This window comes from Bombyx mori, chromosome 9 (assembly GCF_030269925.1).
Source record: "Bombyx mori chromosome 9, ASM3026992v2".
NCBI lineage: Eukaryota > Metazoa > Arthropoda > Insecta > Lepidoptera > Bombycidae > Bombyx > Bombyx mori.
The window spans coordinates 7,296,832-7,365,033 of NC_085115.1; the positions used below are offsets into that span (position 1 = coordinate 7,296,832).

General features: G+C 34.8%; 3 protein-coding genes across 5 annotated transcripts; 2 read left to right on the forward strand and 1 right to left on the reverse strand.

Moving 5' to 3' along the window:
* Positions 1 to 1,898: 1,898 nt before the first annotated feature.
* Positions 1,899 to 16,738, reverse strand: Osp (ovarian serine protease). Of its 2 annotated transcripts, NM_001043703.1 has the most exon segments (27): positions 1,899 to 2,314; positions 2,843 to 2,971; positions 3,904 to 4,122; positions 4,125 to 4,135; positions 4,770 to 4,970; positions 5,286 to 5,454; positions 5,601 to 5,745; positions 5,830 to 6,018; positions 6,095 to 6,508; positions 6,945 to 7,122; positions 7,196 to 7,309; positions 7,834 to 8,003; positions 8,069 to 9,248; positions 9,328 to 9,487; positions 9,673 to 9,788; positions 10,323 to 10,621; positions 11,213 to 11,544; positions 11,936 to 12,116; positions 12,192 to 12,319; positions 12,481 to 12,638; positions 12,869 to 13,113; positions 13,352 to 13,465; positions 13,994 to 14,069; positions 14,160 to 14,756; positions 14,839 to 14,961; positions 15,391 to 15,472; positions 16,484 to 16,576. In NM_001043703.1, coding segments are annotated over 24 exon segments (5,400 nt in total). In that variant the 5' UTR covers positions 16,484 to 16,576; the 3' UTR covers positions 1,899 to 2,314; positions 2,843 to 2,971; positions 3,904 to 4,104.
* Positions 16,739 to 16,838: 100 nt separating this feature from the next.
* Positions 16,839 to 31,445, forward strand: LOC110385501 (uncharacterized). 2 transcript variants are annotated; one of them, XM_062670085.1, is made up of 7 exons: positions 16,839 to 16,975; positions 23,131 to 23,378; positions 27,783 to 27,979; positions 29,472 to 29,596; positions 30,237 to 30,412; positions 30,604 to 30,642; positions 30,813 to 31,445. In XM_062670085.1, exons 2-7 carry the CDS (start codon positions 23,202 to 23,204, stop codon positions 31,272 to 31,274), a joined length of 1,176 nt encoding a protein of 391 aa, XP_062526069.1. In that variant the 5' UTR covers positions 16,839 to 16,975; positions 23,131 to 23,201; the 3' UTR covers positions 31,275 to 31,445. The 2 variants fall into 2 exon arrangements, with proteins under 2 accessions (XP_062526069.1, XP_037868643.1); XM_038012715.2 differs by lacking the exon at positions 30,604 to 30,642 and having other exon boundaries at positions 16,840 to 16,975.
* A 7,628-nt stretch (positions 31,446 to 39,073) lies between these two features.
* On the forward strand, positions 39,074 to 60,141 carry LOC101746196 (corticotropin-releasing factor-binding protein). Its single transcript, XM_004927457.5, has 7 exons — positions 39,074 to 39,249; positions 52,010 to 52,115; positions 52,965 to 53,125; positions 53,981 to 54,176; positions 54,829 to 55,007; positions 56,317 to 56,425; positions 58,461 to 60,141. The coding sequence occupies exons 1-7, from the start codon at positions 39,181 to 39,183 to the stop codon at positions 58,610 to 58,612; spliced, it is 972 nt and encodes a 323-aa protein (XP_004927514.4). The 5' UTR covers positions 39,074 to 39,180; the 3' UTR covers positions 58,613 to 60,141.
* Positions 60,142 to 68,202: the final 8,061 nt, after the last annotated feature.

Below are 68,202 nucleotides of genomic sequence, written 5' to 3' on the forward strand. Positions count from 1 at the left end.
TGGCGGGTACCAATTTTTCTAATGAAATACGTACTCAGCAAATGTTCACGATTGACTTCCACGGTGAAGGAATAACATCGTGCAGTAAAAATCAAACCCGCAAAATTATAATTTGCGTAATTACTGGTGGTAGGACCTCTTGTGAGTCCGCACGGGTAGGTACCACCGCCCCGCCTATTTCTGCCGTGAAGCAGTAATGCGTTTCGGTTTGAAGGGTGGGGCAGCCGTTGTGACTATACTGAGACCTTAGAACTATATCTCAAGGTGTGTGGCGCATTTACGTTGTAGATGTCTATGGGCTCTAGTAACGACTTAACACCAGGTGGGCTGTGAGCTCGTCCACACATCTAAGCAATAAAAAAAAAAAAAAAAACACGGAGTCTTTAAATCTGTGGTGGACAAATGTCCCTCGCATTCGCGGGATATTTTACTCCGAACATATAAAAGTCTAACACACCAATTCAACAACAACAATATCTATAATGTGTGCAATATAATTTACAAAAAGTAAAGTAAACAACGCTAGACACTGGAAGATACCGAAGATACGAATTAAAACTAAAGTTACGTTTTTACATTCAACTTAAATCAACGCGCGCGAATCTCGTAGCATGACGTCACAGGACACCTGCCCGTTCGGGAACTCCGATCGCGTCCGATGACGCCCGAGTGCGACCGAATGGTGCTCCAGGCTAAGTAAACTAAAACCGTACAAGTAAGAATAAGACCCTTAGGTTTTTTTGATAAGTTGATGATTGACCGTATTAAGGAAACTTTTTTATTGGACTTGTAGGCAGACGAACATACGCCCAGCTGATGGTGAACGGCCACCGTCACTCATGGACGTCAGCAATTCCAGAGGCAGAGCCAAGCAGCTGCCTACCGCTAAGTATTATTCACAAACTTCGTTTGAAGAAGGATATGTCAGAGTGCTCGGAAAACACTGTAGAAGATAGCTGATTCCAAAGTCGAACCACAAATCCGTGATAGAAAAAGTCTTCGGAAACACACTGTGGATGAACGCAATGGTTCTAGGTAGTACGGATGAACAATAGCAATGGGTAAACGAGATGATGGGATCATATCAAGCAATTCTATTGTAACAATGGACCAATCAACAACCAATTCTCCATGGAATATGCGGTACAAAATACAGAGAGAACCGAAGTCCTTCCACAGAATCAGAGGTTACAAACGATCCGTTAGAATGGCATTGTCAATCCAAACTGTGCTCTTCTGTATGGAGTTAATTAGAAGTAGCTGGCTGTCATAAAAAGCACAAGATATTTGACAGATGCCTCGCAAACGATATTAGCGAGATATGTTTCTAGATATTAAAGTTCCGTTATCGTTTGGTAACCATAAATAGCAGATGATTAGACACATGACTGAAGTTTTAATTGTATTCGAATTAGAAACGAAACTAGATTCACTAAGAAATAAATAGGTAGGATGTTAATGCAAGCTCTCATTATGTCCTAATACCAATATTCATTAGGCTGGGCGTTGAGAATATTTTTTATATTTAATACTCTGATCTGCAGTTTTTCTTTCATACATAAGAAAAATAAATATTACTCCACACAGAAGTTTTAATGAGAAGGTTAAAAGAAATGTGTGTAAGTATGAGTGATCGATATATTGAGAAATAACAAAATGTGCGTCTATGCAACTTTGCTCAACAAAAAGTACGGTTTCCACATTTTGAAGATTATTCCATTACAGCGCCATCTAGGAAGTTTTTCTGTAAGCCAGTGCTCAGTTTAAGGCTTTAATGTTATTGTATTTTTTAGCTGAATTTGATACCTACATAGTTGTTGTCGTTATTATATTAGATGTCACTGATTTCACTGATAAGTTAATTCTGTGGTTCGATGATTGGGTAAATTAAATTATAGTTGAGATAGTAATCTTAAAATATTTATTACATTTAGAGTAAAATTGAAAAAAACGTAAGTTACCACGCTAAATAAATATATCTACTAGAAAGTATATGAAAACTTAATAACATTCTATAAAAACTGGGTAACAATTAATTATGTCTTTGTTAAAAATGGGTTTTGCCAGTGGCTCGTGCGTGTTTCTCATTCTAATAACAGTGTTGTTGTTCAAAACGACTTCTCTGAAAGGATCTAAAAGTAGGCTATTGTGTGGGTGGAGGATTTTCATCCCTTTGATTTCCTTCGCGTGGCCGCTTATAAAACCAAGTTCTCTGCAAATGGCTTCTAACTCTGATTTAGTGTGGTTTTGCGTGGGATAGCACTTAGAATGCCATGCGCCGTGTGACCGAACAATTACTTGTCCAGTTCCGTAGCTGCAACAAAATATTATAATTTTACTTCTATTCATTGAATGAAAAGAAAGCGGGAAGTATAGTGATAGCGGAATTTGATTATTAGCAGTGTTATAATCTTAAATTGAGCTATTGAGTGAACTAATAACTATAAACAAGTTATTAAATTTAAATAATGTATCTACAGTGATGATGAAAGATTAGCTAGTATATTATTATTGAAAACTAGCTGACTCGGCAGACTTCGTAGTGCCTCAATCCAATAATAAAATACCTAAACTTTTGTATATATTAAAATAAACTTAAAACAAACAAAAGGAATCCGTCCGACGGGGGACACATCAAAGGAAAAACAAAATTGTTATTTTTATTTAATTTCGACCATTTTCATATTTATCTAAACCTTTTAAACCTTCTCTGAACTTCCACAAATAGTTCGAGACCAAAATTAGCCAAATCGGTCTAGCCGTTCTCGAGTTTTAGCGAGACTAACAAACAGCAATTCATTTATATAGATAGAGATAAAGATAATAAAGTTGTTAAACGTACGGAGTTCCCTCTGGTGCGCTGAGACCTATACAAGTTTGTTCGTCTTCTCCATTTGGACAATCTCTTACACCATCACACAACATATCAGGAGCTACACACTGTTCTGATTGACGCGATTTTCTGTTACATCTGCAATCAAAATAAACAGCTACTTAAGTTTAGATACTACAGATAATATATTTTTTTGATTTAACTCTTGTCTATGAAGGCAGACATAGCACGTAAACATATAATATCTTTTAGTTTGATTTGGTTAACAATTTTAGAAACGTTTATTTGATATTAACTGTCTTTATGAATTTGTTGGCTATTAGATTTATATCCAAAGAATTACAGTTTAATTATCAATTTGTCGAAGATGTACCACGGACGAAGATTGGCTACTATAAAGTATTATAGTAATAGCAGTAGTAAGTTGCCCGAGGAAGTTGGAGTTTCATACTCATATTTTTTAATTACCGCACCTACTTAAGATAAGGCAATTTAATGAATATTCTGATCTGTTGATTTGTTAAAGAAGTCGTCATAAATCATTCATCAATATCAATCATGTTGATAAATATCTGTAAAATTATGTATATATTATATTCTTCTAAAGTAATGAATTTCTTTGATTTTCCACAGTAAATGAAGCATTTTAATTATTCAAAGATACGTAATGTTAATAGAGCGAATAGTCAAAGAAAAAGAAATAAATTGAAGAGATTGATAAAATTTACTTCAAAAAGTTCCAGAGTTGGTTGTATCGAAAATATACATATTTTAATGTAACCTACATTCTTTCGTTCTTTTGGGAGCGATTATGTTATTTTTACGTATAGATCTGTGCTATGTGCTCCGAAATAATTCTTGATTATTTACTTAAGATGTGCGATATTAACACATTATTCTGAAAGTAATGGGATAATGATCACATTCCTCAATATGTCCGCTATATATGGTAACAGACTGATGTATAAGAAATATAAATATAGATGCTCGGATTGAAGACGAATCAGCTGTTCTCATATCAGTTAAAATTCTATTCTGTTAATATTAGGGCAGTTAGGCTCATGGCTTACCTGTATGCCTTTTTAGCAAAGCATTTACAGAAGCTCGGATCTTCATCACTTCTGTCATGGCAGTGTAAGATTCCATCACAAAGTCTCGAAGGCATAACTCTTGCCAAATAATCCGAGCACGTGGTGTGACCAGGCTCATCTGTTCCATCCCCACAGTCATCATGACCATCTCTGAATAACTCTTTAGACAAGCATTTACCGTTACGGCATTTCATTTGACCCGATGAACACCCTATAACAATGAACAAAACGTAGCTATTCATTGGATTTGTGTAAAATACTAAGACTAATTATTATTATTACCGATTATGGGATTAGATTCGCAATTTTACACGAATTAAACGAGGAAACATTTGTTGAACTTTGAAAACAAACTACAATAAATGCAAATTGTCACAGTTAACTTAGATGAAAAATAAATAAAAGATAAGTTGTTGTTTCTACGAACACGAGCAATTGCACATAAAATTTAGTTATTGTATCTCAGTCTCAATTGTATAGTGTAATTGGCTGTCTCAACCCTTCAAATCGTAACGCATGACTGCCTCGCGACAAAAGTAAGTAGGTACACCAGGTAGGAATAACAGGAAAAGTTACGTTGAAAAAATAAGGATTCTTTTGATGCCGAGATCGCACGCCACTGGTTATATGTAGAAAAATCAATATCTTGATAGTCTAGTTCTTCAGAGCTTTATAATATATTTATATGCACGGTATAATTCTGCATATTAAGTTTTATAAAATGAAATAATTTCAATCTAGTACCTAACGAATTTATTAGATGTGACAATTTTTTTTGGGAATTTATATCTTTGTATCTTTTACGAAACACAATTTTATTAGATCTGGACTAGATATATTATTACCACATCCCGAATGGAACGGATCGCCGTTACAGATGTGTTCTTTTTTATGACAGGATTCTTCGGATTCGTCGTTTCCATCTTCACACTGTCTTACACCGTCACATATTCGCTCCAAGCCAATACACGAGCCCCGACCACACCTTGTCCCTTCACAAGTATCTACGTCTACCTGCTCCATTGAGTCCGAAAATATTTTCTTACCTACACAGATTTATGTTACACGGTTTATTCTATAAACTAAATTAAATTTATAATATTTCTAAATTATCTTGTAATACATTATATTTGTATGTGGCGCCATGATAATTTTAATTATGAGCACCTGGAGAATATAATAAGCTAGGTATTTTGTGAGTGACCATTTTCATCATATTTGTAAGGAAATTCATTTGGTCTGGCCTGGCCTGGTCTTCGTTATATTTCTATAAAGTAATATAATGATAAAAGTATTTGACAAAAGAGAAACACTCAACCGTAATAGACTAAGTTTAATAGACTGTCAGAAAGTGTACTTACTCGAGTAATGTTTCATTTCGTTTTTCAGGTTGTCTATATCAGTAGCAAGTATATGATCGCCTATGCCGCACTCTCCTCTACCATCTACAAAAGATGCAACTGGCACCCAGCCTTGTTCAGTATGACAGCTTATAATTCCAGCCCATTCATGATTAGATGTCATTCCAGCCTAAATAATATTCAATTCATGTAAAAAAGTAATTTAAAATAATTAGGTACCAAAACAAATAAATAAAAAAGTTTCAAGAAAATTAATTTTATGTTAATTTTTTCTTATCACTATGACAATTGAATGTGTCTAAAACCGAAACTTACAGTATTTCCAATTGATTTGCGTTTGAAACATATGTTATGAGAGCTGCAGTTTTCATTAGTTTCCTCCAGGAAAATACTAATAGTTTCGTTGTTATCGAATTGCCCCACAGTAACACATTTATTATTTTTCTCCAAATGATTGCGGCTGTAATTATGTTTGCAAATTAAATATACATAAAAATTGTTTTACTCTCTTACAAACTAAAACAAAAAATATCTTGTAACTCACGTGGATGCTACAATCATCGGTTTTACCATATTTGAATAAGTTGCGGGACTTTTTAAATGCAACAACGAAATTTTACTTCTGTATAAATCTTTCCTAGCGTCGACTTTGTAGATTTGTTCATATGGTCCCTTTACAGACTTCAAAGTTTTATGTGATCCAAGAACCACAGAAATATAGCTGTGAAGTGACCTAAAATTTGGATTAAATTTATGCTATTACTATTTTATTAATATTCATTTATTGAATCATAATGCTTAATACTCACGTATCCCAGAGACACGCGTGGCTGACTAACACCCATGACAAGTCAACTAAAACGCCAGTACATCTATAATTTCCCTCTACATATACTTTCGCAATCCAAGGCCACTTAAATGTTTGTACAACTTCTGTTTCACGCAAGAAAAGTGGTGTCTCATCAAAATCAGTATATAATGTTCTATCACAGAAAACATACAAAGATTTGCATGTTTTCGTTACATTTGGGACACATTGTTCTTTGAGTAATTGTGGTTCTTGAATGAGTACATGTTCAGTCGCATTAACACCATCGCTAATATTTTTATAAGCAAAATGCACAGGGACTGTAGTAACTATTTGTCTTTTCGTTCTTTTATCAATCAATAAAACGTCATCTTCTTTAATGTTAATATACTTCACAGAATATGTTCTTGCTGAACTGTAATTAAATGAAACAAGTTTGAGTTATGTAGTTTTATTAGTGATCTTATTATTTGTAGATCGCATAATACGCTATTCGACCCAACTAATACTACTATGTCGGAGTTTAAAGCCAAGACATAGGTACAAATTTCCCTTGAAAAATACGCAGCTAACATATAATCAAAGTAATTTCCACAAGAGCGGAGCATACACTGACTTCGCCTCTATTCAGGTAGGTAAATTCATAAATAATTAGTTACAGTTTGAAACGTGGAACTGCCGTATAATATTTATTTATTGCAATATAAATGAGACTCCGTCAAGTTTCAAAGTGTGATTACCACCAGTTGTAGTTTTTGTGCGCTCCAGTTTCATTCAAGTCATGCGCCGTTATGAGCTCTGCCTTATTCGATCAAAGAAATTACTAATAAAAAAAAGACAATTTTTTGTACCTGAATCCCAAGTAATGGCAAATATGATTAGCTTCTTGTTCTATTTGCTCAATAGTCAGTTTATCCTCGCAAACAACATGCCACTGATTCAAATGTTTCTTCGTCACAAATCCTTCTAGATTGATTTGCGGTCTATCATCGATTTCGTATTGGAGTTCTTTGCCATTCGTTAAAGCAACTATAATTTTAAATCGTTTTTATTTTGCTGCTTAATTGTATTTAGAATATTCGGAAATATTGGAAATACTTACAGCAGTCCGACTCGTCGTCATTTTGAGGACATTCAGGTACTCCATCGCATACATTACTCAGTGGTATGCACAATTTACTTCTTTTACACAGAAAATGGTCTTCAGGGCAGCTGACTGAATGTTAGTAAAATTATTATCTTTTGCTATTTTCAAACATTTGAAACTTAAACAATGCCATACAGTACAAGGTACAAACGACTATTTCCAAAGTCAAAACAGATGTTCTTTGATAGCTAATACAAATACATATCGTTTTAGTGAAGTGGAAATTTTCTAGCTTCTTTAAGCGGTATGGTAACTTGTTTATCAAATTTATACCAAGTATTTTTAAGGCACTATAATATGTAAGATAAGATATTAAATGTTCTTTATTTATATATTAAACGAATATATTTCATATAGTGCGTATTTAGTTTGTGACAATGGGCAGGTAAAAATGTTTTTTTAAGGATGTTTAATAACATAATGTGGTAGTAAAAATCCAAAAAAGGTGTGTGTGTGTGGTAATTTTTATAGTATTGCGTTGTGTGCAATGCAAAAGCTATTAGCAAAGAACAATATTTCGATGATGATGATGAACCATCTCTTGTCTTCGCCGTACGATTGCCATAGACCCTGTTTGTAAAAAAAATACTTACAGCAATCAAGTTCATCTTGTCCATCGGCGCAATGAAAACTGCCATCACAAAGAAATTTCTCATTTATAGTCGATAGATAATCAATACATGTGCATCCAAGTTCATCAGTTCCATCTTCACAGTCCGCTTTATTGTCGCATCTTAGATTGTACGAAATGACTTGGTGAATCCTGTGAAATAAGTAATTTTATTATTACTGATTTCGCTTCCTATTGATTGTAACGAATGTTCTTACTTTCCACATTCGAAGTCCTTGGGAATACGGTGCCTTCTTCTTATTTTTGCTGGCATTTTTTGAGAGAAAACTATTTTTTCGATTTTTTTTATGATATCATGCTTTGATTCGATATCGATCAGAGTTTTTAGAGGCCCTTTGTCAGTAGAGCTCGTAATATGCTGTTCGATTACAGTTGTTTCTTTAACATCCTCATCGGTATTTTGTATAATGCTTATATTAGATTTTGGAAGTAGTTCGATATATAAACCTTCAGATTTATTTCTAAAATCAGTATTATTTGAATTTGTATTGGATATATTGGTAATTAAATTTAACAAGTGAAGTTTTTCAATTTCATTTGCATTCATGCTTATGTATTCGTCGATGGTAACAGCCGTCGACAAAGTAAACTGAGAAAACTGACTTTCTGTTGGAATATTTGTCGTTGAATCTGTTATAGTAGTTTCGTCTGTTGGTCTAGTATTTGTTGTATTTTCCACATTACTTGCATTAAGTATATTAAGGTTTTTAAAAAAATCATTAGCACTGCTTTCCATATCCATTGTTGCATTTTGGAAATCTGTAGAATCTGATTCTAGTGATTCATTGACAATTGCTGTGTCTCCGCGATATTCCTCAGTTGTAGATAAAATTGTACTACTGAAAATTTCTTCGAAAGTTGTTGTAGTGCTTGCTGTTGTTTTTTCTTCTGAAATTGATAGGGTTCCTTCCATTGAAGGTAAACCTATAGATTTTTCATGTGATTCAGAATGGGATTCATCAGAACTTGAAGAAAATGGAAGTTCGAGTGTTGACGCATGTTTAAAGTTATTTTCCATAGTGGTTTTGTCATCATAACGATTTACTGCAACAGAAGTTGATGTCGCTTCTTCTGTACTGGCCTCGGTATTTGGGATAATTTTTAAAGTGTTATTTTCAATATTAGCGCCTTTTGTTATGCGATTTATTTCAATTCGGTCACTTCTTTCATTGCTTCTAAACATTTCAGAAAGAAACTCGTTATCGCTTAAGGTTGTAGTAGATTTTACAAAATTGCAATCAATTTCATCTTCTCCTCCGAGACAATCGATAATTTGGTCACATTTTCTTTTATTAAATATGCACTTTGAAATTCCAGATTTACATTTGAATCCAGGACATTCTTGTAAAGGCTTGACTATTGGTAAGGAATTCGAGGCTGAAAAATATTTAGTTGTTTTATTAATTTTTTATTAGATGAGATTTAATAGATGATAAATATTAGTTAAAAAACATACCTATATGATGCTTAATCCACTTTACAAAAAGACTAACTCTTGTATAAACCCCGGGTTCACCTTTACGAGCGCAACCATCCCCATGACTCACAATTCCGGCTAAATACCACTGATGAGAATTCGTAGGGTTTCGACATAATAATGGTCCCCCACTGTCGCCCTGCAATATGACTAAAATTTAGTAACAACTTATTTATTACAATTGATCCACTTGAGTAATTAATTGATTATCAATACCAATGCGACAATCTCATCTTGTTTTCTTTAAAAAATAACTGAAATACATATTTTCGGGCAGTTTAAATAAATAATAATAAAGTTTAGGAAATTATATTTGTATCATACTTGGCATGCATCTTTTCCACCTTCTGAAGGTCCAGCGCAAATTTCTTTACCGGCTCTATCCTCTTCATGCTTACACTTGTCCCATATTGGTACTTCCACTTCGCGAAGATGATCAGCTATGAAGTTTTTAATTTTTTTATTATTAATGCTGATGATATTTATGCGTAATCATTTAATTTTATACGATTATGTGTAAAAATTATAATGATTAAGTTGCTTTACATAATGTTTATTTGATACCATCCAATATATTTTAATCTCTGAAGCTATTTATACTTATAATCAAACGGGGCATCAGCTTATTTACTCTTACAATCGCTCGATAACGGGCTTTACAAGTATCAATGTTTCATCTAATGTCTTTAAATTCAATATGCGAATTCGAACCGAATTTGAGATGGTTGAAATTTTCTTAGTTTTCGCTTCGTTTATTATTATCTAGTAACTCTCATTTCGCGTCGCAAATCCTATTGCAATCCTAGGATGGTATTATGTGCGGTTAGTTAACGGCAGATGTTTACGGTATACGTGATACATAACGATTTTGCTTGGATGGCTTTTTATCAGTTCCAGTAAATGAACGATAGCATAATAGGAAACAAAAATATACCAGGAAAACATTACTAAGGTTAAGATGAATGAGTACTAACGATCTGGTCCATGTTCAACTGTAGCTCCCCAGCCTACAGCAGTGCAGATAGTACCGGGTGATGGGCCCCATAACCAATCAGGACCAGCAGTATCAGGTCCCGGTAAGCATATTGGACGAACCCATCGACTGAACTGAATAATTGGCTCGACCCTTAGTAGAGACAAGTCATTTTTCATATCGTCTTGTTTGTAATGCTGGTTTACAATCACATGTGTTACTTGATGGTTTTGTTCTTGCGGTGAAAACGAGAAACGCCGAAGCATACCTGCTTGAACTTCATAGTAGTGATCCCAAAATCTAGGAGAAAAAATATTTCTGTGTTATTACAAAGATTCTAATCGCTGAAGTTGTGAATAAATAAAATTATCTCTATCTTCTATTAGTTATGACATGCTTGAATCACAACACAACTATTGTGAATACTAAAACAGCAATCTTTCAACCTATATGGTAACGTTAGGTAGCAACCTAACTTCATTTATTTTCAAAATGTTACTTGTCAACCCGTTTTAAGACATGAGTTGAAAGTTTTAATAATATTTTATAACAGCTGCAATTAAATCATAACAAATTTTAATAATGTTCTTTGTCTATTGATATACTTCTATGCAACTAATATACTGAGAAGATTTCATCTTTCTTCAACACTGTAATTCTATATAGATTCATTTCATTTTCAAGTATATTAAATCGAAAAGAAATTAGCTTTTGTGTATTATGCCAAAAATAATCGACTTTTGCTGTATTGTGCTTAAGAACGTCTCATTTAGACGTAACCACCGCTTATTTGCAGCTGCCAACAATTAATTTCGCGGCGGTTAATACTAGCTCTTTGTTTCAGGTTTTATTCCAATAAATCAAAGTTATTTGATATATGGTAATACTTACTTATGTACGCAATGCGCAGCAGATATAACCCAGTTTTGAGTGATAATAACTCCACCACAATGAAACATGCCGTTTCTGTATATGGCTACCGTCCATGGCCAAGCCGTGGGTTGACTTGGTTTTCCACCAACCACTCGGCTTTCCGATCGCATATTTCTAATATACCAAGGTCGATTTAACTCATTGCGATTTCTCCAGTAATTTAATAGGTCGTAGTTATGATATACTAATGATCGTTTTTGTCGGTTGCCGAAAAACATAAATGGATATGGATGGCCATCTATAAGGAATCTTTTATTTCTTCCAAAAAGTCTATTTTCCATAGCAGCGTTCTAAAAGTTAGATCTTGTAATAAGTTTTTTTTTTTCAAAACTTTGTACTGTACTAGTTCACTTTTAAAGCCTTCATTATTAAACAATTTGATTTTGTTCATGCACCAATTTACAGATTCATACTCCAACTCTTTTATGGGCTTATTTCATTATTGTTTTTAAATAATAGATTAGATTCTCATTTCAGTTTGATGTTTTTATTTGTCCAACTCATAAAGTTCGAACGCAATAACGCTCATAATTAGAACCAGTGCGGACTCACTACGTATTTCAACTAGTAATACTACCAGTGTGCAAATTGCACATCAATAAATAGTCACATATGAATATATAAATTACGAACAAATAAAGAAATGTTAAAACAAAAATGACTACGGATGCTGTAACTTACTTCTCTCAGTAGCTGTGACGTGCTTGGGACTCGAGTGCCACATAGCAGATCTGGGCAGGTGACGTAAACGGCGGAAGAGTTGAAGCAAGTCTCACTTGTTTGTAATATACCACCTGGACCCGTGCTCAAGTAACTGACTTTCGACATCGGATCAACAGGGACTATTTGTATAAAAGGTGGTCTGTACAAAATTAAACATCAATTAATCGTTATTCCATGATATTATTTCCCGTATGGCAAAAGAAAAAAAACAAACCTTATTATAAGTCCAGTTTCTCGACGGCAAGTGTCATGCGCCCACATATATGGATTATGGCATACGGCGTACCAATCTCCTTTAAGATTTCTATGCAAAAACCCTTCTGTATTTGACACTGCAAATAGCTGTAATTTAAAACATACAATTTAATTAATTAGATCAATATGATTGATTAATTAACTAAATAAAATATTATCTATTCATGTAGAGCTATTTTCACAAACAAAGATTCTTTCTAATGATAAAAAAATGGAAGGTAGATACATAGAAACGTTTATTTACTTACAGGCTTTTTTAAAAGGCTTGGAGCTAACATATTACATTCAAGTTCATCTCTATGATTCGGACAATGCTCGATATTATCGCATCTTTGCTCTTTCGTGAAACAAGTACTCTGTGAATTCATATCCACGTCCAAACAACTGAAAGTAGTCTCACTGCACCCTGAAGTAAAACTAACGTTTCTTTAATGTCTTTAAATGAGGTATTTGCATAGTCATACAAACATAGGATAAATAAAATGAAGCAAGAGGAGCGTCAACGCAAACACATAAAATATAGTTATTTGAAATGATAACTACCACAGAAGAGTAGTTAGTAAAAAAATTGAAACGAAAAAATAGTACATTTTTTTTTAGTAAATATGTAATTGAATTGAAATTAAAATACTTTACCAAAACACCCCATTTCGTCTTCTCCAAATGGACAGTCAAAGTATCCATCACAAAGCCTCGATTTGTCTACTCTAGATTTACAGTCACACTTAGCTTCGTCGCTTACATCAGAACAATCAACATTCCCATCACACCATTGTTTTTCAGTTATACATCCTTCACCATTATCACATGGTTTTGATCCATCAGAGCAAAGTGTAGTTCGTGCTTCTGCATCAATTTTTTTGGTGGAAATAGCTTCGGGCCTGACACAAGTATTTCTTTTAAATAAGTGTAATGAGTTATATTTATAAATACATAAATAGTAAACTTAAATAAAATAAGACAAATTACACTAATAATATTTTTTAAATTAAAATGGAATAAAACAGAGGAAGCGGGTCGAAATTGATACCTTCTGTTGTTTTTGAAGGCTTTTAGACGATTTCTATGAAGCATGCAGGTTGTAATATCAACAATGTTTTACAGCTACCAATAACTTACTTGGGAGTTAGTAGGCTCATGAATATATCAACGTCTTGTGGATGAAGTTTGCTTTTCCTAGCTTCAACCTCGCGACCTTGGAGAAATGCTGGGTGCGAGACCGGATCGTAGTATCTATGAAATTATTATAAAAATATTAATTTATTCCTTTAAGCCTTTGATTTTTATGCTATAGGCTAAATTTTCACTTCTGGTACAATAACATTTATATTGGAGTATCCGAGTTCGCACACGACTATTACTTCCCTGCTATCATCAGTTCTATCTATATTTAATAGGAGGTTAAGGATGTCGGTATTATAGTGTGATAAGGCATTGCTGGACGGTTTTAATGAAACTTATAGTTGAACATAGTTTACAGTCTAGTATCCTACTTATTTTCACATCTATTTCTTCATAGATTTACTCGCATGGCTCACTGTATTATAGGTAGTTATCGAAGCTCATAGATATTAGACCGCGTATATCGAAGTCTCGATTGTGTTGTATTGGTTGTATGTATTGGATTATGAGAAGTCAAATCAGTTGATTCAAATTTATCGAACATCTTATTATTTAGAGCGCAGGCGCTTCAGGTTCTATCAGGCTATAAACAGATAACATTGGAAAAACGGGTAAATAAATATCAAACTATATTCTTACCTTGGGTGTAGGTTGTTGAGTGTTGGGTTCTCATACTGAGGTGGTGCGTATTCAGAATGAGGCAATTCATAATTGTCTGTAAATAATTGATGTCATTAAGAAATTTTAATTATTTTAAACGAACCAGATAAATATTATTGGATATTGTTAATATCGATTTACTTACTACGTGCTTGAGTATATTGCTTCAAGAGACGCTCTAGACATGGATCAGTGATATGATTCTCTGAAGGTTGAGCTGCAAATGCTAGTTGTGTGCGAGGAACAGATTCCAATATATTTTGTGTTTTTGCTACGGAATGTATTTCACGTTTTTTTACTGCCTCAGAATTACGAATAGCATGATTGTTAGAATTTAAATCACGATCGGCTTCTAAGCTATGCAAACTATTAATTTTTATTTTAGGAATGACAGGAATTTCGTTGCTTTGATCTTTATTAAGCTTCGGCTTCAAAACCATTTCTTTTAAGCGGTTAGTTATTTTTATACAAGTTTCATCATTGTCACCATGTTTACATAGTAAATCATGTTTTACTATTATTTCTCTTGCATTCTGTAAGTCTTCATCGGTTAAAACGAACTCTTCTACAGGCTCTATTATGCTATCGCTTAGTTCGCTGACATGTCTTTTCATCCTTTTGTTTGCTTCTAAAGTATTGTTTTTCAATCGTAAAAATATTTCCATGTCGCCATCGTATAATGTAATGTTCGGGTATTCGTATGTTCCTGTTACTACAAATATTTCAGTGCTACGTGTACCGACTGAAATTTTTATTATACATATATTAATAAATTTGCAGCTGAAATTAATTGAAAGTTAAAGAAAGATTAATCTAAAACTCACCAAAAATTTCCAACAATCTCAGCGATAAAACATATACCCCTGCAGCGAGTGCAATAAGTAAAATTGTCGTTTTTAGTTTTTGTATTAAAAGTATCCATTTATTTTTAACCTCATTATTTTGACCTGAAGCAAAAAAAGCCATACCTGAATGATTAAAATTTCGGAACACCGACTTATGTCAATAATTTTTTAGGTCTTCGTTTGTTTTTTATTAATTAAAATATAATTTCTGCCACTGTTTATTTCTGCCACTGTTTAAACACTAAAATACATCGTTTCCTTTTAAAAACATATTTAACAGGATGTTTCCTACACGTGAGCTTATAATTTAACTAGTAAAAAAGTAGCGGGTCAGTGATTGTGGCTTTCTCGAGCCATGCCCACCACCTTCTCATCGGATGACTGAGTATGATAATAACATAACTTAATTTATTTTAAGAGATTCAATGTATTATAATTTATTAAATCGAGCGCCGATTTTGTTAACGTAATTTATAGGTTATCAACATAAACTCGAATAAAGCAGGTTTCTTTGATGTGCTTGAAACTCACGATTAGTTGTTGATTCTGCCAACTCCATAGGTGGAAGTCCAAGTTTTTCGAAGGATCGTTCTGTTTTCATAGTTTCAATCATCTGAAATAAAATTTAAGATTTTTTATCAACCAATTTTATCTCATCTTTAGTAAGTCCTAGCCACGCTTAGGTAATTTAGGTCCATTTTACAAGTGCCTACTGTTATCAAGCGAGTGCTGTAATAGATAGGCACTACAACATACCGGTCTCCATCCCCAAACTTAGATCAATTTCTTAATTGCATTGAAAAAGTGGTTCTGCATTTTAAGGGTATCCTGGGATTGAATTACGCGATAAATAAACCGATATACAGAATAAAGACATAGAACACGAACAAACGAACAAACAAATTTATGTACGTAAAATCATTTGTGTATAACAGATAATGCATCTATTTTACCTAATTACATTAAATAAATAAATAAATATTTACTAAAAATCACGCCACGTTAACTGGTCTCGTGATAAGTTCGTAAAGAACTTGTGTTACAAGTACCAGATAACGGATATAAATGTAAGATTTTTCTTATACACATACATATATTTAATATACATCCATAACCCTGGAAAAGACATTTATATTTATCATACGAATATCTTCCCTTGGCGGGATTCGAACATTGGAATAAAAGCGTACCGTATACAATGAATAATAATGTCTCATTTCATTTAGTTTGATGAAACGAAACCACCTACGCGTAAACTGCCATATAGACAATCATTTGATATTGCTACCTAATAATAGATTATTTATTATCTAGTCAATGTTTCTATTACAAGGCAATAAAGCTAAATGGTGCGTTCAAGTGACTCTCGCAATATTGTTTGTGTATAACATAAAATGTATGCCTTGTCTGAATAAAATTAAACCCAAGTTTTCATCTATAATGCTATCTATGATCGAAAAATAGAAAATATGTAAATCATCAACTACTAAATTTAAAGATGAAGCAAATATGAAATCAGTATATTTGAAGAACTAAGCAGACAGGATATTCTGTGTTGTAGCCAATATGTATCCAATTAGTGAATTTACAAAACGTTTTTACATCAAAATATATCTGTACTCACATCTGTATTATTCTGGTTTTATTTTAATTAAATAATAAAGCACATTGTTGTTAAATGATTAAGTCGTGAGTACGTGAACACACATACTGCCACTGCCACACTATGTTACTGAGTAATTTCTGCTGATTGTCTAACTTTCGGGTAGAATCATATTTCTTCGATCAGTGTTTTCGTGGAATGTAACGTAACGTGTTTCGAAAAAGAATTCTTTTTATTTATTTATTTTCGATAGAGAGATGAGCTCACGATTGAATTGATATGATACCTTAGGACTTGGTATCATATATCATCATATGGTAGAAATGGTAGGATATACTATACTACTCTTTAGCATAGGGTGGCTGCGAGCATGTCCAAAAAGAATAAAAAGGAAAATGGTTAAAAAATACAAAAAGTAAAAAGAAATATCCAAAAAAACGTATCGACTAATTAATAGTTAGCTAAATTAATTAAAAATTAGTCCGTCAAGAAGCTGAAACAGTTTGTGAACAGGTATTTTTTCCAGTATATTAAGTAGTTTCTTTATTTACACAGGAAACAATCAAACATCAACAACATCTTGAAGTCGTCGTGGCGTAACGGATAAGACGTCCGGTGCATTCGTGTTGAGCGATGCACCGGTGTTCGAATCTCAGGCGGGTACCAATTTTTCTAATGAAATACGTACTCAACAAATGTTCACGATTGATTTCCACGGTGAAGGAATAACATCGTGTAATAAAAATGAAACCCGTAAATTTATAATTTGCGTAATTATTGGTGGTAGGAACCCTTGAGTCCGCGCGGGTGGGTACCACCACCCTGCCTATTTCTGCCGTGAAGCAGTAATGCGTTTCGATTTGAAGGGTGAGGCAGCCGTTGTAACTATACGTGAGACCTTAGAACTTATATCTCAAAGTGGGTGGCGCATTTACGTTGTGGATGTCTACGGGCTCCAGTAACCACTTAACACCAAGTGGGCTGAGAGCTCGTCGTCGTCATCTAAGCAAAAAAAAAACAATCAAAATATGTATCTGTATTATCTATAAATATTACATTCTATGGTTTGAAATATGTCAAATCATCAAATATTTTCTGCTTTGAGTTTATGACCTGATTGCGAAATACAGCTTGCAACAAAGTCTGTTAGCAAACTCAAAACTGCTAAAAGTACTATTTTTTTCGAGAACATGATCTAATTTTGATATGTTTCTTAGTAAAATATCTATTTATTGAAATACTTAATAAATCAAAATTTCAAAACCGCTCCATATGCAAAAACATTGCTAAGCTTGTACGGAAAATTGAAATGCGATAATTAGATTGAATGGTAGCAAATTTTTCTTTACTCAATTAATTAATTTAATTATTTATCAATAACAGAACATTGACAATAAAAAAAATAAAAATCGTGTAATAAAAATCAAACCCGCAAAATAATAATTTGCGTAATTACTGGTGGTAGGACCTTTTGTGAGTCCGCGGGGGTAGGTACCACCACCCGGCCTATTTCTGACGTAAAGCAGTAATGCGTTTCGGTTTGAAGGGTGGGGCAGCCGTTGTAACTATACTTGAGACCTTAGAACTTATATCTTAAGATGGGTGGCGCATTTACGTTATAGATGTCTATGGGCTCCAGTAACCGCTTTATACCAGGTGGGCTGTGAGCTCATCCACCCATCCAAGCAATAAATAAAAAAAAAGCTAGAGCTTGTTGGTTTCCATTGACATATTTTATATATCGTTTGTGGAATGCTCAGCTACTCCCGTCATGCCCCTTTTATCTTCACGGCTGCGGCCACAACTAGAATTTATCCATGCTACCTAGAAAACATCGTTCACCGATTCCAGAAATATTTTTTCCACTTATCATCCGGTTTTGTGGTACCCTGGGCATTGGCGACGTTCATGAACCGAACTCATAAGTAGGCGGGCTGTATGCGCGTTTGTCTACAAAAGGAATAAAAATGTATCGAATGAGTTTGTGTATTACGAAAGCAACATGTAAGTTTGATTTTGTTCATGCTTTGTTGTGATTAATTTACCCAAACGAACAAAAAGAAGAAATTTATTTCTGTTTAAAAATTCATAGATAGACTCAGATCTTCCTTTGGTTGAGTGCGGAGGATAGGAAGAAATGGAGGAACATATTCGTAACAAAAGTGCCCCGTAAAGGTCACGACCCTCAGCACTGAGGAACGCGACGCACGGAGGGATTATATTAACGGTAGGCAGCGACTTGGTTCTGCCCCTGGCATTGCTGAAGTCTATGGGTGACGGTAACCACTCACCATCAAGTAGGCCGTGCGCTCGTCTGCCTACTAAGACAATAAAAAATAACATAAAAATAAATGTATATTTATTAAATTTTTATAAAAAATGATGTTACTTTTTTGTACAATTATTATACCTAGTCTTGCCATAAAAACTGTTACAAAGGAAACCAAAAAAATTCTATGGCAAATAATATTTATTACTTTTACAGTGTGTTAGTTTAATACATAAATATAAAACAATTTAAAGTATAAAAAGCTTATTCGAAGTGGTCTCCATTGTTTGCAATACAGTCCTTTAAACGTTGAGGCCAGTTATCAATAGAAGCACGCACTCTTTCCATGGGAAAATTTATTCACTGCCAATCGTACGGATTGTTTTAGGGGCTCCAAATTGTCATGGCGCTTAGAGCAAGCCGTACTCTCTAAAACTGACCATAAATCATAATCCAGCGGATTAAGATCGGTTCTAGACGACGGTCAGTCTTCAGCTCTGATGAAGTCCGAAACGTTCGTTTCCAACCAAGACTGCGTAGACCGAGCTTTATGACATGGCGCCGAGTCTTGCTGGAAGGACCATTCTTGATTATTGAACATGGTGTTGTTAAGGGGCTTCACTGCTTTCTCAAGAATGGTATCTTGATACACTTGTGCCGATGTTTTGATACCTTTTTTACAAAAGTATGGCCCAGTCACTCCTTCATAGCTAATACCCCACCAAACCATCACTGAAGTCGGATAGTGCCCACGTTGCACTCTGTCGACTAATTGGGAAGCTTCCTTAGAGCTTTGAGCATAAATACGGTCATTTTGTTTGTTAAAATGTTGCTCAATTGTAAAAATTTTCTCATCCGTAAACAAAATTTTTCTTTGCGTACCGCTTCAGTAGTTGTTTCGATTTTACCACCCTATTCTCTTTTAAATTATCAGTTAAGAAATGACCAGTACGTCTCTTATAGGCTGCAAGTCTTAAGTCATCTTTTAAAACACGCGACATGGTTCTAGGTGCTATCTTCATCTCCCGAGATAAAATCTTTTGCTGTCGGACAGGATTTCTTCGAATTCTTTCCCTTACTGCTTTGACCACTTTTTTCGTACGAACTCTACGTGGACGGCCAGATCTTTTTCTGTCACAAACAGAGGAGGTCTCATTGCACCTATTAATAGCCCGGTACACAAACATTTTACTAATACCAAGCGTATCATCATCATCATCATCATCATCAGCCTGCGGCAGTCCACTGCTGGACATAGGCCTCCCCCGAATGACTGCTACCGTAGCCAGGGATAGTAAAGCTGCCGGGAACTGGGGGCCATTTTTTATTTGTAGCTGCCATAAGGGGGGGGTTATGCCGTAATCGCCACGCTTGGCAGGCGGGTTGGCGATCGCAGTGCTCGGTGCCTTGCACCGGTAATGCTGCTGCCCGTTACCGGCCAGGAGATTTCCGCACCGAGCGGTTTTTGTTGATGGTTATTCCGCCATCTATCGGTCGCCAGAGCACTGTTCGTTAATCAGCAGGATGCACCACGTGCAGGTAGGGTTGGCATTTGAGACAGTGTGGTGTTAATTTGCCCCATTACATACCAAGCGTATGGAGAGTTTTAAAAATTGCATTTGCCTCCATACCTACTTTGTGTAATGCAATCACAGCGATTCGGTTCTCTTTATCACCCCACTCCATTTTAATATCGCAAAATATTGTACAATGTATTGGCGCCAAAATGAGAAAACTCAATGAGCAATCATATAAAAATAACAGATTCCAAATTCAAATGTAATATTTTGTTTATTTTTAATTGTAACAGTATTTAAGGCCAGACTAAGTATATATTTAATTTATAATACGTATATTATGATCCACTCGACACCAGATGAACCGTGAACACGTTCATCCATGTTAAGGATAAAAAGTCTAGATATAATTAAAAAATAGATTCAAGCTAAAGTTCCGAAAAAAACCTGAAAATGCTTAATATTATATGTACCTTAATTTTAATAAAAACAGTTATTATTATAGGGAAAGATTAATGTGCCACATAGAATTTTCTTGTAAGAATATGTTCTATGATGTAATAAAATAAACACAGCTTACATTCTCTATTCCAAAACCTAAATGAAGAAAAATGTTTTTCAGTTGAAAAAAAAGATAGCTGTAAAAATAAGATATCAATTTGCATAACAAAGCTTTGTAATAGATACGCCTTTATTTTTGTTTCGTTTGAAAGGACCTTTCAGCTGACTTTTAATTGTGCTTTTCCTCATTTAAATTGGTAAAGCAGTTGTTATTTTTAGTTAAAATTAAGAGTCATATTCTATTATTGTACAACAGCCTTGGCACTCGAGTCTTTTATTAACAAACAGTTTCAGTGAAGGTTCGTTCTGAAATCACTTTTCGTTTGGTTTTAAGAACAGAATAAAACTCTCATTTTTTTTCTTTTCGAAAGAAATGGTATGATTAATTATTCATAAAGGATTTCCAACGATTCCGACCGAAATTATGAATACATGTATACCAAATGTATTATGAAATCCACATTTCGGGAGGCTGCTTTTATCCTGTGATAACATTAGATGGCGTCTTTTTTTTTCTAATGAGTACGCTGTCAAACAAATTGGTGGCTCACATGCAGCCATTACGCTGTAACAATGTCAATTTTACTCAGGTTATCAATTATGTGAAACAGTGAACGCGTTTACGTAGGTATGAGCTGGAATGATTCAATATGTAGGGCGATTTACAGTCTCGAATGATCTGTGGTCTGAAATATACAACACCAAGTGCATACGTGCATACGTTACACTGCGCTTATGTTTTCTTCCCCCTTTCCTTCGCACGTAACTAAAGAGCAGCATTATTAGCCTGTCTCTTACGATCTTTCTACCAATTTTAAGAGATAGTCTACGATCTCATCATCATTTTTATTTCATAATTTTTTTACAACACAATTTATTAGTTGAGCTAAGGTATAATTTAGTTTTAAGAATTCTCAACATTCGTGAATCTAAACTCATCAACTCATTGTCAGTCGATTTCTATTTCTATCAAATTGGTTATACTGTACTAATCTTAATAAGAACATAAGTTTTCGATTCTCTTCTTTTCGACACTCCATGATTCATACATCTTGTCTTTGGGACGATACTTATACATCTGACATCTGATATATATTCGTAACCTACACTGTAACCTGTTATAGTCTAGTAAATTGCCCGTTAAAAGTGGTAGTCCATAAATTACAATGATATCGGTTTTTCTTTTCAAAGAAATCGTTCGATAAATATATCTAGGGTGGACGCCGTCACGGTATTGGATAAATGTGTGCCCGTGTCATACTATTAACACGATTTGGTCGATGGTCTTATAGGAAAATTGATCGCTTTCCATGACTTCAACAGCATAAAACGTTTGACGGTCACAATAAAGTTCCATTCGTATTCCTGAACGTGGCTTAAAAATATACCAAGTGAATATTTCTTGCAAGTGATAGTCTAAATTACTATAAGTGGGTTCGTGTTAATTTTTAAATTCAGTTTTTTTTTATTGCTCTTGTAGGCAGACGACCATACGGCCCACCTGATGGTGAGTGGTTACCGTCGCCCATGGACTTCAGCAATGCCAGGGGCAGAGCCAAGCCGCTGCCTACCGCTTAATACTCTCCACAAGCCTCGTTTGAAGAAGAACATGTCATAGCGCTCGGGAAACACCATGGAGGGGAGAGCTCATTCCATAGCCGGATGGTACGTGGCAAAAAAGACCTCTGGAAACGCACTGTGGATGACCGCAGTGGCTCCAGGTAGTATGGATGAACTCTACTCCGGTGGCGGGCGGTGCGATGGTAAAAACGAGATGCCGGTATCATCTCGAACAATTCCTCAGAGCACTCCCCATGGAACATACTGTACAAAATACAGAGGAAACCGAAGTCCCTCCCTCTCTGAAGTTTAATTGCTTCATTTTTTAGTTTCAATTTAAGAAGTTAAATGACTGCCTATCCGTCTCCGTATAGTAATCGAATTTTATGACAAGATACTATTAATTTTTTTTTGACACCTAGCTACATGCGTAATCATTCTCTTATGTTCACCCCCTTAGATATTCTCTATTAATAGATTCTTTGCACAATGTTGAATTCTCTTGGCCACTAAATAAAATTATACTCCTATGTTCACTGTTTATGCAGTTAGGTTACCCCTCACCATCGGTTATGTATATTCGGCCAGTAGTTTTTTAAGAGTATAATTACCGCAAAAAATTTTTTTTTGTACACATCGAAGGAGCTAATCTAAATTTTCGTTCAATTGCTAATTTCAGTACTAGCTTGAAATCTATCACTATTTTTTAAATATTTTTAAATTGATGTGAAACACGATATAATTTAAATTATTATTTCCAGTATTTAGTACACTGAACATCACTTTCAAGCAATGGCAATAACAAAGAACATTTAAATTGTGTTACTATACAATGCGTCCTCGAAGGAAGACTTTCGTTTATTTGCCCTTGTGCATGTTATTATTAGTCACAAGTTGCCATGGAAACCAGAACGAGGATACGGAGACTTACTTGAGTAAATTTATAGCCGATATTTGGCTAGAAGGAGGTGACATGGTTCGAATAATTTGGAGAGATTGTTCTAAGAAGGTAAAAATATTGGTTTTATAACATTATTAATGCACGCGGTGTCCATTTTTTTCCGATTGTCAATTATATAAGACGTGGGTCTTCTTGACGGTTACGATTTTCTCATTATCAGCATGAGCGGGCGAGCTTTTTTGGTATTAAGTACAGCCTATATGTACATCACAATGTAAATTTTACAGAGTATTGTTGGTCCAACCGTGCTAAGATCAAAAGAGTGTCTCATTTATTTCTGTACAAAGCTTTTTAATAATGCAAAAATTTAACTTCAAAGATTCGACAAATGTTTTCACTTAAATACTTCAATATAATTAGTAGGTGTAGCGAATTAAATACTACTTAGGTATTCGCTAGGTACAATAACGTTTCATTTTGTAATGTTCTAGAATCAGTATCTGACGTATTTGTCGATAGCTGGGGAATACTTTATTCCAAAATAATTTTATTTTTAGCATAATATTATAATAATAGTACTTAATAATTTCAATAATGTTTTTGTGTTAACGAGTCAGGCGTTTTGGTGAAAACTGTAAGCCTGACTTTGTATTGAATGGAATAAATAAATAAAAATAAATAAATCTTAACAAAAGCAGATCATCTCAATGTGCTTCAGAAATTATTTCGTTTGTGCAAAATAATTTAGTCTCCAAAGACTGTCATGTAATATTCAGTCTATTGAAGTCCGTTCAAGGCTCTCCATCAAAGTATCCATTTTACTCATGTTGATTTCTCGAATAATCCCCTCAATAGACTTTCGGAATCTCGTAATCGGCTTAGCCGACGACGTCCGGGAAATGTTTACATTATAGGCAATTAGGCAACTATTCGTTGTCGTTATCTACTGGAAAAGTATTTCATTACACGCAGTAAGTGCTTTATAATGAAATGAATTTTTTCGATAGATTAGGCTTTGTGACTTATGTCTTCAATATTAAACTAAAAGCTTAGTAAGGAATCTTTTTTTGAATAACGCGTTAGTTGTATAAATAGTTGAAATCGGTAGCCTCAGTATGGTAGGTTTAGGCATTTTTTCAAAATGCTGGTTCCAAGGCTGATGGGGACGGCGGGTGCGCTGACCCGTCTTCTCCCCAACACCGGTGGATACAGCGCCGGTATCCGGCGACTGTACCTAGGGATGGTGCGCAGTATGGCTCTGTACGGCGCTCCCGTGTAGTCGCCCGCACTTACCGCGCGAAACGCAGCTCTGCTGCTCAGAGCTCAGCGGGCGCTCGCGGTGAGGGTCATCAGGGGGTACCGCACCATCTCTCAGGATGTGGCCTGTACCCTCGCCGGATCCTTACCGTGGGACCTAGTGGCCGAAATCTTGGCCGCGACATACCGACGGAGAACACAGTCCTCGACTCGGGAACGGACACCCGGCCCGTCGGTTTTCGATCGGTGGAGGCGTGCTGCGCGTAGTCTGGCGTATGCCAAATGGAGAGAGCACTTGCTGGAGGAGCTCGGCCGAACTTCGGCCACTCAGCGCACGCTCGAGGCACTGGTGCCGGTGCTGGAGGCATGGTCGGACCGGCGACACGGTGAGCTCTCCTTTCGCCACACCCAGGTCCTTTCGGGACATGGATGCTTCGGGAGGTATCTGTGTAGAGTCTGCGGAAGGGAGCCACATCCGGGCTGCCACCAGTGCGGGCACCCGAACGATGACGCTCAGCACGCGCTAGAAGCGTGCCCACGGTGGGAGCACCCGCGGCTAAACCTCGTCGCGGTGTTGGGGCAGGACTTCTCTTTGCGGGCTGTCGTCGCCCGTATGGTAGAGGACCGGAGTTCGTGGGAGGCCATGGCTGGGTTCTGTGACCTGGTCATGGCGCTTCGTGAGGCTGAGGAACGCGAAAGGGAATGGGATCCCTCTTCAGCTCCTCAGCGTAGAAGGTGGGGTGGACGGCGCGTGCGAGAAGCCACCGTTCAGCCCTCGTAGGGACTATCGAGTGCCGGGTGCGGGGGCGCCTGGCACTCGACTGTTGGTCCGGTGGTGAAGCGGTGCAAGGTGGCTCCTGTGCGTCCGTCTGATGTAGTGGTAAGTGACATGGTCACTACACTAGGGGGTCGCGGGTTCGAATCCCGCCAAGGGAAGATATTTGTATGATAAATATGAATGTCTTTTCCAGGGTTATGGATGTATATTAAATATATGTATGTGTATAATAAAAATCTTACATTTATTTCCGATATCTGGTACCTGTAACACAAGTTCTTTACGAACTTATCACGGGACCAGTTAACGTGGCGTGATTGTTAGTAAAATATTTATATTATATTTATATTTATATTATATATTTATCCTGTGCGCCGCTCACGGTGTGTCTCCCGAGACGAGGTTCTACGGGATTTTCCCGGGGATGAAATCCCGTCTTAACATTAGTACGGATACTGCCTAAGGCGAGACTTTCGGCGCGCATCGCGGTACCGTAAGTTTCGTGTAGTCGGTGTGGTGGAGCTCGATGGGGTTTAGTCGGTAGTCGTTCTGCGGGGCAAGTGCTTCGCGCGCCCTTTTCAAGGCGTAGTCTCCTGTGAGAAATTGGGGGAGGTTAAGGACCTCGGCCCTTCTCTTCTCCCCTTCTTCCTCTCAGGAGGCGCCGGAGTCCGACATAGCCCGGTCCGTTACCCCCCTCGACCGGGTATCAAGGTTTAAGCATTTTTTTAGAAAGAGAAAGATTATTATTTATTGTACACAAAAAAAAACAATGCGAAACATTAAATATAAAAAAAAGTCATTTGACGGTCTTATCGCTAAGAGCGATTTCTTCCAGACAACCATCAGGGGACAAGTATAATTTGGAAATTAATTACGCGCGGTGTACCTATCAATTGAAATATATTTTATGTATATTATATGTAGGATTGGTAAGAACAAAAACAGTGCGGAAAGGAGGGTTAAGATGTGAGTGAGAGGAAACGGAAAGAAAGCGAAAAGAGAATGACAGACAGAATGAGACAGAGAAAAGGAAGATGGCGAACACGGTTAAAAAATGAGCAAGGCGTAATAAAAGTGATAATTAATTTTTAATTATTATTATAACAGAAGAGTTTGGAACAGTGTAACTTTTATTTTATGTGCTGCGATCCCATATTCAACATAATAATATATAACACACATACATATATAGAAATATTAACAACACACTAACAATTACATACAAATATTGACAATGTAAAAATAGTTGGCTTTAGAGGGATATCTCTCTATTTCTTTCATTTATTTTGTAGTAATTTTACAGCATTAGAAAGTTTCAAGTGCTCTCGAACGTTGTCATTATTGAAGTAAATGATGCGCGTTGTCAGGCGTGACATGAACACCCCCCCTAAAGTCGTGATTGTTGAGTACCAAAAGTGAGTTGTCAAAATTTATTAAAAGAAAAGTGATTTAATTTTACCAAACATACAACCTAATTTATCAAATTGGATTCCACGAACAGAGTTGTAACTTGAAAGTTAGCGATCTTTAGGTTAGAACGCTGCCAGCCTTTGTTGGTAGCAACAGTTGTCAAACTTTCTAAATTGGGGACGACTTCGTTCATGTCATATTATAATTTTTAATTACCCATGAAAAAAATATTTTGCGCAGACGGAATCATATTGAAATTCGATAAATTCGTAACATGCAAAATGAATGTGGACTGAAGCAGACAGCCGTGTATTGATAAATCTTAAAAAGCGTAAATTTATTACTTATATTTTGTTATTAATAGAGCTTGTTTCTTTTAATTGATATATATATATATATATAATAAATTAATTAAATTCGTTTAAAACGCCAATTCCACGATATGGTCAAATTATTGTCATGAAATTTTATTTTATAATTCATTTTTGTTTAGGTCTCACTTGAAAATAAAACATTTATATAAATGTATTTTTTTAACTTTTCTAATGGGATAACATGTGGACAGTAAAATTTGCCGCAAATTTCTTAGTCAAAAATCATTTGTAACAAAAAATAACAAAGACCAAAAAATAACTCGTAGTGGCCCAAAGTATAAGATGCCCGATGTACTAATATTGAACGATGCGACTATATCGGTTTTCAAATATTGTAGGCAGATAGCGGCTTATCTTAACAAATAAGTACTTAGCTGTTGGTCAACAATAACTTCCACGATCAAGCAATAGTATCGTTTAACTAATAGAATTCAAACTCGCAAAAATTGTAATCCGTGTAATTATTGTGCAGTTGAGGTCCATCCTAGAATTTCAAGCTGGGTAGTGGCATTCACGTAGTGATGTCAATGAGCTTCACTAACCACTTAAAACTAGATGTCCTGCAAATTTCTTCACTCGCTCACGCTATAATATTTATATGTAAAATATATATTTCATTAGTTTAAATGTTTTTAAAGCAAAGTGTAAAGCAATTGGTAATTGTATTTGCTTGTATATTTTTTAAATCTTTAGTTAATGGAAGTGAAAGACGTTATTGACCACAAGGAGTATTTCCCCAAATTCATGAGGTGCATGAAAAGGAAGACACTCCGCGCTATAGATCGTTCACTAAGCCCCGACGTTGTGCCTATAGCGGAAGGTGTTAGCTTGGTTCGGTTCGAGCTTGTCGATCGTTCGGGAAATATTTTACCGGAAAACGACACTAATAGGTAAGAATTCCTACAAAGTCTTAGAACTTTACGTATATGCTATGAAATATAATTGAAAAACCATAAAATAGAGCCCTTTTGAAACGAAATGCTTTTGTACTGTCTGTTATTATTGAAATTGGCATTGAAAACTAAATAATATCCGATCCGAAAACACATAAAGTCAGCGTCGGAACGTTACTTCGATAAGGCTATGCGTCATCATAATCGTCTTATCGTTGCCGCCGCTGACTACTCCCCGAGTCCTGATTACGCAGGAGCCAGTCACCGTCGACGCCCTAGACACGTCCTTAAATATTCATCAGATGCAATAACACTTGCATTAGACGCCTTCAGCTCTAACACTAGGAGCCGGCTCAGGAACCCCGGTAACTATACTCGTCGAACTCAGCAAGGGGTTCGTCGTGCAACCTAACCCATGAATCAGCTCGCTAAGTTTCTCGCCGGATCTTCTCAGCGGGTCGCGATTCCGATCCGGTAGTAGATTCATCCGAGGAGCAGTTGTTAGGTCTCCTTTGGATGCGCTCGGGCAGCTGTTGGCAAATCCCACCCCTCCTGGCTGAGCTTTTGCTCGACCAACTTTTATATTGTTTATTTTGTTTGGATAAATTCGAAATAAAACGGGCAGAGAGAGGTGCGTCAGACCCGACCCATGCCCCCGAAATGGGTCCCAACGATTCGACGTATGAATCTTTCTTCATTGACGCAATTTAAGCCATTTATTATTCAGCCATTTAAAATAATTACTTGGTTTAATTAAAACTACTTTTATAGTTTAATCTCATTAAGCTAAAACCGTAACGGTTTTAGTTATTATGTATATATTTTGGTGAGATTAAGTAAAAGTAGTTTTCATTATTTATATTACTTGCGAAAACCAAAGAAAATATGAATTCTTTGACTTCCTCAGATTTTATTTTATTTTAAGCTGATGTCTAGAAATAGAATCAGAATAAAGAACCCTCTTGTTAGGTCACTAACCGCGAAATAATTCGTCAACGTCACAGTAAAGTGGATGTCGCATAAAAAATTGCGCAATGTGCGCGCTCCAGTTTCGACGATGTGGAAATATTGTTGTTGTAAATAAAGTAATGTTAATTGTTATTTTTCACACATTTTATACGTTTATTTCATAACAACTAATTTAATATTTCAATAAACATTGATGATTTATTTGATAACATTTCCAACTTAGAATTTCTACAGAAAGTATTCCTTGAATTGTTACGACAGTAAAAGACCGTTTTCTAAGAAAAATGTTTAAAAGAAATTCGACAATGACATGAATTCTTAAATAAATTAAGAATTCTTCAATAGTAAAGTAAATTAAATGCCTTTTGACTGTTTATTAACTCGATGAAAATAAAGTGTCCGACGTGGCGTGAAAAAGGAATGTTAAGCATTCGTATTTTCTTGAGAAAAATTTTTGTTGCCTACCCATTTCGCGATGTGTTCTTCATTCGTTATTGACTACTATTATAAATTTTTGCAGTTCATGGACAGAAAAGGAGCTGGAAGAAAATGATTGGCGCACCTTAGCCTTAAAGAGAATGGTAAAAATTTTGCGAACTCATGTCATCAAATTCGATTTTGAAGAGGGAAAATCTGTTGAAAAATGTATGAAGCCAATTTAATTTTATCTAAACTTGTAATCATGCGAGTAATCATAATACTATTTGCCATCTATTTACCCATATTACATATCGGGCTATCTGAAATACTCAATCAAATAAGGACAATGTTATTAGGACAATTTGCGAATATAACGTTAGATAACGTCTAGGTAGAATAGATACATATAAATCAGAGTATGTTGGCAGTAGAGCGTAACCATAATTGAAACTTCGATCTCCTGTCGTCTCTAGGCGGGCGCTATTTGCGTTGTGATTGTATAAAAATAAAAGGCGAGTCTCGAGCTTTCCTTATTTTTTCTTAGATGGGTGGACGAGCTCACAGCCCAAGTGGTGTTAAGTGGTTACTGGAGCCCATAGACATCTACAACGTAGATGCGCCACCCACCTCGAGATATAAGTTCTAAGGTCTCAGTATAGTTACAACGGCTTCACGGCAGAAATAGGTGGGGTGGTGGTACCTACCCATGCGGACTCACAAGAGGTCCTACCACCAGTAAGCTGCCTAACTGAAGCTATGCTATGTCGAAGAAGAAATACCTTTCAATCTTTTTAAGTGTTATATTTGTTACTTTAAATTAATTTATAATATACTGAATTTTAAGTTAATTATTTATACTTTATAGTTGAATTTCGCGGGCGTAGACGTCACCACATGATGACCATGATGATGTTCGGCGTGGTCTCCATTGGTATGGTGGTTGTGCCAATGGGATTCCAATTTCTCGCTGTCCTCGGAGGGAAAGCGCTCCTTCTTGCTAAAATGGCACTCATTCTTGCTTCCATACAAGGACTTAAAAAGGTATGCTATTAATGATCGCATTAGCTAATTAGAGCAGAATAATATAATCCTTAACCAAAGTAAATATACATAAAACTCTAAACTAAAATCTAAATGTATTTATAAATAATTGTTTCCATCGTCTTTTGGCATTTGTTATTATTTGATATTAACCAACTAATTACGTATTGAAAATTAACATTCTCTTTTAGGTAGACATAAGTAACGAAGGGTACCATGACAGGGGAAAGGTATGATGGCCTTTCATAACTAAGCTCCGTCTCTGACTTCTGTCCTATCATGCTAAACTTTATAATAATCTTTAACGAATTAATAAATATTTTTTTAACACGCATTTTAACTTTTACGCACAACTACTAATGTTCAAGAAGATAACCGTTTAATAGATATTCTGTTCCAGGTCGCTGCTAGTCCGCTGAATTACGGTTTCTACCACACGTATCCACCCTACGAACACTTCGAGAAAAGAAGCCGTGATGATTGGCCCTCACCAGCTGTTATGCCCACCACATCGTCACCTTCAATCATTGCGCAGAGTCCCTGGTCGAATCCCGAAAATGGAAACATTAAAGCCGACAGAGTACACATAGCGAAAATTCCTCAAGAAGCCAAGAGCTCAACAAAAGAGGTGAATTGGAAGCCTGAAATACCTAAAGCCGTTAAAAAAGATTCAGAGCCAAGATTGTATCCGGTTTATAACGGACTTGCACATAGCCCCACAGCCGTCTACTCCGCCATAGATGCACCGGCTCCTCTAATAGATTTAACTACGAGACCGGGAGAAGTTCAAGCCGATCTCGCGTTAGATCTGCCGTTCAATAACTTTCGCTTTCAAAGTCCCACTCCTGTGGTTTCAGCTTGATGTGTTCGTGCGGTTGTTCAAGGCTCTGTACAACGTTGTTACTGGAATTTATTCTTATTTAGCACAAGTTTTATATCCGAACAGGCACGTTTATTATTCTGTTTATTAGATAAATGAAATTAAAGTGTCATTTACACATTTTTTTAAATAAATTAAAATGAATATAAAAAATCTTTCAATTGTCGACAAGCAATATTGTAAGAAGTTCTGAGATTTTTGTGCGTCATAGACACGATTAATAATTTTTTTCCTACCCATGTTGATTTTTTTTTTTTTTTTTTTTTTATTGCTTAGATGAGTGGACGAGCTCACAGCCCACCTGATGTTAAGTGGTTACTGGAGCCCATAGACATCTACAACGTATATGCGCCACCCACCTTGAGATATCAGTTCTAAGGTCTCAGTATAGTTACAACGGCTACCCCACCCTTCAAGCCGAAACGCATTACTGCTTCACGGCAGAAATAGGCAGGGTGGTGGTACCTACCCTTGCGGACTCACAAGAGGTCCTACCACCAGTAATTACGCAAATTATAATTTTGCGGATTTCATTTTTATTACACGATGTTATTCCTTCACCGTGGAAATCAATCGTGAACATTTGTTGAGTACGTATTTCATTAGAAAAATTGGTACCCGCCTGCGGGATTCGAACACCGATGCATCGCTCAACACGAATGCACCGGACGTCTTATCCGTTAGGCCACGACGACTTCAGATAGAGACTTGATAGCCTTGAGAGGCTATTTTAGCTTCACCCTAACATGTAGGTGAGCTCACGGGGCTTAAGCCGGAATGATGCTAACACTGGCCCTAGCAAGAGCCGTGCTTCGCAGAATCTACCACCGGATCGGAAACGCGACCCACTGAGAAGATCCGGCGAGAAACTCAGTGGGCTGTGTCTATGGGTTAATTCGCTCGTCGAGCCCTTCGTCGCAGGCGACGGGTTCGACGAGGACGGTGACCGGTGCTTGTGGTACCTAAAAGCACCGTTAATGGATCGAGAGGATCCGTAATGACGTGGATTAAGATTATCTCTATGATATATTCACTGTTTTGTTTTTTAATATAAATTATGGGCGGCTAATCCGATTATATTTAATACTTTCAAACAAATATTTCTATCTACTCACATGATTATGATGACATAATAATATGATCTTTCTTTTTCGAAACTAATTTTATATTTTTTATACGTTTAAAGATACATATTGATATATATGAAGCATCCAGATAAAGATGAAACGGACCTGTTCATTGCATGAAAATTTGTTCGATATGAGAACGAACCCGCGACCTTCAGCACAATTAGAATATTAGCCTAACCGCCGAGTCAGCCAAAAGATGATTTGAAAATTTGATTCTAACCGGTCTATTTAGTGACTTGTACCCATTTATAGAACTAGAAACGTTTTCCTTAAAGTATCATACGACTCAATTTCATAATAGTCCTTTTCAAAGAATATAATTAATTTTATGGGGAATCTCTTAAGCCATTTCATAATTTTCCGTGTTCTTTTTTGATGAATACTGAAAATGTAAGCACACAATCAAATAAAAACTTAGGTGTAAACAAAAAAATTTGGTGTGATTTTTATAAAATACTATAATAATGTAATGTTTATCCATTTAGTCTATTTACGATTGTATCCAGTAGCGTTTTATTGATATTAATCTAATGGAAATGTATTCTCGTTCGAAGTGGTGGTCATAAAATATGAAAACGTTTTCACTCAAATAAATGTATTTTTTTATTGCCTTAGAAAGCTAAGGACGAGCATCCTGATGACGAGCGGATGGTGAGTCTTCCTGATGATGAGTGGTCACTAAGGCTTATGGAAATCAGCAATCCCGAGCTTATAGCTTAGTCGTTGACTAATTTATTTTAATATTAGTACAACAATATGGGTAGTAGGGACTCAGCTAGATTGATATATGTATTATACTAACATTAATTATATTTGATAAACATTAAGGATTTAAGTTAGAAAGTATTATAAATTGATGACTCAGCACGATCATCACATATAACTTAGGTCGTGACAATTCTAGTTTAGACAAAACGGTAATTTCAAGTTCAAGATGTCCCTTGTCTCGAACCAAACATTATAGTCTTAACGAAGGTTAGAATTGCAGATATTATTCGTCTTATCTTTTAATTGAAATGGGCATTACACAGAATCAATCATTAATAATTTGATTTGAACGCCTTAGACAGTTTGATGTACTGCGGCTTAATCACAGTCTGGTAATATAGTGAGAGAGGAGCAAGATATACAAATCGCAGGCTTATTACGTTCTAGGAATATAAAATACGAGTAAACAAAATGTGATATTTTTAGCTTATTGGCATTTGAAAACTAAATTTGGATATAAATGTTAATAATAATAAAATGTAAATCATAGAACCAAAAACGGATGAAGTAAAATAAAAACTAAACGAATCAACAGAAAGGGACTCTCCACGTTGCAGTGGATATATGAAGATGTAAGCCAAGGAAAGTTGGCATCATGCAGGTGGCCGAAGGAAAAATATATCCAAAATTCCTATACACCATGATAAGAGGATATAGCGTGCCAATTCGATATAATGTGGGATAAGGAAATAAATAAGATTTTTTTTCCTAATCTTGGTGGGTGGACGAGCTCTCGGCCCACCTGGTGTTAAGTGGCTACCGGAGTCCATAGACACTTACGACGTAAATGCCGCCACTCACCTCGAGACATGAGTTCTTAGATCTCAGTTTTTACAGTACAACGGCTGCCCTGAAACGCATTACTGCTTCACGGCAGAAATAAGCAGGGTGGCGGTACTAACCTGTCCGAATTCACAACACGTTTTATCATTTAAAGCTAGTTAGTAAAATGGGAGCTTCCACAACTACATATTATAGAAATGCACGCGTTTTTTGTTTTCATACTTTCGATCTACATTTGTGTTTGAGAAGAGTTTTCTAAAAGTTATATTTAATTTAAAATAACGTGTACTTATGAATCGAAATTTTTCAATTGCTCTAATACAGTGTCCCTTCAAGACAACGCACAACCATACAATGTACAGCATAAAAATCTCGTTAAAACATCTACACATATTTGGAGTTTAGATGACACAGAATATTATAAATGATTTTTTCCTCTGCCAACGTTTTGAGCTTTATCTTAACATAGACACTTTAATAAATCACTGTCAATCAATTTAACACAAAGAATTTTTTCATGTTCTTGCAATAAATAATAAAAAACTCTTAAATTCCTTAGCCAGTGCCAGCATCATTTATTACGTTTTTCTTTTATTAATTTCAACTTTAGGTATGGTTTTTGACTAAATCTTATGGTGTGGCGTGGAAATAGCTACACCGTGTGTGAATGATTTGGTAAATGGAATGGATGGAACTTATAAGATGTGGTCCACAGGCGGTAGGGATGTTTTGGCGACTTTTATTTATGTATTTTTTATTGCTTAGATGGGTGGACGAGCTCACAGCCCACCTGGTGTTAAGTGGTTACTGGAGCCCATAGACATCCACAACGTAAATGCGCCACCCACCTTGAGATATGTCTTAATGAGATATAAGTTTTAAGGTCCCAGGTATAGTTACAACGGCTGCCCCACCCTTCAAACCGAAACGCATTGCTGCTTCACGGTAGAAATAGGCAGGGTGGTGGTACCCACACGCGCGGATACAAAAGAGGTCCTACCACCAGTAATTACGGAAATTATAATTTTGCGGGTTTGATTTTTATTACACGATTTGGAAAAATACAGCCTGAATTATGGAATAAAATACCTCGTATACTAACTACAATAACCATACAGGTAGCTCCCCTGATGTTCTCGAAGTCCTCGTCCTCTCTAGGGGAAGATTTCTCATAATAGTTTGTTTGCGGCGAAGTGCGAAGTGAGCACTTCTCAATATTAATGAAAGCTGTGGTAGGATGTGATAGCGGTGCAAAAAGCGGGTATCTTTAACGGGTAATTTAGATTAACTTTGCGTGTTGCGCGGAAAGAAGCAGGAATGTGCGTGAGTTCCAATTTCAAAACAACATTCTTTGGTAAACCATTTTTAAAATTTTTACACTTTCAACCCTTCATTGGATCCCAAAGAGGCGGTTTTACAAGCATGTAAAGTAAAAATTCAAATTATGTTGAAAATAAAAAGGCACTGGAAGCACAAACTGGAGATTATTACTTTGTTAAAGACTTTGTTTGAAAAATAATGCGCTTTTACCATTTTACAAACTTTTGGTGCAACTGTGTCTTTCGAAGTTGTGCAGTTTGTTCTGGGTAATGGCTTCCATTTCTCGTTAGATGGGTTCTCGTGTTCAGTGCCTATAGTATGGAGTTGAAAGTAAACCTGGAATTTCTTGAAGACATCTAATTCTTGATGTCTTTTATGACATGCCTGGATATTAAACAAACAAGGAAAATGGGTTCAATAACTTTAGAATATTTAAGAGAAAGCATGTGTACATACAAACGTTTCCATTCTACTTAGCCTTAGAGAATAAAAAATTATCTCATAAGAGCTATTTATTTATTTTCATTAATTAATAAATGTAATAATTATAAAACTTCTAAAATAACGGATCATTCAGCCATTTTCAGATTTACAGTTAACACAATTAATGAGTACAACAAAAAATATTAAAATGTATCATAATACATATAATAATATATATAATATAATATATTATATAGCCAAGATAAGAAGTATCGATTTGGATTTTTAACGTACCGAATATTTTCAATCCGCGCTGCAGTCAGACTTTTCATGCTCTATTCGACGAGTTTTCATAGAGGAGATAAAGGAAGAATTTTCAAAAAACACCAAACTTGTCTCAACCTATACATGAAAATTAAAACTACTTTTACGATTTCATTTCGAGTTTACTATTGTCATTGTACTATCAGTTTTAATCATAAATCAGTATAAGACCGATGAAACTACTAAAGATGAAATATTTGGAAACAAGACGAACATTTTCCTAATTAATATTAAATACCGGTGACTTTTATTATATTATTCAATAATTGGTCCGTATGGACCCAGACATTAATCAGAGCCCAACAAAATACAAAGTTAACATTTTAATGTAATTATTATCTTTTCATCCCGACATCCCCAACAGAGAAAAGATAATGAGTGTCGGGGAGCGTTCAAGGATCTATGAGTTGGTGGGTATCCGTAGTAATGCAATAATGCCGGACCTCAAATGTCCTACACATTAATAAAAAATAAAAAATGTACAGAATACGTAGGTTATAGTACGTGTATACGAACTACTTTTACGATAGAAGATTTACAAAGTGTAATAATATCATCTCTGCTTATTGCTGTCACGAAGTAATGAATAATAAGTACAGTGATGAGGAGACAGTAAGCCGTGACTTTTGTGGGCTCTGGTAACAGTTTGAACCACGTGGACTATAGCGTCTATCCGTCTATAGCAGTACGAACACAACGGCGATATTTTTGTCTCCAGTGAATCACTTGAACGATTTCTTCGTCTCCGTATTGTTTTCCTAACGTGATCCAGAGAAATAGTAAAATGTCTTCAGAATTAGGATTGATATTACTTAAAAATAATATTTTAAGACGAAATACTTCGAAAAGATTACATTTATTCGCAGTAATCAGAGAAATATACTTAAATCTTACTGGAATACTTCATATTAAAGGACTAAGAAGTTTTGTAGCTTAATTAGGATGTGCGTTCATGTTTAAAAAGATGAATATGAAGTTGTAGATGCTTTAATTTAACATAAATTTACGATAGAGCATACATGTAAGATGTAGGAGGTTCAGTAATTAAGGATGTTAATAACTTATTTAGCATAAGTTAGATGCTGAGACCGAGAACTTTATAGGTATGAAAAAAATATGGAAACGTTTATATAAGGAATGTTGTACGGGTAGTAAATATAGCATATTGGTGGTGGGATGTTTAAACTACCATTAGTTGGCACCAACATTCTGCCTATTTCTACCACGAAATAGTTTTTCATTCTTAGAAGAGTGGGACTGTCGTTAAGCAATATAATTGTGCTTTCGGTCTTATATCTATGGACCCATGTTGTGATGTGAATATAACAGATTCTTATCGAGTCGTTAATTGAGTTTAAATTTTTTACAAGGTTTATACTGTACTCAAAAAGTAATGAATTTGATGTTCTGTGTATATGTATTTTAAACTTATACTTTGGCTTAACTCCTCACCCACCACCCTCAATCTTAAGTTTCTTTAGTCGTACATTTTCTTTGTTGCTTTTAGTCATTGGTTCCCAAATTTGTTCACCTCATAAATAGATTTTCTAAAATTTTCGTGACTTAGTGATATCCTAAAAACATAATGACACAATAGTTTTTGCGATTCCTATCTAAAAACGTTATTCATTCGGAAATTATATTACATACTGCTGTTTGTTTTTAATAAACAATCGGTTAAGCATATTATGACGATTGGAATAAATTTAATGTTTCTAAGTTTAATGGAAAAACATTGGAATAATAATAATTTCTTAGATCCCATACTTTGAGAGCCGCAGATTTAATTAGCAGGCATAGATCTCTGTGAAGATATAGATTGTGTTATCGAAAGCCGACAGAGTCGCTGTAATAATAAAGCTAATCATGAAAGTTTTTTTAAATTCAGACGCAAACTGTCGCAAACTGGGAGATTTCAATGAGTCTTAGTTTATAGAACTTTTAAGTATAGAAACAATTAATTAAGTAGGTGCAAACACTAGATTCATTAATGTTCTTAGTTAGCTTGTTAGTACTTAGTTCGGTTTGTCTTCAAAGCCTTTCATCTACTGGCTAGGTACCATTGGGTTGGACAAACCCTAACTTGTAGATACGAACGAAGTACAATTGTTCTCTAAAATTTCATAAAGTTCTGATGCTGACAAATACTTCGAGTATTAATGAAATATTTTACTGTCAATTTTGTATATAATTTTGTTATTTATCTTTTTTTTTGTCACTTTGTCTACGGTTTTGAGATTTTTCGTTGGTAGGTAAGCAGTAGTGAGCTGTTATATGGATCACCTAGTCTTAATAGATTACTAAATCCCTAAAATCAGGACGTGTGCATGCACGAGAATCAAGTCTCAACGGTAATGTATGTATAACCACCGGCATTTAAACTGGAACGCATGACTGCTTCGAGGCAGAACTTGTCAGAATTATGATACCTGCCAGTGAAGACTTTCAATAAGATATTTTTATTGCTTAGATGGGTGGACGAGCTCACGGCCCTCCTTCGGTGGTTACTGGGGATCATAGATATCGAGAATGTACAACAACAACGACCACGATAAATGACTTCTAAGTCTCAGTTTTACATGAAAATGATCACATGACTTTCATGCTTAAAAATGCAAGACTTCCACACTCAGAAATAACTACTTTTACGGCTTAAGCTCGCGTTTATTACTTTTATTTTATAACTTCCGACATTACGAATATAGTTTTCATGGACACGGTGTTTTTGTTTGTGAGTTTTTGAATATTGTAAATTATTATTGGATTATTTTAACGAACTCTTTGAAATGTAAAGGTTAAGTTATATCAAACTCGTGTCAAACTATTAACATTATAATTACATATATAATTTTATATTTTTAAAAATTCACACAATTGATTGAAAACGAAACGAAATGATGTAAATACATAATATATATATATACGTGTTAAATTCTACCCACGGAAGTGAGAACTCAGAACAAACTTACGAAGCGCAATGGAGGTTGCGCAGTAACGTGTGCTACCCTATATAGAGCCGGGGATAGGCGCCCCATTCACAAGTAACTCGGCGCCGGCGGGTAAACTTCGGTGCAAGATCTCTGGTCTAACTTAGAGTTACTAGCTCGAATTTATACGGCTACAAGTGGAAAAGTGTGAATATGAGGGCTTTTCTGTACATAGTCGTCGTTGCACTCGCTTCTGATGCGGTCCGCTGTTTATATTTACCGGTAAGTACAAACTTCCTGAATTTTAAAAGTTTTATTAACGGTTTCTGCGTTTAAAATCAAGTTTTAGACCTTAATCCATCAATTAATAATTTATTAAAACACTAACATCTATGGCATTTGTTAAAAACATGAAATTTATTCTATTAATAACAATCCAAAATCATATCACGTTTGGTATTTCTGCCGTGTTTCTCAATTGGAAATAAGACAGTTCGTTCGGTATTCGATGAAAATTAATTAAATTAAATTTAAAGATTAATTACCATCATAAAATTAACTTCAAAACTGAAGTTCTGGTATCTAACAAACTAAATTAAATCTACCTAGCGTACCCACCGGATATTTGAAGCATTTTGTTTAAAGTTTTTAATCCATAGATGAGTGAGCGAGCTCGTACCTGCCTCAGCTACCTGGTTGCTGGAGCCGATAGAGCTATGGGAATACTGTAACCCACTTTAAAACATTAGGTCTATGTCCCAATTGTAATTGAACGGTTGTTTCATGATAGAGTGGTGGTATCTACTCGTGCGGACTCGTTACAGTAAGCCTTACAGCCAGTGAAATAAATTGTAAAAGTAAAATAAATAATTAAAATGAAATACAGAAATGGTTTTGCTTTGAATAATTACTAATTTTTGCCAGTAGTTTTTTTTTTTTTTGGGTGATAACTCATGTTGCAAGCTCGCATGACTGATTATCACAATTCATTCATGTAACGCGAAGCAATTTCATACGTGCATATCGTTGTACGATTACAATGGAAAGCTATTTTTTTTTCTTTTTTTCACAATATGGAATCTATATACTCAAGTAAGCGATTAACAAGATATAGATTTACTTTCCATTGACGATTTAAAAAAAAAAGCGATAATATTACATTACACGTGATTTCAAAGGATGAGTTACTAGCCTTTTTTGTATTATAAAAATCAAATTATTTCAAACCAGCTCCAAATATAGAATTAGATTTTTGAATAGTCAGTTGAAAGTATACTTGAATAGGTTGGCGTCATTAATTTGGCCAGTGATCGCTTCAGTTTTACAGCAGGTCGCTTGACATCTTCAGGTTTACTGAGGGACTTTCTCAGTATAGTCCTCTGCAGTACTCTCTACAGTTCTCTCTGAGCTTTAATTCGGATGCTTTGTAGGGTATGTTCTGAGGAATTGTTCAAGATAATCTCGTCATCTTCTTTTCACCATCTCCGCAACCGTCACCGAAACAAAGTTCAGCCATAATACCTAGAACCACTACATCACAGTATATTTTCAGAGATCATTTTAGCCACTCATCATCTGACTCTGAACTTTCCTTGAGGCTCTTTCCAAAACGCTATGGTATGTCCTCCTTTAAATGTAGTATTAAAGGAGTCTTGAGCAATACCCAGCAGCATGGCACTGTTTCTTTCACGAGCGACAGGAATTGTTTTTTTTATTGCTTGGATGGGTGGAAGAGCTCACAGCCCACCGCATTACGCCTTACTGCTTCACGGCAGAAATAGGCAGGGTGGTGGTATCTACCTACTAGGACTCACAAGAGGTCCTACCATCAGTAAACACTTCCCCTTGAACTATCCTAATCGTTCATGAAAACCGTGTTTAAGTCCATTCAATATTTCGCAAGTAATAACGTGGAAATTGCAAGCTATTACTGAGTTCAAACACTTATAATATAGAAGATGTATATTCTAAATAATAGATTTATCAAGTAATTCATCAAAATTCGAGTATTCATTGAACTTTTTGTAAATTACAATTCACTAAAGATCGTTTTATTTTAGGAGTCGCGCCTAGCCAAAATCTAAGACTACAATGTGTATCATCAACAAAAATTTATAGCTATGAGAAATGAAGAGTGAATGAAATAAATAATTCAACAGAAACTATTTAATTATTGAACTTTGAAAATTACTGTGTAATCCAATAGCTTCGAGACACTTGCTAATAAGTTTTTTGATGGATTTCATCATAACTGGATTTTTTTTTATAAATTTAGAAATTGTAGAATTATCTAATGCTTCTTCAAAGCTGTTAGGATATTTTCCACTCTGGGATAACTTCCACGAACTACGTGAAGTGATTCTAAAAGCTGCACGAACATAAACGACATTCGGATGTCTTTTTATTCCTTTTACATTGTTTCCTATCTCCCTTTGTATGAGCTATGAAAGTAAATTAGCATACGCCATACGGTCTACTTAATTGTGAGTGGTCGACGTTACTCATACATATCACCAATCTTAATAAATGTTCAAATCCGTTCAAACCATTAATCTAATAGTAATTTAATAGTAAGATAATATTTTTATCATAAGTATAAGAGAACTTGGTTAAAGCTGCAGGAACCCATTATGCAAAGCGGTTAATCACGTCGAATACAGACGTGCTTGAAACAGCTTTGTGGTTTCATCTCGTACTTTAATAAGTTTTCTTATATGTTTGATATGTTCGATGTATGCATGATATATTCTGTGGTTAATCAATTTAATTTAACCTATTTTATTTAAGTACTAGCTGACCCGGCAGACTTCGTAGTGCCTCAATCGAAAAATAAAAGGCCTAAATTTTGTATAAAATTAACTTAAAACAAACAAAAGGATTCGTCCGACGGGGGACACGTCAAAGGACAAACAAAATTATTATTTTTATTTAAATCAGAGCACTTTCTTATTTATCAAACTTTTAAACCTTCTCTGGACTTCCACAAATAATTCAAGACCAAAATTAACCAAATCGGCCCAGCCGTTCTCGAGTACTAGCGAGACTAACGAACAGCAATTCATTGTTATATACATATATTATATAGATTTTGATACTTAGTCGTTTCCTTTTTTATGATCAAATGTTTAGATCATAAATCCACCAATATTATAGTTCACGTTAAGGTTCGATCATAATCATCATCATATTATTTTGCTTCTAATAAATGACTAATAATAGACGAATGATATACGTAATTATTCCTCAATATGTAAGCAATGAAGCTACTTAAATTATATTATTAAGTATTTTTACAATAATACTTACTTGTTAAAAACACTAAAGATAAAGCTTGAACATAAAAATACCGCTTTTCCTATAATCTAAGTAACTTAGTTTTACAAAATTATCTAGGACCTGAAAGGACCTCTTGAGTTCAGAATAACTCATGTAACTATTTTTGGACAAAATTTATGGAACTCTTTCATAAATCGACATCAATTTGTTCTCTGATCTTGGTCGTGGGGTGGGCTTATTAGATCATGTAAAAGCCTCATATTTTGTATACCTTCGCATCGCATAAGCCCTAAGTGATTGGAGGGTCACAGCATTTTATTATTGAACGTATATGTACATACAAAAATAAGATATATAATATGTAAATAGTTCGAATTCATTATTAATTCGATGTTTACTAGCTTCTTTGCCGGTCAGTTGAAGGTTTAAAATTTATTTTAAACAATACTACACTTTTGTAATTTTATTTATGTTATAAAATCATATTAGTTAGAAACTTTAAATATTCAATTAACATTAGTCATTACTTTGGGTACAAATAATACTTTATGCTAAAGTATCTTTTTATTTCTTTCTATCGTATTTAAAGTTAATTTGATATTATGGTAGAAAAAAAATGTGGTGTAGAGTACTTAAGTATGTACCATAAGACTCTGTTTTAAGGACAATGTCAGTTAGACATCATTGTTGCCAGCTGAAAAAAATTATCATACTTTTTTTTGTGACATAAAACAGTTTTATGTTGTAATATTTCCCTGTATGAGTGTTTTTCTATAATAAGTAAGAAACCGACATGCTACATTTTAACTACTTTTTGTATGGGCGAAATGAAGGCTCTGGAACCGTCTCAGTACGGTGGCCCGTCAGGTCGCTCAGGTGGTACGAGGCAAGCAAGAAGGATTGTCGTACCCCCTTACGGGGGCACGGAGTGGGACTCGGGGTAAACCTCACTGCCTGGGCAGAAGCTCCCTGCCATGAAAGGCAGGGGTGAAGTTGATGCTGGGGGGACATTGAGAGGGGGATGCACGCAGCGTGCTCAGCACACCTACATCGACTTATATACATAAATAGAATACGATGGCTTGAATCCTGCCAGGAGTGACGCCCGGCAGCAAGCTCCCACCGGCGTCGTATTGTCGTCTGCTCCGGTTTTTTTGGGGGTCCACCCAAGGGGGTGGTCAAAAAGGGTCCCCATAGGGGGCACCCCAACAATGTGGGGGGGAATGAGGAGTGTGTACAGCTCAGTCCCATGGGGGCACTCATTATGAGCACTCCGATTAAGCCGACTATCTTAACATAGCAGGGAGTTCTAGTAGCTCCCTTGGTAGCGCCCGACCATCAGGTGGTCTGGCTAGCAAGGGATTTAAATTGTGGAGATGCTCGTGGGGTCCACCATCAACCCGCTCTTAAAGATTACAAGCTAGCCTCCGGATGAACTCCTCGAGCGACTCCACATCCAGATCCCGGGCGATTACGTCATTTCTGACGTAGCGCCCTGCAACTCAGGCGGTGTCGTTGGTATTTCGCTCGGTCAGAACCAACCTGCCGGGTTGGGACGCAACGCGCCGCTAACCAATCGCTCTAACAATGTTACTTCTTGGCGATGCACTAGAGTGTACATTTTTAATTCTAACATTTCAAATTTTATAGGTTTTTTTTTTAAGAGAATACTTTATTATATTTATGAGGTCTTAGTGGTATTCATATAGACAAAAAGGTGTCAGCCGTTTTTTTTTAAACCGGAACATATGACTGCCCCGCTGTAAAATTTTAAAAGTTTTAAACCAGGTAAGTAAATTATATCGTCTATTGTGTCTGTTTAGCTGTAAAAGAAAGTGGTACATTTATTTTTAGTTCATAATAATAATATCAGGAGGTAAGCTGTAGGAATACTTGTACGAAAAAACCTATTCGTTTTTTATATCGTTTATGTGGGAATGTGTTTGTTAAGCAAACATTTAATCTGCTTTACTTATTTTATTCACACACAATCCTTTCCATTACGAGAAATAAATTACTTTTCTGGAAATATTCCAATATTTTGTTGATGCTGAAATGTAAAAGTATGATATAATAATTTCGTGAAATAATGGGGGTTTAAAAAAAACATATAACTAGAATGACGTAAACCACTTGGGTGCTGAAATTCTTCTTCTTCTTCCGGTATAAAACGAATTATTGCCATTTATCATTATTAGTATACAACATGAAAATTACAAAAATATCAATCAAAAACATCTCAAATGCAACTTCATTAACTTGCACGAGGCGTGTTGTTTTAAAAAAGGTTTATTTCCATATATACATAATTATATCAATATTCATATCGAAGGTTAAAAGGAAATAGAATTGTTAAAAGTATCACTTTTTAAAGATCGGTGTATAGCATCTCTCCAGAAATCATTAGATGCTGGGTCCAGCAGCATACAATCATAATATAGTATTAATGATAATTTTCAAATTCTTTGCGATAATAAAAAAGATGCCTATATTGTTGAACCTCGGTAATTTTGATATTCTCTTGTCCAATCTAATTACCTGAGTTTTAGTCTGAGTTAGCGTCAAGTTGCTGTTTACATAATTAAATGTACATCATTAAACTTTTTGATAGCTTAAATGCAAACTTTAAGTCTTCCTGAATTATAATATTTTATTGTATTCCCTCTCCTCCTTAAGCCGTCAGCTCACAGCTGAACTTTATTTATTATGTTTCTCTAAAAAGTACTTTTCGCCTTAGGTTTATGTATAATCTTCATAGTTTTTTTTGCCTATTTTTACATTGGCTATGCGAAGCTGCTGTACTGGCTGGGACGCCGCCTTTGGTTCTGGAAGCGGAGGCGCTCGCCGCTGATTTTAAGTGGCGGGCTGACCTTCGTGCCCGGGGTGTGGCGCGTCCCAGCCCCAGTGTGGTCAGAGCGCGGAGGGCCCAATCTCGGCGGTCCGTGCTGGAGTCATGGTCCAGACGGCTGGCTGATCCTTCGGCTGGTCGTAGGACCGTCGAAGCGATTCGCTCGCTGGTTCTGGCCCAACGGGATATTCCATAGGGTAACCCATTTTAACCGGCGCCATCTAGGCGGGCTTCAGACAGTCTGCCGACCGAGAGGGCTGGTGGTCGTGGCTCTGACGACCGCCAGTCCGGCGTCCCGAAAGGGAGAGTGGTGAAAGAGATGTGCTCATCTGCCCTAGGGGCTATCGGGTACCGGATGCGGGGCGCCTTGTACTCGGCTCTTGGTCCGGTGGTGAGGCGGCGCAAGGTGGCTCCTGTACGCCGATCACGATGTGTCTCGCGAGAGGATGTCGTGCGGTGTTTTCCCGGGAATGAAATCCCGTACTATTAACAGGACGAGTATCGGTGAAAGTGAACTTTTGGCGCGCATTATGCGGTACCGTGGGTTTCGTTTAGTCGGAGTGGTGGAGCTCGATGGGGTTTAGTCGGCAGTCGGTTTTGCGGGACGGGTCTTGGGTGGCTAGCGCCGCGCCGCGTGCGCCTTTTTCTTGGAGTACTCTTCCGGCAGGTATTGGAAGAAGAGGAGAACTTCGGTCTTCCTCTTCTCCTTCTAGTTCTCTGGAGGCGCCGGAGTCCGATATAACCTGACCGGTTACGTCCCTCGACCGGGTATCCGTAAACTGATTCCCTAGCATTAGAAACAAAATGCACCTTAACCATTTTCGTATGAATTCCGAAATTCTGGGCACCAATCCAACATCCATCTTTGTCTATGGTCTGCACATTCATTGACCCATACTTACAAAAAAAGTGATAAAGTATTTCGTGTTATGATGAATATGTTTGAATATTCATTTCGTCACCCTTACTCCCATTATGGATACAATAATAGACGAGAAAAATGAGCAATATTTACCGATGCGTACTGTTATATCGGATTCAACAGATTGGAAGTGTCATATTCAATCCAAAAAGCAATCGCTCCAATGAATCTTTCCGTTTAGTGAAGTTATGTTAAATTGATTTAATTTAGATTTTAGTTGTTATGAAAGGTAGAAAGCATTATTTGAAAGTTTTATTTTCCGTTGATGATGGTTTCCGAGGATTAGCTTAGTTATAGTCAGTTAGAACATCTGATTGTTATAAAATGATAAAAATGGTTCTTTCAGGTGAATTACATGCTGCTTTGTCTAATTTGCACAAAAATAAGTATTTCATAAGAAACGATTACACAGCTCTAAAACAGTAAATTTTAATACCGTATCTATATTGTAAAATATTTTATGACGGTGCTTTGAATAGCAAAATAATACTAAATGTTGCAACAATTAGCCATGTTTTCGCGTTGCTATACTCAAACAACACAGGACTCAAACGAACTAAAATTTAATTATTAAAATTTAACACAAACTTGCAACACAAATTCACGACGGAGTTTTAGACAGAAATACTGTCCCACATGATTTTCTAAATTAGGTAATGAAATAACATTATGTAGGAGGCGCCCTAAATCAGAACATCGCTTAAAGTCTTCAATCATCCCATCTGCATCTTAACTTCCATTTCGATCCAAAGCCAATCACTCTTAATCGGATTCCACTTTATACTTTTTTTTATCAAAATGGCTTTTTACCAGAGAAAATTACATCTAATAACTACCATTCGAATATTCGACCAATCCGTCTCCGAGGATTTCTTATAATCTATTGACGTCTTTTGAGCTCGTCACGTGGATAATTATAAATTGCATAAAAACTTAATTGTTTCCAATTAAATTGGGTATTGTTGATAGAAAATATTGAAATTAATAACGATTTAAATACATCCAGTATAAATGGTAGCTGCGTCACAAACAAGTTACATGTTGTTGTATCGAATCAATTTACGAATGTAAAGGTACATGTCAAGGGTCATTTGTTTAATAGGATTTCATTGACAAACCAAATGATTGCAAAGTTAAAACTAGTACAATAAAGTTTTAAAATCGTCTCTAATCGTGCCAAGGGTAAAATAAATAATTTTCTGACATTATATAACCCGAGTTCTATTTACGAAAAATCGACATTATCGTATTATCTATTTCCATTTATATAAGTAAAACTGTCTAACATATAAACATTCTGTAATCTGATTTTGTTTATTTGAAAGATAATCTTGTTTGATTATAATAAGAGATTCAGTGAACATAAACCTATTCAAAAGATAGCTCATTAAAATTGTTTAATGTTATGTTCTGAGGAAAATAATGGACAAAATCTGCTGAGAAAAATTTTAGCTCATTGATTCCTTCTCACTAAAATACCAATTTTATTTATTTTAAATGGCAATGCCCTTTGAAGACAAAAAGCCATTTTTTGTTTAATTTTTCCGATCGCATTATACCTATAGGTAGTTAAATTTGATGACATAGGGCAATATGCATTAGTAGATATACTAGACTTATTTCTGTCACGAAGCAGTCATGTGTTCTGGTTTAGACGTTGGGACAGTTGTTAGAAATTTCATATTTTGCTTTTCATTGAGAATTCATCGTGATTACTTCAAAACGAAGGCATTATACATTGTGATCTCTATTTGCTCCAGTAACACCGGTATTAACTCAGTATATCCATACAGAAAAGCATTCAAAGGCAAACTATAAATTTAAAGTTTGACTCCTGAAAATTGTGTGTGGCGCATTTACGTTGTAGATGTCTATGGGCTCCAGTAACCACTTAACACCAGGTGGGCTGTGAGCTCGTCCACACATCTAAGTAATAAAAAAAAAAAAAAAAAAAATTACAAAAAAGCCAAATACCTTGATTAAGTCATGGTTTGCTGTTCAATTAGCTGTCAATAAATATATTGGAAAATTCTAGATTTTTTTTACTGATAAGAAATTATTATTTTCGAATATATGTTCCGTCCGATATATTGTTTTCTTTGTAGGAATGTATTATCATTAATATATTTCGAGTGAAGTGTTTCGTTATTGATGTTACATAAAAATGCTACAAAAGCTCTCAACATAAAAGGTCATATGAAAAAACCATAAATATCTTAAAAGCTTTTGACAAGGTCTACTGTGTTTGTCGTACATGTTTTTGATCTTTACATTATTTTTATGATTAAATACGTTTTTTGGCACGTTCTTAATTATATTATATTGAGATTTTTTTTAGACTATATTAGGTAAGATTCAATATTGAAGTTCGAAAAAGCTCTTCAAAGTTCAGTAACACATGTATTCGAATTCAATTCGTGTGTTTGTATTACAAAGTACATTTGTTTAATTTCTAAATTCTTCCATATTTCATATCCGATATCATTATCAACTATAAGTACATGTAAGCAGACAAGTCATGATTATGCTTTTCTTAGTAACTGTACTTTAATTGAACAATAGTGTACAAAATTGTGGTACATGCCTAATCCATTCCCATGTTGTTTATGATGGTGTGGCCGGGCGTATCATTTTTCAAGCATGGATTTGAATTTGGCATTTGATTAGTGCTTATGATATATTTTTCCAAAGACGGGTGTTATTTAATATTTTTAAATAGTTTTATTTTCAAACTTTTTTTCTTCTTTTTTCTGTTAGATCTCTGCGTTGGCATAAGCTATATCCGTTTAATAGTCTATTTGCCTTAATTGGCCCTGTAGTTGATATGTCAGGATTGGAATTGTTGGTTAGGATAATTTCGATAAATTTGGACTGGATGTGGACGGGACCTCGGAAAGAAGTTTTTTTTATTGCTTAGATGGGTGGACGAGCTCACAGCCCACCTGGTGTTAAGTGGTTACTGGAGCTCATATACATCTACAACGTAAATACGCCATCCACCTTGAGATATAGGTTCTAAGATCTCAGTATAATTAGAACGGCTGCCCTACCCTTCAGAACGAAACGCATTACTGCTTCACGGCAGAAATAGGCAGGGCGGTGGTACCTACCCGCGCGGACTCATCGTGGTAAGTAGTAGTGTTAGAGGAGGTTACAGTATTTTAGTACCTTTCACCTCTAATAATTAATCAAGCACCTGTTGGTTCAAAATAGAAAACTTATATAGTAGTTGTGACCTTTACTAGCAAAAAGCTTTAATTCAACAAGGTCAAAACTGTTAGTTAGTCGAAACTTTTACACGAATTTTCCAGTTAAGTCGAAAATCTCGAAAACACACAAAGCTGCGTGTCAAATATAAATTTACATTCAGAGCGGATAGATACAAAGTTAATAAAATTCTTTTCAATTTAAAGCTTGAAAAGGTCGTAAAAAATCTTTTGAAAAAGAATATAAAAGATTTTTCTCCAAAAGAAGAAATAAAGCAGTTTCTTTTTTGATTGACTTCTTTTAGTAAGACGTTTAGGATTGACTCTGAAAGAGGTTTTCTTTTTATAAATTTGAAGAAAAGTAAAAGTATCTATTAATCTTGTCTTTAAGGAGACTTTTCCTTATTATCTGTGAGTTTGTGTACTTCAATCTCTACAAATATAACTATGTCCTGTTCTATTTTAATATAAATTAAGGAATAACTAGGATAATCAAAGATAATCGTTTATTATCTGTTTTAGTGTTGCTCATTATATCTTTTACCTTTAAACGAGCAATTCTTGTATATTAATATATATATATATATATAATCTGAATCGCAGAAACGGCTCCAACGATTTTCATAAAATTTACTATACAGAGGATTTCGGGGGCGATAAATCGATCTAGCTACGATTTATTTTCAGAAAATGTTGTTTTATTCGTGTTTTCAATAATCAACTCTTCCCGACATCTATTGGCGAATAATAATACTATTTTTCTTAATTGAGGGCAACTAACCGCTTTAAAGACACAACAAGATGGCTTTATCAAAAAAAAACGAACAAAGCTCGATCATCATCTATTTTAATTTATATCACAATTGAAACGAATGCCCAACTGTTTTCTATCGATATTAGTACTCTCGTTTAAGTAAATCATAGTTATTACTGCTCAAATTCAAAATTTCAAACGAAATTAGAACTATAGCGAATAAGTAATCATATGACTCATTACTTTTTAAGGTCAATTTCAATGATGCTTATCGAATAATGCCACAGCTTCTTCCGTTGGACGTAACTGTATTCATTTATGATGATATTAAGGGTTTTAGTATCCATAAAAGTATAACAACATTTTTAATGTCTTATGGAATTTCGAACGATAAATTAAATATCCATATCTTGTTAGCTATATCGTTTCGTAGTTGATCCCGTAGTTGATGATATGAATCCCTATCCAAATAAATAAGTTATTCATAACAAGTATTTAATTTTAAAGAAAAATCCTCTCACTTAATTTTAATTGGTATCTCGCTATGAGTATTTTAATGAGCATGAGAAGATATATGCGCGGCGGTATAGAATAAGAACAACAAGAATAAGAAGAACAAGAAACACCCAAATCACTTCAAGATAGGCTTTAAAAATTATAGATTTTTCTGGATTTTTCCAGGATCTCATCATCAGATCTTGACGATTACAGCACCATTAGGGAAGTCTACCCTTTCGAATAAAAAAAAGAAAATAGAATTATCAGAATCGGTTCAAGCATTCTCGAGAAATCGGTGAACATACATAGATAAAAAATGGTGGTCGAATTGATAGTAGATAGCCTCCTCTTTTGAAATCGGTTAAAAAAAGTAATTTTTGTACCTCAAATAGCTCCTTAACATTCTATTATTCAAAAATATTTTCACTTTCTAAGATTTATTTCTAAAATTTAGCGTTATTAATAAACTTACGTCGTTAAAGACTTTTATTAAAACTAAAGAATGAATTATAAATACTCAAGCAATTATTGTACATAGAGATTTAATTAACAAGACCAAAATAACATTTCGAAAATCACGAAGTAAAGGTAAAACGTGAGAATTCCCGATGATTAGCACCAAATTGTAGATGCTTAGTGACAGTGTATTTTAACACTGCAGTAGATGGGCACACACAGTTGGTAATTAATTGCTCGAGTCCATCTTAACATATAAGATTGAAACCTTAATTTAATTAGAAATTTATCAGAAAAATCGTATACTTCAAGCTAAAATAATTAATTAACACTTCGCTACAGAAGTAGGCTAGACAGTTGTAGGATTCGTGTGACCCGCCTTACAACACTGGTTGTTAGTATGCTATGGTAAATCTTATGATGTTTTTCCTTCGGGGAAGACGAATGAATGTATGTCAATGAAGGATAGTTGGCCGGAAAAAATAAAATTAATGTGTATTTGCGATCAATTAATATTTTACTTTAATCGACTAAATCGGTTCGTAATACAAATAATGAAGAAGAAAATTAAAATTACACACAAGTCAAATGTATATGTTTTTTTTTAAATCAAATCAAGCTATTAAAATAAGAAAAAAATGAGTCTAATTCACTTTATGTTGAATAAAATAAGCAGGCTTCAGCTTTCTTCAAAGAATTTTCCATTTCACATGACGTTCACGTAGTGAGGCTAAAAGTGTTCTCCCGTTACAATCAAAATTACTCAAGTAGGGTGTCATTTTTCCAAGAAAAACGAGCGTCAGAGTGCTTTAAGAAGTTTTGATGTATTCGTAAAATAATTTGGGTGTTAGTTTTTAATATTGCACATGGCCACGCCTAATCGTATAGTATAGTTCTATTTTTAGGGAATTATATTTGCTATTTACGAAATTTAGGAACAGGTATATTTACTGCCGATGTTAGTTTAAGCTTATAATAGTTTTGTTTCTAAATAAATATATAATTGTTATATGTTTTCATGACATCAAATGGTAAACAGCGTCTGATAGAAGAAGATAAATGGAGCGTTTTTTAATTCGCAGGGAGCAGAGTTTGGTGGGCTAAGAAGTTCTGCATCCTCACTCTCACGCTTCGCCCGAGTGAGGCGTTTGCCCAGACCTTCACATCGAGTGATTGACCCAAATGAAGGTTGTGTAAAGTTTAAATAATTTTTTATTAGCGATACGCTACGTCTTCACACGAGTGAATCAAGATATTGTGCAGAAAATACCTTACAGTGATTATATTTGAAATGCTTATAATATATTTTCTTAAGCTTTTTTTAGAAAATGCTTTAGTATTACAAATTCCTTCCAAAGCTTCCCGTATAAAATTTCAACTCCCAATTCGCGTCGTCAAATTTAAGAAAAAAAAAACACCAATATAAACATGGTGACTAATTTGAACTTGGATAAGCTTGACCAGGCCCAGAACCTACGTTAAATCAAATAAATAAAAACAAATATCATTTCAGGATTAGGACTTTGTCAAATGAATCTCTTACACAGAACGCGCTTGCTTGCAAATTTTAAATTACTTTCCTCTAATTCCTCGGAAACGGCTTTTATAATAAAAGAAAAAATACTTGACTTCTGTTGTAAATTGTTTAGATTTATAAAATAATTCATTGTTTATCCTTCCTTGACAGTTAGTGTAATATGTTATTTAAGATATAAAATATTGTATATGATATGTCATATAATAAGAATACCTACGTGAACGAATAATAAAAATGACATAAAACTACCTGATGATCTTTATGCCATTTATTTTAGTATCAAAGTGTATGAGTTTCACATATCTCCATCATGTAAACCCAGGTACACGTTTAATTATTACATAAGAAGTTAACATATGATATGAGGTCATCGCGACCCCTTTAATGTATTCCTTTTGTAAGTTTACTTAGAGAAATTTGCCTAATCCTAGCTTGGGTTCCACTTAAACAGCTTCATTGAGAATGATCCGCTAACTCTGATTAATTCCTCCTCAATGCAGACTGTTTTCTGGTAACATCGGACGAGGGGGAGCTGTTTTTTAAGTCACCCTCTGATGAACCCTCCGTATGCGGTATCTATATGATAGCGGAACCAGACAAGAAGATTGAGGTCGTCTTCAATTACCTTGATGTGCCGTGCGATAATGGAGGACTCGTTGCGGTAATAAACTACGCTCTTAGTGACATTGGGTGTGTGCTTTGCAGTAGGCATTTTAGGATTGTTTCTAGTATTCGTCCAGTGTAATAATGCATTGGATCAGAAAACAATTTTTTTAAGTAATTTCGACTAAAGGAATGGTAATTTAAAAACCGATCGACAATAGACATTAGTTTTAATATCCTATAAATCTTTTTAGAAGTAAAAATGATATGATAAATTTTATTATACTACATTTCATACAGAGATTGTATTATAGAAAGTTATGATGTTCAGATTCACGTTTGGCATACAAATTGCATGGTAAAACTCACTTAGACAATTCAATTTCTCTCTTTGAAAACTGTCGTTTTAGTTAAAACAATTTTAACGCGTACATCCATTGTCTTATTCAGAGATTTAAATTATTTACTCAATTTAAAAAATTGTTTCTAAAAAATATAAGTTTTATTGAGTATCGGTAATATTAAGGGTGAAAAAATAATTAAGCTCGTTAATATTTCCTTGTAAGTGATATTGGGCTTCATTAGATAATAGCAATAAAATTTACTGAATTTATAATTTCCAATTTGTTTAACTCATATAAGGGAATTCTAAAACCTAGCCCTTTTATTTGTAACGTCGATATAAGACGAGAAAATCAATATCCAATATAATATTATACATTTTGTTCATTTCCAGAAAAAATCTTGAAAGTTATCATCGCCCCAGTTCTCACGTATTTCAATATCTTGTATCTGAAATGAGACATCTTGAATAAATATTTTACACACCTTTTTTTGATCAATCGTGGTACTGTATTCTATACCATTTTTATGCTGTTATAATTATTGTATGATGATAAAATATTTATTTCAGTGGATCGACGGTTGGGAGCTTAATGGTCAGGTGTGGCCTGCAGATTCTTGGGACGATGACAGGCTTGTTGAATCTTGTGACAAACGACCAAACCGGAAACTCGTGTCTCGTCAAAATGCAGCTCTCATACAATATCGCGTGCCAGCTCAAGGAAAAGGTTTCGCGGTCACTATTCGCCACGTACGGAATGCTAGACGTGAGTGCGGCATACGTACTACGGATTGATAAATAAAAAAGATGTGTGTAAAAAAGGTGTCGTGGGACACCGGAACGAAGTTCCTTATTATAAAAATATTAATTTTAAGTTCTATTCGAGGTATAAAGAAAATAAAACTGGAGGTTTCGCAACAACCCACGGTCATTCGGTAACGTGCGAACTTATTGTGGTACACTTCATTCACGGTTTAGTGTATTGCGCAAACGAACGCTCTCAGATCGTGGTCAATGAATGATAAAAAAATATGTTATTTTTTGTACGTTATTACAAAGTTAAGTCATACACTGTGTGCATTACTAATTTGTACATTATTACAAAGTTAAGTCATACACTGTGTGCATTACTAATTTGAACGTTATTACAAAGTTAAGTCATACACTGTGTGCGTTACTAATAAAAAACTTACGTTACGGACGTTTTTTCCCGGTTAGGGTACCCTCCGCATCGTCTCGTAAGGAACTTCGTTCCAAAAAAATTTAGGTTTTTCAACTAACCTTATTTTGAAGGAAATTATTAAAGTTAACGCAGAACTTGATATGTATCAATAAATACCGATGGGTAGAAATCTGCTGTCGGTGATAGGTATCGTGGATCACGTAACTTGATTCTATCGAACTTAATTATTCTACAGCTTGTAATGTGATGCTGTTCGGTACCGAGGGTGTTTTCACTCTGCGCAATCATGGAGAAACGGGGAATTGTACCTTAATAACAGTTTCTCCATCGACGGTCCAAGTGTTAGACTTGAATGTTGGGCAAACTGCTAAAAAAGGACGGCTGTTGGAATTGGAAACAGGGACGATTCATCATGTAAGTAATTCGGAAGTCATTGTGATTTTCAGTTTATAAATGATAATTAATTTAGGTAATATGCTTATTAATTTCAGTATAGGCAGGAAGAGTTTAAATCGTGATGTGTGCAAATTCATATTATTTAGAATTCGAATCCTTTATAAATCTTGTTTTAATTAAAATATATATTCATATGCTGGTCAATATCTTCCAATAAATGTTTACTCTGGCGGCTTTAGTACTTTGTTTCATCAAATATGAAGAAGATAAACTATTAGCTCATGCACAATTTTTTTTTTTGTATTATAATTAAATGTTGCAGTTACATGATTTCACGAAATAAAATCCACTTAAATTTAGTTTAACCTAATAGTAATCCTGGACGCCCCTCATATTATGCTTTTAATTTAATTTTAATTCTCCTCGTCAAATTTTGAAGTAAAGTTTGGAACTCGAGCCTAAATGCGTTGACTTTGTCTTAACCCATTTAAAAGGCAATTTGACAGTAATCGCTTTCTGTTATCGCTGGGTTAGGTAATGATGGAACTGCGATCGACAGAGGGGAAATTTATCCAAAATAAGTCTTTGTATAAACTATTAGTTCTCTCTCTTATTAAATCAAATGACAAGCGTCGAAGGGTGATTTGCATATATGACTGAACATAGATCAAAGTTAATAAATGTTACAGAGACACGCAAGCGTTTAATTTAGTTGTGATGGACATGTTCATGCTTTATAAGTTCATTAATGTTTCCCGGACATTTGCGTTCCACCCATTCCCACAATTGTGACTACGGTGTAGCCAGAATCCACTGAGAGAATTACACGAAAGTATTCTAAATGTTTAAGTTTAGATAGCCCGAGGGAAATCCAATTTGTGTTGGATCCTGCTCCTTAATTAATACTAGAAATAATACTTCAATAAGATTTCTTGTTCAATACAATGAAGAGTTAATTAATAAATACGGTATAGATGAAATAAAGCCTATAGTCAAAACATTTATATACGTAAGTTAGTGTTTCGGCTACATGTAGGCTTCAAATAAAACAATATAAAAACACAAAAGTAAATATTAGAATTGTATATATATGATTATTAATTTATGTGTTGAAATATTTTTATTTCATTCTACAAAACGACCTTGATACGGCTAAACTAACTGGGAACAATGCTGGCTAGCTTGGAGCGTTCATTTTGGCAATGTTTTTTTTCCCTTTTGTTACATTTTGTTAATTAAGTACATTAATGTTTTAGAAAATACTTCTTCAGTGCCTGAAGGTATTCTGTGTATTTTATTAACGAAAGTACTTTAACCACCTGTCTAGTGCACAAAGCGAGGCTTGCCTGACCATGTGGACATTGGGGGCGCAAGCGGTCTGGATCACACCAAAATGGAGGTGTTCGACAGTTTGTGTGGACTCGATTCTAATGAAGGTATTTCCTAGGATTTAGTACAGTAAAATGTTTAAAGCAACGTTGAAGCATTAAGATTTACGTGTGTATTTTAAACATGGAAATCGTTGTCGGGATTGTGAGATTACGTTATTTAATTTAGCTTTTTAGAAATGATTTTGAGAAATTTTCGAGTGAATAAAATTCGTTCATTTCAGGATTCAAGTTCGGATGTAAATATAAAATATTTAGTTAATTTTAAATTATTTGATTTATAATATTTCAAGATGGGAGTGTAGTTTATAAAATTTTGTAGTGAGTCATTTTAATGCAATTACACTGTTATATAAATTACATTGGCAAATAATGAATAATTATTTGTAGTCTTTTCTTCCTTGACCATTCTGTTTATTTGAAGGTTAAATGGCGAGATAAATATATTAATCAACGTTAAGATAAATAAAAAATCATTTGCATTCAGAAAATATAGAAAACTTTATCTGCAATAAGGATATTTACAAAGTGAATACACTATTAGATGGTGCAAATAAATAAACAAAAGATAATTATTATGGTGTTAAATGGTGGTTGATTTTAGGCAATTTTAATGTGATGACGAATTTATTCATTTATATATTTTTGGCCTACCTGTTGTTAAGTGATTGCTGAAGCCTAGAGGAGATAGACATACCATCGTGAAAGCCGTAACCGACCTTATTTCTCAATTTTATAGCGTAATCCTTCCCCATCCTTCAAAATCAACGCATGATTGTTTTACGACAGAAATGGTTGTAATTGTGGAACCTATCAATACGGATCCACAATATGCCAAACAATCACTAAATATGCAAAATAAAAATAAATGTGAAGTTCATTTTATTATAGTAGGTAATTCATTAATTTATAGTAGAAGTCATCCGCGAACATAGTTTAAATGTTTTAAAAAAAATGCATGCGGCATTTGAGCTTGTGGCATATTAACATTATTTAATACAATTCACGGATACACCAAGTTTCTTATTCTTTAGTGAAGGCTACAATTTTCATTGAAACTAAACTCGTCCTTTTTAAACATCAATTTTGGTCAAATCACAAAAAAACGTAGAAGGTAGGAAAAACGTTTGTCTTTAACTTCGATCAGAAGGAAATTCTAATAAAAAGCTGCAATAATGTTATCATGCTATTTTCAATTCTACGATATACGAATAACTCTTGGTTGGCACAAAAAGGGGATTCGATATTGCGTTGTAATAGAATTTCGATAAAGCCATTCATATTTATGACGATTTATAAACGCTCTTCAGTAACGCCTCTAATATTCCGTATTGATTTTATATACATAGATGTGTTAATATTTTTTATGTACATTTATGTATAAGAGAATTCAAAAATGTTATAATGATCTACTACTACTATATTGTATATCAACTTTATTTCAATGAAAAACAAAACGGGCAGCTTCTATGATAAAATAATAGAGAGAAAAGAGAACCGAAAAGAATACATCGTATCACGAAATATTTTTTTAATATTCATATACATTATTTTCTTTTTAATCTTCTTTATATTACGTGAAGTATCTTAGATGTTTGCAAGTCGTAGATATAATATAAAAATAGAGGGAATAATAAAAAATAAGCACTAATAATAAATAAAGGAAATAAAATTAGAGAAAAAGGATATTTAAAAATAGTAAAAACAGTATGTATATTGGTATATATTTCATATTATATGTAAACGGTATATATTTTGTTTATTGTATGTATATATTTTCTATAATAATGTATTATATATATTACACCGCAACATACCTGCTATATTTTTATATTTTCTAGAATTTCTGTAAATTAAACGGTTGTCTGGAAGGGATCGCTTTTAGCGATAAGACTGCTTATTGTACAAATGTATCTGCTTTTTTGGATTGTTTTTTAAATGTAAATTGTGTTTTGGTGTGCAATAGTGTATTCTCTCTCTCTCTCTCTAAAAACAGTTTAAAACATTCTCTGATGATTGTGACCATGCTTTTCTTACAGCATCGTAAGTACAATTTGTGTTATGCAGTTATTTTGATTTTCAGCTCGTCGAGCATCGTTGATCGCGTGCGAAGACACTGTAGCACGACTCGTCTCCAGCGGGAAATATCACAACTCCATCACTTTGGCTTTTACTCCACTCTCACTGGACGACATCGAACATGCAGACCTTATATGCGGACTTAATGACCTCTAAATCTGACCTGTCTTGAACAATTGAAAAATGAATATTAAACCCTTCGATGTACGCTATTATGCTTTTGATTCAAATATGAAGTCACAAAAAATAACCTGATAGAAAACATGAAATCGTTGTTTAATTCCAATTTCACTACTAAAAAATAATTTCAGTAACCTAAAGATTATTATTATTATTCGTTCAAATATACGAAATTATAATTATAGTATTCTAGATGTAAGTTCCGTAGTTTTACAATTTCCTATTCAATCGACACTTTCTAAGTAAGCCAAGGTAGATCTATTGCAATTTGCTATTGAAAGTGCATTATTTTAGAAAGGTTGGACAAATAATGCTATTTTAAAGTAGGTATTTGTAATATGAATTCAAATTCAATAAAGGTTTTTAGGGAAGAAAAATTTTCAGATTGCTCAGAAATGGAAAGTTAGGCAAGATATCGTTGATCAAATATCCTATCACGGTAAGTAATCAATTTTGACATTCTAAGGCTGTGAGTGCACCATTATTATAATCAACCTATAAAAACAAATCACCACAATTGCAGTCAAAACGAGAGGTGCTATATTTTTTTATAAAAAGCAGTTAAAGACGTTCAGTATATGTTTTCAATATTAAAATGCGGTATTATAAACGTAAAAATTTGTCATCTACTTGAAGTGAAATATGCCAAGATCTGTACTTAACACAAACGAATAATATTATATACGATGGTATAAAGTTGTTTCATTCTACCTTCATAACTAAGGATCAAATCATAAAATTGCTGCTTCATACAATACGCTAAGTCAAAGTTAGTGAGCTTAAGTTGCAGTTGTATTGGACTCGCAAAAGAAACTTATCTACACACACATACACGTTTGTGGTTTATGTATTATTTATGTATCAATATTTCAGCAAGTTATATTCTAATATGGATATACAACAGTTCAATACTAATTGCATTGGAATATTTTGTAAAGTAAATCTTTAGAACTACTTTAGTTTACGTAGATTGTGTCGAAATTAAGATACTGAAAGAAATATTGAACTTATAGATGTAACTTATATCAAGTTTTAGGTAATTGGTTTCTAAATGGAGCCGAACTTACGACTAACTTATTTTGATTTTTTTTTTGCAGCTCTAATACTGTAACCAATAATTTGTAATACATAATAATATAAACAATATTTTTACCATTTGTTTACATTTAAGTTGCGAGTATTCGATACTAACACAGTTTCTAATCTTTACGGGAACTCGATCAGAAAAGACAATGTTAAAGTATTAGACCACAAGAATATTACAAAAGATCAAGATTTGTTATCATCCACGACCACGCCCCTCAAATGTACCGTTAAGTGATATATGGTATATTTTTTCCACGATTTTGCTGTACAAAAATAATCCCATTTTATAAAATAACACTTTAATTATAACAAAATTATTTGGTGCATTCGAAATACTCTCGTCATTGTATTTTGTCTTGTGATTTAGATATGATATAGATTTTAGTGAAGTTAATAAATAAATGTGTATGTATGTCAAACGTTTTTTAATAAATTCACTAGAGACACACGCTCACACTGAAGTTTAAACATGTCATAGCATTTTACAATTACCACCACTATTAACTATTAATAATTGAAATTCAGTTTTCCGTTGCGCGGTCTCCACTCGAGAACCCGTCTGCTCCAGCGATCGTCAGTCCTACGGCATATATGGCCAGCCCACTGCCACTTCAGCTTGCTGACTTTTTGAGCTATGTCGATGACTTTAGTTCTCTGTCGAATAATCTCATTCCAGATTTTATCAAAACGTAACGTGGGACGCCCCCTGGCTAGGTGGTGCTATGACCTCCGCAGGGTGGCCGGCAAGAAGTGGATGAGGAGAGCCGCAGACCGGGCTCGGTGGTGTGAATTGGGAGAGGCCTATGTCCAGCAGTGGACGACTGTGGGCTGTTGATGATGATGATGATGATGAAATTCAGTTACAGTGATATTGGTTTACTACTGATACTACCTACATATTTCTTACACTATCAAAGGTAGATGATGCAACACAGCAATATCACTCGCACAGCCAAATCTCTACATACTGTTGGGAATAAAAATCTAACGGCGGTCAGGGTAGTCAATAAAAAAATTTACCAAATATTTAACAGCAATCGGACTGATGGGAGATGCTTTATTCTAATGCCATCAAGAATTTGTCTCAAGTTTTAAGTTGTGCAGCTCCGTTTATGTGCATTATGATACTTATGGGCTTTGATCGCTTACCACGATTTTTTTTATTGCTTAGATGGGTGGACGAGCTCACAGCCCACCTGGTGTTAAGTGGTTACTGGAGCCCATAGACATCTACGAAGTAAATGACGCCACCCACCTTGAGATGTAAGTTCTAAGGTCTCAAGTATAGTTACAACGGCTGCCCGACTCTTCAAACCGAAACGCATTACTGCTTCACCACAGAAATTGGCATGGTGGTGGTACCTACTCGTGCGGACTCACAAAAGGACCTACCACCAACATATGGGTCACGAAAAGATCTGGATTCAATGAAGTGCTGACTAACCACAGATTGATAGGTGAAACCGAATAACAAACAAGAAAATGAGATTGGGAGAAATACAGAGGTTTCATTTCATTAGCAAAGATCCTGTTTTTATTGCCTCTGAAGGCAGATGAGTATTCATCTGGTTAGTGGTCATCAACGCCCAAATTAGCAATATGAGAGACATATATACTCTGCCCACCGTTGAGGAATTTCTTAAAGTCATCTTTGAAGCAGGAGATGTTATAGCAGTGGCTCCAAAGCCGCTTGGTACGCGGAAAAAACGATGCCTGTGATCTCTAAGAACTCAAGAGTTCCTTAGGTAGTTGAGTATAGTAACAGTAAGTAAGTACATAGTAAGTCTAACAACAGACGCAGTATGAATGAAATCGAAAACATATCCGTATCTATCTGTATATTTCCGGCACTCTGACCGATTGCTTACAACTCTAGTTACGAAACCACTTGACACAGTCCTAAACAAACGTACAGTAATAGGATCGTGTTTGTAGTTTTCTGAACTTTGATAAATATTGAACGATTGACGCTCAGTTTGTCTTATTCGTCATGTAAGTTTTTTCTGATGAATCGGTTGATTTATTAAAAAAAAGTTTTTGTACAAAGATAATGTAGATCTTGAAACCATACATTTATTGTCTTATCGGTCTAGTAGCTAGTGACTTTGACCAATGTACCACGGGTTTTGCCTCAATTCACGATATATCCGTAAAAGCTTTTCAGTATTCAGGCTATTGTAGAACTTGCGTTTGGTTCTTTCTTCGTTAAAAGTAGTATTTAATTTTGCTTGTGCTTGTTTTGTATGCGGAGCGTTACTTTTAATTGATTTGAATGAATAATCTCAGAATTGAGTTTCGCCTCACTCTTATTTATTTTATGTCGACTAAATAAAAACGTCTAGCTTAATGGTTTGACTTTAATGTTCATACACATGAGTAGTTAGTGTAGTTTCTACTAACTAGTTAAGCTCTACCTTGCATTTCTTCTTCCTATTCGTACACTCTTGACAGAGTGGTCGTGGTCATGCATCAGTCGGATCCTGCGATACCGATGCTCTCGCGATGCGACGCCATGTGGCACGATGTTTCGCAGAGTGAGAGCAAACATTTATGTTGGAGTGAGTAACAGATTTTATGAGGTCGGTCCATCGTGTTGGAGATCGTCCGCGAGATCTTTTGCCCTCGACTTTCCCTTGCACCACCAACCGCTCAATGGAGTCCTCATTACGAGTGATGTGCCCGAAGAACTTGAGGATTCGTAATTGGACTGTTGACGATAGTCTCTCCTTGATGTTGAGCTCTTTCAGGATCGAAATGTTGGTACGGTGCGCGGTCCACGGAATTCTGAGGAGACGTCTCCAACACCACATTTCTAGTGCTCGATCTTACGACGGTCTTGCATCCTCAGCGTCCACGTCTCAGCCCCATACAGAAAGATTGGAAAGACCAGGCATCTCATTAACCGAACTTTTGTATTTTTGGTTATTCTGCGGTCTCTCCAAATCTTTGTTAGCCTCTCAACTTAGGATCTTGTCACGGCGCAACGTCTTCGGATTTCATCTTCGCAGCCTCCAGCGTAGGTGGAGCCTAGGCTCCACTATCACCTTGCATTTAAATAGTGATAAAAGAGTTCAGTTTTTCTTCAACCATAAGTTTTAAGTTTCCATATCTAGCCTTCTATAAATTCAAAACCTCGTTCAAACTTTATTTCAATAATTTATGATAGTCGAAACCTACCTTCCTACATAGAAAGAACAAAACGATCATTAGACCTGTCGTGCTGTATGGATCTGAATGCTGGGCGACGAAAGTAAAGCATGAAAGAGACTAATTGTAAATCAACTTTAAAACTGAACTGTATTTCTTAGGTTCACAATTAGAACTTTTGAAAGTTAAAATATGAATAAAAAATAACATGAATATTTATGCACAGCTAAACGATGTCAATGCTCACCTGGTATTAAGTATTGGAGCCCATGGACATAAATAAAGTAAATGGTGCCGCCTAGATTGACATGAAGTCGAATAATCAATTTTAAAGTATATCTAGAAGTAGGCGTGGCCTAAACAATAAGAGATCCTCTGTACTCGTATCGAGGAATGCGAACAACGCCGGTCTTCAAATTCCGTAGGCAGGTACCAATTTTTCTAAAGAAATTCGTATGTATCCAACCCGCAAAAATTGTCATAGCCATAATTACTAAACAATTGAGATAAGAATCAAGGTTTGTGGCGGTATTCACAAAAAAATCAGCTGCCCTACTCTTCAAACCAAAACATACAACGGGCTCAGGGCAGGCTTAGGCAGGAATCTATTCGTAAGGTGTCACAGTTGTAAAGACACCCATAGAGATAAGCAGACCGATGCTCTCAGTTCAAGTGGTGCCTTTGTTCAGATTCTTTTAGATTGCATTATCACAAATGTATTTTTTACGAAGCAATTGTATTTTTTTTATTGCTTAGATGTGTGATGAGCTCACGGCCCACCTGATGTTAAATGGTTACCGCAGCCTATAGACATCTACAACGTAAATGCCGCCACCCACCTTGAGATATGAGTTCTAAGATCTCAAGTATAGTTACAACGGCTGCCCCACCCTTCAAACCGAAACGCATTACTTCTTCACGGCAGAAATAGGTAGGGTGAGGGTACCTACCCGTGCGGACTCACAAGAGGTCCTACCACCAGTAATTACGCAAATTATAATTTTGCGGGTTTCACTTTTATTACACGATGTTATTATGCCTTCACCGTGGAAGTCAATCGTGAACATTTGTTAAGTACGTATTTTATTGGATATGATGTCGAATTCTCAAGTGTATTGCATAACTGCTTTGCGGTAGAAATAAGCAGAATGCATCGAGATATTATTTTTAATATAATCTCGATGGCAGAATGGTTGTTCCTTCCTGAGCGGTGTCACACACGCCGTATATTGTTGTTGTAATATTGTATCAATATTTTTGTTACATTTTTTTTTGTATATCATATTTTTACTTTTACTGACTATCTTTGTATTTGGTAAAATTGAAAAGAATGAATTAAGGCGAGTTAAATTAAATTTTATTGAATAAACTTCCGGATAGATTAACTAACAATCACCAAGCAAAACAACTTATGTACCAAGTTTTCGAATATCAATTAATTTGCTGACGCTACTTGAAATAAATAATATCGTGCGACTGTACAAACGAATTTACACGACAAAACTCTATTCAACATCTAAATCGTTTACATAATATATTTTCTATTATTATTAATAACGTTGAACTAATTTTAACAAACTACAACTAGTGTGGCTTGACACGTGATAAATTATTACAAAAAAACGGACATAAAAGCGCTAAAAGCACAGTACAGATTCAATATCCGAAATGTTAAACAGATATTGTCGACGTCATTCGCAATTTTTTTTTTGTTGTCGTTACTAACAGTACAAAAACGATAGTGTGCACAATAATGTGTAGATATACGTACATTAAATTAGCACCTAACTTGTCAAGCAGTACCTAAACATTATCTGTTAAAGACGTAAGCTTCGTTAGATAAATAACATCTAACTCTAACATATAGTCATCTAGTGTCTAGATAAACGCATTTACTACAAATTTACTAAACGTATAACACGAGTTTATATAAACAACTCGCTGTTTTAGTAAGTGCTTTGTATTTTATTAGCATACAGAAGCAATACATTGAGTCCAAGTCTTCTAACCTTAAAAACTAACTATAGATGAATAGCATGAATACATTTACACACAATTGTGGATTATCAAACTGTTTTTCATTTATTTTATATGTTACTATCGAGTGCAGAGTTGTCTTAGTTGCTATACGTTGATGAAACTCAAGCATATAAAATAACTCGAATAATAACTCATCATTTAAAAACAAAAATATTTTTTATCATCCCTATCGGTTGAATTTTAAATTCTAAATTAATATCGAACTCTCAGAGTTATGTAAGAAAGAATATTAAGTGCACATACAAGAATTTGATTATTTAAATTAAAATCTACAGCTTTACGCAACTTAAATTTGATTTTTGCAACAACCAAACAAAATGTATAGTTTTTAAGACCTAATTCCTAATTAATATTTTATTAAGACTTAATTAATATTTAGATAAAACAAAGCAATTACAACAAGTGTTGTCTGAGCACTGTATATTGAAATTTCAGACAGCTTTTCCTTTAACCGTTAGGGAAATACTGCACATCTATATAACGACATATAGATATATAATAATGTAATATTACTGGGTGTGGATTTATATAGTTATAGTATTCTCAAAAATATCGGCTATTACCAGGTTGCTATCTAAAGTTAAAAATAAATATGTTAGGCCCTTCGCTAAAACTGACTCAAAAGAATAACGTATAAAGTTTATACATGAAACAAAATCGAATATACCATACGCAAAAAAATATAACGTAATATTATGATTGCATGAATCTAGTAATGTTAGCTATTATTTTCGTAGTACGAGTATAAGGTTAAATTTCATTACGAAAGTGGGATCTGAATTATAAAAGAAATAAAAATAAAAATGACTTCGTGTATCACTCACTCTGTCTTAAGGTACAGTTTAACTTTGGCATTATTTTATGAATTCTGATTAAAAAGGGGTCAATTAATTGTATTTTCTGTTCTAATACAGCTTACCCACGACTGCAAAAACTAGATTACAATATTACGCGAACTACACTTTTCAAAATATATTTATTTTCACTAGATCACTACGCTACAAGACAGAGATACCAACAATTAATACATCACATATACCTACTTTAGCTCTGTTGTAGTTAGTGCATTTAGTAACAGTAATAGATCGGAAAGGTTTTCATGTTTCAGTACGTAAAGCATCATTCAATAATAAAATTTATAATTTTTTATTTGTATTTAAACCCTCTAAAGATAAAGTAAGTTTTTCGTCAATTTAAGAGCGATACGTTAAATTTTTGAACATACGCTGAGTTTGTAGTTTCAGCTATGTTTATTAATACATAGTTGTGTGTGTGTGTGTGTGTGTTTTGAAATATCTACTTATTTTACATGGATCATTACGAAAAACTTTATATCTTAAACTAACTAATTAAAGCTATCCCATACAACATTTCAATTTGTGCTTTAATACAACAAGAAAGCGAGTGTCGTGTTTTCAAACGATTGCACTACGATTGGATGAAGATAAGACGACCTGATAAATATATATTCGTTTTCTAAGTAAAAATAAAAGTATTTAATACTTCCAAGCTTATTCAGACGCCTTGCTTTTTTTATTGGCTTTGTAGGCAGACGAGCATAAAGCCCAACTGATGGTAAGTGGTTACCATCGCTCATGGATGTTGTCACGGAACGTAGCTTTTGTGATCTGAGTCTGGCAACACGGTCTTAAGAAAAAACACTTGTCAAAAATATGTGAAGCGAACCGGTAGTAGTTTTTTTAGTTTTACTTAAGTTAATATTGTAAATGTGCTAAATACACGGTCATACGGAAGAAAATGTCGTATTAATCGATAGCAAGTATTTTCCCTCAAGATCCGTCACAAATGTCAACAATGGCAGGGACACAGCCAAGTCGCTGTACATATCCGGAATATTACTGTTGCCGTTTGGACTGTTATAATATTTTGCCAAGAGTTTGATTGTACGTAGTACTCGTAGAACGAATAGCACGTACAGTTTTAATTACAACAGCTGAATAAGCCCGGAAGGTTCTAGTGTCATTAATTCACATGCTTATTATTAATTGACAATCGCATAGTTATTACAGTAATAATAATAATACGTTACCGCTAAAATTTTCACTAGTACAAATATTGTTAAAGTATAAAAAGTTACTAAGTTCATAAGATTATTTTCACTTAAAGCATTTTCAAGCTACTAATTACGTTGTGTTTGGAATGTTTCAATGCCTGAATTGGAGACGAATTTTTTTTTGTCCTTTTATATAGCCGTTTGTGATGTCATTTATTAATGATTCATTCCTGTACTAACACAAAATATATCTCATTAAATGATTATCGAAACCATAATGTGAATTTCGTTGCGAATGTAGCGATATAAAGTCGAGGCATCTTTTGTAGTATAAAATGGCTGTATCACCCTTCAAGCTACATCGCGACTAAACGAAAATGTGACTCGTTTTGCACCAGAAATACGCAGGTTAGTGTATCCTTCCGTCGGCGGACTCACAATACGGCTTACGACTTTTAAAAGTTAGTATTATTTGTCAAATGTGTCAAATTGCCAAAATAGTGTCACTATCAAAGGATGATAGTATCAATTTTATTTAGGTATAATTTAATTGACTATTTATTTATTACCCATAGTTCATTTAGATATGTCCGTGATAATTTCAAAATGTAGGCATTTCACTAAAATACATATATTTTAATGTGATAAATCTAATACAGTCATGTTTAAGAGAGTTACTACTAAATAAATTATTTTGAAAAATCAGTCAGAAGATATTTAAGGATCTACTTGTGTGCTTTAAGTTTTTATAACATTTTTTTTTTATCTATGAAAAAGAAATACTCACTTACAAAATATTATTTCTGTTCGAAGTCATAAGAATTTAGAATTCATAAGATTATTAAGTGGTACGATTCTATAGCGAACTATATTATAAATATATTGTTAAAAATTCACTTCACAGTATACAGTTGACCTATACTTGTCTATATAAATTCTTAAAATTTGCTACAATATAGATATGTTTCATTTGCATATAAGCAGAGAGGCACATATTTGATATGTATATGTCTTACGACTGTTTTGTGGGAAGCATCGCTTTTAAGTTCAAAGCTTCTTCTCTAATAACTTAATGTTAAAAAATTACAAAGACATTCATTATTTATATCATACTTTGTAAATACTCCTAAAGTGAAATAGATTTAGAATACAACATCAAACATTCAAAGCAACTATAGAGAGGAACATCAATAAACTAAACAATTAACATTCAGCACATTTTCGTTACCAACATTTGAATATCAATTTGAATAATATCTAACATTTCAATTAAAATTTA

What these genes read in the sequence shown, in the direction of transcription:
- LOC110385501 (XM_062670085.1), top strand. Translation starts at nt 23,202, where the DNA reads ATGCGTCCTCGAAGGAAGACTTTCGTTTATTTGCCCTTGTGCATGTTA. An exon ending in GGGAAAATCTGTTGAAAAAT is followed by an intron (nt 29,597 to 30,236) that starts GTATGAAGCCAA and finishes TATACTTTATAG; the next exon opens with TTGAATTTCGCGGGCGTAGA. An exon ending in CCATACAAGGACTTAAAAAG is followed by an intron (nt 30,413 to 30,603) that starts GTATGCTATTAA and finishes ATTCTCTTTTAG; the next exon opens with GTAGACATAAGTAACGAAGG.
- Osp (XM_062669986.1), bottom strand. Translation starts at nt 15,472, where the DNA reads ATGATTGAAACTATGAAAACAGAACGATCCTTCGAAAAACTTGGACTT. An exon ending in CAAGCCTTTTAAAAAAGCCT is followed by an intron (nt 12,320 to 12,480) that starts GTAAGTAAATAA and finishes TTTAAATTACAG; the next exon opens with CTATTTGCAGTGTCAAATAC. An exon ending in GCAAATCAATTGGAAATACT is followed by an intron (nt 5,455 to 5,600) that starts GTAAGTTTCGGT and finishes AATATTATTTAG; the next exon opens with GCTGGAATGACATCTAATCA.
- LOC101746196 (XM_004927457.5), top strand. Translation starts at nt 39,181, where the DNA reads ATGAGGGCTTTTCTGTACATAGTCGTCGTTGCACTCGCTTCTGATGCG. An exon ending in AGTGATTGACCCAAATGAAG is followed by an intron (nt 52,116 to 52,964) that starts GTTGTGTAAAGT and finishes TCCTCAATGCAG; the next exon opens with ACTGTTTTCTGGTAACATCG. An exon ending in AAACAGGGACGATTCATCAT is followed by an intron (nt 55,008 to 56,316) that starts GTAAGTAATTCG and finishes CCACCTGTCTAG; the next exon opens with TGCACAAAGCGAGGCTTGCC.